Source organism: Diabrotica undecimpunctata, chromosome 6 (assembly GCF_040954645.1).
Source record: "Diabrotica undecimpunctata isolate CICGRU chromosome 6, icDiaUnde3, whole genome shotgun sequence".
NCBI classification, from domain to species: domain Eukaryota; kingdom Metazoa; phylum Arthropoda; class Insecta; order Coleoptera; family Chrysomelidae; genus Diabrotica; species Diabrotica undecimpunctata.
The window spans coordinates 137,375,628-137,447,716 of record NC_092808.1 but is presented as its reverse complement, the minus strand read 5'-3'; the positions used below and the strand labels follow the sequence as shown (position 1 = coordinate 137,447,716).

Sequence of the window (72,089 nt, the reverse complement as noted above, 5' to 3'; positions counted from 1 at the left end):
GATTTTACGAAATAACAGGAAGCAATATATTTTAACTAGAATCCACTGTGATAACTGGAGAATTGTATGCAATATACAGAGCTCTAATTCACATACAAACAGTCAAACCAGATAAATTCCTTATTATTACTGACTCAATTAATTCCCTTCATATACTGTCAAAAATGTACACTTGCAACCCGATAGCTAAATTAATTAAAAACAAGATGCAGCAGCTGGAAAACAAAACATTAGTCTTCGTGTGGGTACCATCACATATAGGCATTAAAGGAAACGAACTAGCTGATAAAAATGCTCGGGAAATAGCAAATTCCCCAAATATCAGACCTATAATAAAACCATTAGCAAAAGATCTCAATCCGTACTTTAAACAAAAGCTGATATGTAATTGGACTAAATGTTGGGAAGAAAAATCCTCAAAGTTAACCAGGCTCAGATTAGGACACAGCAAACTCACCCATGAATATCTCATGAAGAAGGAACCTCAACCAAAATGTACGAGTTGTGACGTGCCGTTAACAGTGAAACACGTATTAACGGAGTGTCCCAAATATAGTACTGAAAGACTAACTAATAAAATCCCATCAGTTATAAGGGACATTTTTAGTGAGTGTACCAGTGAAAATATTGTGAAATTTTTAAGAGACTGTAACATATTGAACCACATATAAGTATGTTATTTATTTGTTATTTGTAATCATTATTGTTTGTATTAAATTCATCCGCTAATAACCAATATGGTTGATGCGGCTGCCTTTAAATAAAAAAAAATATATTTTAACAAAGTCGTTAGAACACAACATTGAATTTGATCACAATATAGTACAGCAAAAGAAAAATATTAAATGTAAAACATCAAAATAAATACCACATACTTTCCCAAACATTCTCCCGCTCCAAAAACGAATGTTTTTAAGAACAGCTGAAAGTATAATTATAAAGAATAGACATGAAAAGACCGATATACTAATAAAGAATTAAGTAAGAATAAAATATGAATTGACAAAAATAAGCAGCGGCCATATTTTGACCACAGGACATTGTTGGATGCCATTTGAAACTGTAATCAGATTGACAACGCGTACAATGCCATCAATTAGAAAAGAATAGCGTCGAATCAGTAGAATTTTCCGATCTACAAAACTAGAAATATTGTGTCAAACATAATACCGTTGGCCCTTTTTCCTATAAGAATTCCGTGGATGCGAAAAAACAACAAAAAGAACAGCGTCGAAATCTCGGCGGGGTGTCGCATTTCAGAAGAAAGTCCTCAATGACAGCTGGGAAGTAATGATATTTCGACGAGCTCTACGGTAGAAAAATGCTAGTTTGGTGAAAATTATAATAATTGTGCCGCTGATAAAACACGACTAAATAACACACGATAAAACATAATCAAGAAGGTGTTGATTAGAAGGCATATAATGCCGAATAGAGTGTGGTATCAGTGCTTGTATGTGTTTAATACGATTAACAATTTATGGGTAGAAAAATTAGGTCAAGGGAGCGCAATCGTCGAGTCAGATAAAAATATCGGAAGATCGGAAGGAGAACCCTTTGACAAAGGTGACTAGATCAGTCAACAATATGGCTGCCAAGAGTTCCAATCTTGTCGAGACAGAGCGAGCATGAAAATTGGACAAGAGTCGTTGACAAAAGTGACTAAATCAGTCAGTAGTATAGCTGCCAAGAGCTCCGATCTTGCGATATAATTAAATAAATAGAATAAAACCAGAAATGTAACAAATACAAGTACAGAGGTGAGATGTATCTGGTAAGAGTTATAAAAGACAATTGACTAGCAAACAAACATGGAAAAAGAATAAAAACAAGAGGATAGCAACAAAAATACGACTGATTTACAAACGAATAGCCCGCTTTGTACAAGGTTTGTCAATGGGACGAGAAGAATAAGAAAAGAAGTCAGTCGGATTCCATTTTAGGTAAAGTACCGTAAAAATGGAAGCTTACTATTTGTCAATAAACAATATGTCAAAATGTCTAAGCCAAAGCCTTAAAAATAAATAAAGATGGTTGCTGACGTTGTCCGCCCTCCAGAGTACCTTTTATAGTTCCAAAATTCCTTATTTACTTTAATTTTTCAATCTTCTTCTTCTTCTTAACGTGCCCTATCAAGTCCCGTTGACGTTGGCGATTAACATGGCGAAACTGTCTCTGTCTTGAGCTTTTCTAAAGAGTTGCTCAGCTTTCCTCATTTCTGTCCACTCCCTGATATTCTTCTACCAAGAGGCCTGCTTTCTACCAATTCCTCTGCGTCCTTCGATTTTACCCATCATAATAAGTTGAAGAATATTATATCGGTTTCTCCTTACTACGTGTCCAAAATAGGCCATCTTTCTACATTCGATGTTATCAAGCAGCTCGCGAGCAGCATTTGCTCTCTCAAGGACTGCCACATTTGTCAGCATAGCCGTCTATGGAATTTTTAGTATACGTCTGTGCAGCCACATTTCAAAGGCCACCAGACGATTAATGGTGGATATTTTTAATGTCCATGCTTCGACACCGTATAAGAGGACTGACCAAATGTAGCATTTAACCATGCGTTTTCGAAGTTGAAGTTGCAAGTTATCATTACAGAAGAATGACTTCATTTTTAAAAATGTCGTGCGGGCTATCTCGATTCTACGTTTTTAATTCGTTCTGCGTTCTAATTTTTCAATACGTTTGCTTTATATCGCAAATAAAACACCCACAACAAATAAAACACCCACAACCACACCCACACATAGCGATAGAATAGAACTAAGTTAGTTATAGGTATATACACGGAGTGTGTGAGAGCGCTATACACTTGGGAATGCACACTCCATAGTTAGGTTAGCATAGGTAGATAATTAAAAAATAAAAAATGCTCACTGGCTAAACAAAGACACGCCAACAAAAATAAAAAATTTTTTAAAAACGCACCTTATTAACACCATCGTTAAAAAACGGGAAAAAGTATACGAACTGACAACGACGGAAACCAACATAACCCGCGAAACCGGGAATTTTATCATCTGATTCTGTGGCTAACCGCCATATAGAACGGAGATAATTAATAAACCGATGAAAAAATGATTAAAAATAAAAAATTTTTTGGAAAAAACTGTATGTCGATTTCATACAGTTACGAATTCATAATTAATAAGCAACATAAAATATAGTCATAGCCAACAGGCACAGGCCCTTCAGGCATAAAAAATCGCGAATTCCGAGCATTGAGACCATGTGCGGCAAACATGAGCTTGATGGCCGGACAATCCCATCGAGCGCCCAGCCGACGAGGAGAACAAAATTCATTTTTGTCAAATCGTCGGCTGAGCGAACGAGCACACACAAAACACTTCTGGTTAGAGAGCCGCTAGTCACGACTGGGGACTCTCTGACCAGAACACACGAAATTTTTAGGGACTCCAGTCCCGACGTTAAGATAAATAAAGAGAAACAGTAAAGTAAATAGGGAGAAAAGCCGACATTTAGGCTACCCCTACAGTTTTAGGTGGCATAACCACAACTATTAAAAACGGAAGGTACTTCATTACCCAAAGTACCTTAGTAAATTCTAAGATCATAAGCCTCCTCACGTTATTAACACGCTGAGGAGGGGTGGAGGAAAAGCCCGGGGGTCAGATAGGTACCAACTCGACTAGCGAGGTGTGACCGGTTTGATCTTCGAGCATGTGGATCCCTATCTTATATTGGTATACACATGTTCCTAGGGGTAGGGTTGATCACCTCGTGTGTTAATGTGTGTGTGTGCAAATAAAACAACAACGAAGATATCGAAAATTAAGTAAAGAACGAGATGCCCTTTTAGCTGTAAATGGCCAACTTATAAACAATAATTGATTAGAAGATTTAGAAGAATGGATTTTTGACTTCGGTCGATGAAGTGTAGTATTAAACAAACTAAAATTAAATCTAAATTAATATATACATTTTTCAAAACAACTGTGTACAATTCTGAGAACTCAGAAGCTTTATTTTAAGCATATTTTGCTATCAAGGTAAATTTAGTTTGTGTTTTGATTATTATAAAGTAAATATAATCTAGATTTAGCTCATAAAATGATCAAGTTTAATAGGAAAATAACAGAGAGCCAGTTATTTTAGGAAAACAGAGTTAGCTCTTTATAAAGTCATTCAATTAAAACAATATAAAGAGCTTTAAGTAAGCACCCTTAGCTAGTGTAATAAACCCCAAAGCTATTATAAAGCTGTAAAATAACTTCAGTTCAATTCAAATGGGCGAAAAGTTTTATTTGTCATGAAAAAATAATAGATAATTAGATTTATTCCTAATTAAATATAAATATTGACTTAAACATTAGCGAAAATGTTTATGATATATAATTAGTAAACTTAATATACTAGCAAACAGAATTATTAAAATAACAAAGTGCGAATAAATAGATAATTATAAGTAATTATATTACAGTAAAGTATTACAATTTAGTACATAAATTTTTTGTCTACAGAAACACAATGCTAACAAATGTAAATGTATTGTTAAAGTTTTTTTAAGAAGAGTTGAGGAGGTCACAAGGTACAGTGTTTAAGTTGAGTTTTTTTCAATACTGAGATAAGTGCATCCATCATTGTCGTGTTGTTCTATCGATTTTGGTTTGTATTTTCTGTTTGATTGGTTCTGCTGTCCTGTTTTGAGTGTGACACTTCTACAGGACGTGGTTTGTTTTATTGGGTGTGAGCTCTGGGTCACTGAATTATCTCTCACTGGTGGTTTGCGTCGGTGGATGTTGTTCCTGCGGAGGAGGAGGTGCCCAGGGTGGTCGGAGGTGAAAGGGTTTAAGCTAAAACGGTCATTTTCAGAAATTATTAGTAAATTAAATAAATTGTGGGTAAATAAGTGAAATTTTTAATTATTAAATGTATTGTAAAGTGTGAGTTCGAACTTTATTCGGAAGCCATATTTCAAGAGTCTTTGGAGGATGCAAAGATGGGAATCAAAGTGAATGGAGTATTGATCAACAACATATGATATGCTGATGATGGTGTCTTAATTTGTGACAACATAGTCGATCTTCAACAACTTGTTACTATAATCGGAGAATACAGTAAGCGAATCGGATTAGAGATTAATACCAAAAAAACCAAATTTACGATCATCTCCAGAAACTTGGATGCACTTGAAAACTCCACCATAACACTGAATACTAAGTCCATTGAAAGAGTGAGTAAATTTAAATACCTGGGATCGCGGCTTTTTGAAGACTGGACATCGGACAGGGAAGTAAAATGTCGCATTGAGCAAGCTCGACAAACTTTCGTAAAATTCAAGAAGGTACTGACTTGTTCAGAGTTCGATCTTCAACTGAGACTAAGGTTTACTAAGTGCTACGTGTGGTCAGTGCTGCTATATGGCGTAGAGGGCTGGACACTTAAAACGAAGGATATAAACAGATTAAAAGCTTTCGAAATGTGGCTCTAGCGCCGAATCCTAAAAATACCATGGACAGCGAAAATCACAAATATAGATGTCCTTAAAAGAATACACCAAGAACGCCAACTTTTCGAAACTATCAAGATAAGGAAAACGGCGTATCTAGGTCACATCATGCGAAATGAAAAATACCAGTTCCTCCAACTTATAATCAAGGGGAAAAATTGAAGGCAAGAGAGGAATGGGACGCAAGAAAATGTCCTGGCTCCGAAACATAAGGCAATGGACAGGGATTAACGACATACAATCTCTGATACATATTGCAAGAAATAGAGAATTAATGAAAAATGTGATCGCTAACATCCATTAGTGGATTTGCATCTGAAGAAGAAGAAAGTGTGAGTCGAGGAGAGGGCAGCAGAAAACCGATCCTTTCCTATTCGTAGCAGAGCTCTAAGTGAGCTATTTATCTATTGCGGCGATAAAAAAGTGGAGTTTACTCCAAGATGTTCATTTATTCACCAGGAAGTTGGTTGCTGGGTAAGGACAGCAATTAAGTGGGGACGAAGGAGAGTTTTCTTTTGGGAAATCTAATGAATACATTTCCAGAAGATGAGCAGGTAGTTTTAATGATATTTTGGGCTGTAAAGTTTTGGCCTCAGGTGGTTTTGATTGTATAACTCTTGCTTAGAGAGGAGAGCCTTTAATTTTTGGGCTGGATGTTTAATAGTTGATGTATGAAGGTGGAGGGGTAGTAGGAGCGTTTGTAGTTTACTCTACGCAGGACTCCCCGTTCCAATCCCAGCAGTTGTTGTGTAAGGTTGTGATTGAACATGGGATATATATTAGTCCTATATTCAATCACGGACCTAATGTACGTTTTGTATGTATACAGTATGATGCAAATTTATGGAATAAGTTTATTATTATGTCAGAAACAGACGACTATTAAAAAAGTCTTAAAACACGTCAATTTTAATTTGTAAATGCCCATCAACTGATATATATATATATATATATATATATATATATATATATATATATATATATATATATATATATATATATGTATATATATATATATATATATATATATATATATATATATATTTATATATATATATATATATATATTTATTTATATATATATATATATATATATATATATATATATATATATATGTGAGTTGGACATTACGTCATCAGTGTCGGCGTAATGACGTAATCGACAATTTTTTTTAAATACAAACCGAGGTCACGCGACAGCTCATTTGAAAGGTCTCTTTATCTTCTTTGCAATGATGTAATCACTTGAATATTTATTTCTACAGGGTTGACCAAAATCATGAACTTTTTTATTTAACATGGAATTACAATAAATATTCATTCACTGAACTAAAATATACTAAGAAACTCCACTAGGAATAAGACAAAATAGTGTTTTTAGCTGGTTCTGAAAAAAAAATACATTGATACCAACCAATGATACATTATAATCTGAAATTAATTATTGTAATAAATATTCCAAGTTATTTTTCAAAAATATTTAAATTAATATTGTCATTGACTCGTCTTTATTTGTCAATGATCAGTGAGTCTGTCAAATAATAGACGTCAAATTTTTACTCTTAAGCATTAATAACAGTATTTACAAAACTGAAACTAACAGAAACAGAACAAATCCAGATTTTAATCAATATTGGTTATGGAGATAGAGTGAGGACTCAAGCAGAAGTTCGTAATTTATTTAATGCTAAATACCCCAATAGCGAAATAATTACTCAATCAACAGTAAGTAAAATTGAAAAAAAAAATAGAGGAAAATAGATATGTTAAAGATTTTCCCAGAAATAGTAGAAAATCAATATCCGTAGCCAAGAAACTGGACGTTGTACTGGCGTTTCAAGAAAATCCCCATACCAGTTCTAGGCAGGTCGCCCTAGATAATAATGTCTACCAATTAACTGATGTAAGAGTGCTAAAATCGGAAAAGTGGCATTCATACAAAAGTACATCTAGTCCAGGAGTTATAAGAAGATTACTTTGATAGAAGAATCGAATTCTGCGAAACCGTTTTTGAAAAATATAACAGAGATCAGGGTTTCATACAAAAAGTACTTTTTTCTGATGAAGCGTCTTTTATGCTGAACAGTCACATAAATCGCCAGACATACAGATACTGGGCAAGTGAAAATCCACATTGGATGGAAGAGTATAGAACACAATATCCCGAGAAGGTAAATGTTTTGGCCGGCATTATAAACAATCAAATTGTAACGCCATTTTTTTGAGGAAAACTTAACTGCTTCTCGTTATCAAGAATTTCTTAAGGATTATTTGTTGCCACAGCTGAATTAGCTATTTCCAAATAGAAATGATTTGTGGTACCAACAGGATGGGGCTTCCCCACACTACGGCGTTGAGGTACGAAATTTCCTTAATAACGCTTTCCCAGGTGGGTGGATATGTATAAGGGGGGGACTTTCAGATGATGCATCCAAACAAAATACACACAACGAAACTATAAAAAATGAGAATTTTAAAAAGCAGAAAGAGAGGGACGATATCGGAAAAAAAATTAAGCCTGGCAAAAAAATCAACTAGAACGAGAATTCTAAATAAAATACATTTGGTTTTTGCTGTAGAAAATTGCAATTCCAGAGCTTTTGACCAGTTTTCAAGGTGATTTATTGCACATTGTACCTTTTCCTGTATAGAAAGAATATTTTTTTCTCTTGAATATATAATCAAATCATCAGCCTATAATCTCGCCTTAACAAGTTTTAAAAAGTTTTGTGAGATTTTGTTTATCATTACTAATAATAGTGTTGAACTAATACCATATCCTTGAGGTGTATCTTAGCCTTTCATATAGATAAATTTTTCTGTTTACTAAATTATTTTTTCTCAGGTGCGTGCCTTGCGTGGTGGACCCTCAAACATTTTATTGTCCTACACTTTATGAAAATTACTCAAAGATAGTCATATTTAACAACATAAAGTTTCCAAAAAGTTACATGCAGATCAATAATATAGACATAATGATGAATAATAACTGTAAAATATTTGACAATAAAGACTTTTCTATATTTTGAGTATTTTTATTACTTATCGAATATCGAGTGACCTATCTTTAAATATAAAGGCATTTTTTAAAATTGTTATAACAACCTTAAAGCAAAGTCCGGTCCTGTAATAAAAGTATATACATAATACAGTATAACCATAAACATAACATAACTCACATACTCGATGCATTACTCACATACTTTAAAATTCTGTTCTCTTTTTCTAGGTAAAAATATTTTAAATTGAAATATCTGAATATAGTCTGGTGCCTGTTGGTCCTAAATATCTTCCTATTCAGGTTAGCCTCCCACTATCCATGTATATGACATGCTTTCATCGCCGCTTTCTCTGTATTCTAAATAGTACAATGTCCTATAGTTTATAGAGCTTTAGTATTTGGTTATTTTGTGTTCTATGTCTGAATATTTTTTTAGCGACCTTTTTTAAATATCGGTTTTTATACATTATTTCAACAGTACACAAAGAAACAACAACATTACACCACGGTTCAGAATACAAATAAAAGAGAAACGTAAAGAAAAATGAGAGGCCTATACGAAATAGAAAACATCAAATACCCCAGAATCTCAAGACACCTATAGAAGAATACGAAATGAAACAAAGCAGTTAATAAGAAGAAAAAAAATGAACACTGGAAACAGTTTAGAAAAAGGATGGAAAGCGATTTCTACTGTAGACAAAAACAAATATGGAGATTTATAAGAAACCAACGGAAAGAAATGGCAAAATTGAGGGAATACAATAACACACCAGCAAACGAATGGGAAAGACACCTGACGGGACTGTTTAAGGCAAAGGAAAATAATAATCAACAAAAGAAATAGCCATACATTTACTAAGAAATAGAAAGTCACCAGGACCAGTTAAACAAGTGTCTTAAATACTTTGAAATATTGATAAACTTATTAACACTTCGCTGATCTATACATTTACGTCCCTGAAAAGAGTGGGAATGGAAAAAATAGTTTACTCCCTCGGTTTCGTTAGTATCAAGCGTCCATATCTGCCTAGACGTGGTGTGTTCTGTATTGTATATATATTTATTAAATAGACTATTAAATTTATTGCCTTTAAAATAGTTTTTGTGGTAAGCAAACAGCAAGCAAATAGGACAAATAACATAATAACATATTTCATGTTTTTCTTTTTATGGCATATAGCCTTTTATTTATAATTGAAATTACATTGCTCCTACAATAAACAGGGGACATTGAAAAACACCCTATTTTTTGTATAACTAAAAATACAAATACGAAGACGGTATAAGAATCTTCTTCTTCTTCACGTGCCATCTCCTCTAAGAAGGTTGGCAATCATCATGGCAATTCGCACTTTCGACGCCGCTGCTGTAAAGGTATAAGAATAGGGACCAATTAATCATAGCTAGTCACTGTAGATATGTAGTCCTTCACAAGTTTATGTAGGTCAGCGTATCGAATTATTGGTTATATGTTCTGGTTGATAATGTTCACCTATCTCTACAGAGATAAATTTAGTCAATAAATATTGTGTTAAATGAAGATAGTAACAAATAGTTAATAAACCCTCATTCATCCCTCCAATACCAGTTGATGATCTTTTTATAATAAAACGGTAACATTTACCATTTTCAATTTTCGATAATGGAGAACAATACTAGCGCTTAATAATAAAAAGGAGACGGTTGAAAAACTATGGGATAAGAAACATATTTAAAATATTTTTAAGGTCCAAAATAAACAATTTTGTTTATATTAATAAATTCTATGCCCAAATAAATATTTATCCAGACATCTTATGAACGATTTCTTGACCGAGATAAACTAAAGTTACTCTTCAGAAACTGCGATAGATAAACTTATATGGAATTTTTGTTTGGCTGATATATGCATTGCCCGTCACAGCCCCACCTAGCGCGACTCTGCCAGCCATTCACCTTCCACTACTTACTAGTAAACAAATTTTACCTTCATGCACCTGGTGCTAAGCTACGGCATCCGACTCTCCGAGTAGTCTTGGCTTCTAGAATTCGATTTAAAGAGAGGAGCCGATTGTCTTCCTTCATACCACAGAACCAGTCTATCGATAAAGTGGGTCACTGGGTAACTGACACGCCGTGAACTTCGGTCAAACATAATTGAGAGAAATTTTCGAAATGTAGGCCGATATTAAAAGACGGATGCGAGAACAAGTTTTTTATTTTGTTCTTTTAATTAATTTGTATACAGGATGTTCAGAAATATTAAAACATTTTATTTACGAGATGCAAGAAGTGCTGGATAAGAAGTAAAAAAGAACAAACAAACACTATTAAAAACAGACTTCAATGCTAAAATAGGCTCTCACTTCCTCTAAGAGGAAAATTCACAGATACCTACGGTATCAAAAGAATTGAACTCTGGTAGAATTGTCTTTGTGTTTCGAGCCCTAAGTAACTTGGTACGTTGGAGTATCTTCCAAAAATTTTCGTATACATCTGGACGTCAAGAGTAGTACAGCTTTTTTTATAGTCTATTGTCTATATAGGTTTTTTACTTAGACCCAGCTGTTTTATGTTTTCTATTAGGTTTTTCAAAATAACCTAAGTATAAGATAGAATAATAGGTTTTGTCTGGGTGTACTTTCCATTCTCCACTGTCTCCTTATTTGTATTTCTAGATCTCTATAGTTGGCGATCTTCTCGTTGTATCTAACCCACAGATCATTGTTGTTATTGTTATAAATGTATTACCACATCTATTAGTGTTGTTTGCCTAGAAAGTTTATTAACTAGTATGAGATCCGGTCTATTATACACCACTGGTTATTCTGCGAGCAAAGTGCGGTCCAAGTACAGCTTTTAGTTGTGATTTTCAAGAATTCTGTCAGGGACGTATTGATAACAAGGGAGATGGTCGGTTTGGAGAAGTTCCCGTTTTTTGGCCAATTCATGGTGAATAATTTTTCCTTCTAAGTCATAGCGTTCTTTATAATCAGTATTAACAAATGCCTGGCAGACACTGGTAAGATATTGGATGATTTTCAGCAAAAAGTGTTTTTTGCTGAATTTTTGTGATTTTTAAATCATCCATATACAACAGATGATTAAGCTTCGCCACAACAGTCTTGTTATCTTTGATGCTAAAACCTGAGTCAGTGAAGTTCAATTGCTAAGATAGTTTATTTCATTGCTGGATAGAACCAAAGTGCAACGAGGCTCCCTGGAAAAGGCTCCGGTTAATTGGGTATCTTCAGTTTTGATATTGTTTTTACCAGGTATTTGAAGATGAATTTAGTCTTTCACCCCGTCATTATATATTTTAAAAATGTCACTATATTATCATCGACTTTATATATTTTCAATATATCTAAGCCATTGATGCGGCACTAAATCAAAGGCCTTTTTGTAGTCAATGAAGGAAGTAAAAAGGTTCCTCTTTTTTTGGTGTACGCCAGTTAGAAATGACTGAGTCGATAATAAGTTATTCTTTGCAACCCATGGAGTTATTAGCGCATTCTTTCTGTTGAGTTCTATGATATTGTTTAAAGCATAGTGTTGGTAGATACGCCAAGCTACACAGGATGTGACCAATTTGTAGAAAGTTGGAAGACAAGTAATTGGGCGGTACTTCGCTGGATCTTGGGTGTTTTTTTGATCCTTTGGTATTAAATAAGGCGGTCTATAGCAGATGCAGTATTCATAATAAAACAAGTAAAAGAAAAAGCTATAGAGTTCGGCATGCCAGCATATATCTGCTTCTTTGATCTGACGAATGCGTTTGACAGGGTTCGCCTGGGAGACATTCTAAATATATTAATAAAAAATAAAACGCCGACCAACATAACAAAGATAGTGCATAACCTAAATAACAACAATGTAACCAAAGTTAGAGCAGGAGACCAATTCACTGAAAATATTCTAACACCGGGAGGAATTAGACAAGCCAACAGTTTAAGCCCCTTCTTGTTTAACCTACGTATGGGCAAAATTATAAACAAAGTAACATCTCTCAATCTCGGATACAGAATGGGCAACAAAAGAATTGGTATGGTGTGTTACGCAGATGATGCAGCAATTATTGCCGAATCAGAAGATCAGCTCTTTCAAGAAGATCAGAATGCCAGAATTACATTGCCAAATGTAATATATAAAATCTTTTGTGACATTATCTACACTAGATCGTCAGAATACTCCGAAAATAGAATTGGTGATTGTCAAAATGGATTCAGACCAAATAGAGCCACTACAGACAACATATTCATACTTAGAACAATACAAGAGATAGCTTATGAATACGACATAGAACTATATAATATGTATATAGACTTTAAACAAGCTTTTGTTATTGTGAAAAGAGACAAAATACGGGAAGACCTACGAAATCTAGGTATACCAAAAAATATATCAGCCTCATAAACATGACGTTGCAGGGTTTTAAAGCCGTAGTTAGAGTAGATGGAGAACAGTCTCCAGTGTTTGACATTAACATAGGGGTAAGACAGGGAGACGCACTTTCAAGCATACTGTTCAACCTAGTTCTTGAAGCAGTCATCAGAAAAACCAATGTAACTGGCCATATAAATAACAAAACACAAAACAGTACAAATTACTGCATATGTAGACGATGTCGCCATTATTAGTAGAAGCAAGACATGACTAATGGAAACGTTTGAGGAAATTGATCCTAAAGGACAAAAAAGACGGCTTAAAATAAACGAAACAAAAACTAAGTACATGACCATCAAAAGAACACCTGAGAATAAAAATAATATAGCAATAGACAACTATACTATTGAACGTGTCGATGCCTTTACATATCTGGGCACAGAAATCAATAAGAATTCCGTAAGTAGCGAAATTAATGTACGTATTTCCAGTGGAAATCTTACATACTATGCTAATAAAAGAATGATGACATCGAAATTATTAGACAATAGAACCAAAATGACTATCTAAAGAACTTTGATTAGACGCGTAGTAACATATGGTTGTAAAACCTGGGTAATGACGAAAAAAGAGGAAGCCCAACTCAGGCCATTCGACAGAAAGATACTGAGAAAAGAATATGGCCTGATGCAAGAGAAATACGGCACATGGAGAATCAGGAGAAACGATGAGGTTAATGAATTGAATGAAGGGTATCACATTATAAGATATGTGAAAAGTCAAAGACTGTCATGGTTGGGATATATTCAGCGACACGAAGACACAAAAACGACAAAGAAAATGTTACAGTTAAAGCCGGTAGGAAGGCGGAAAAAAGAAAGACCCAGGACGAGATGGTTGGATGACGTGGAAGACGACCTGAAAACTATGAATATAAGACAATGAAGGAGAAGAGCCCAAGAGAGATTTAAAGGGAAGGACATAGCCAGACAGGCAAACGCCCATCCCGGGTTATGATGCCGAAAAAAGAAGAAGAAGATTTGATAAAGTTTTATATGGGAAACTAATCGATATCTCAAAAACATCATGACTCAATGGTAAGGTTTTAGGACTAATCTTAAATTTATACCTTCAACAAAAAGGAACACAGTGATTCGAAAATGAACTATCCGAGATCTTCACAGTCGGAAAAGAAGTTCGACAGTGTTGCATACTGTCACCAACAATATTTAACATATAATTTGAAAACATCTTTAGAGAAGCCTTGGGCGAATAAGAAGTTGGTATTGCACATTATGAACCTAGCGCTAACGGACATAGACAAAGGAATACTTATAAACGGAGAACGATTGAACAACATAAGATACGCTGATGATACTGTCATTTTTGCAGACATTCTTGAAGGTCTGCAGATACTTGTCTCCAGGATGGCAGAAGTAAGTAGCAGGTTTGGGCTTGATTTTAACATCCAAAAAACCAAATACATGGTTATAAGCAAAAATAGGATACCACCTGGTCAATTACTATTAACCAACAACCTATAGCACAAATCACCAACTTTTGTTATCTGGGTGCAAACTTAAATGAACAGTGGGACCAATCGACGGAAATTAAGATAAGGATCGAGAAGGCAAGATCAGCTTTCGTCAAAATGAAAAAAATCTTTAACAGCCACGATATAAAATTGGAAATAAAAGTTCGTTTACTAAAATGCTACGTGTTCTCCGTTCTTTTATATGGCGTGGAGTCATGGACCTTAACTGAAGCATCACTGAAGAGACTCGAAGCATTTGAGATGTGGCACTATAGACGCATGTTGAGTATTTCCTGGAGAGACAGAGTTACCAACGAAGAAGTAATACATAGAATGGGTAAAGAGCGCGAACTAAAATACCTGGGCCATATAATGCGCAATGAACAACGATATGATCTACTTAAGGTAAAAAGCATGGGAAAAGAGGTCCAGGACGAGGAAGAATATCCTGGCTGCATAACCTGCGAAAATGGTTTAACTTAACCACTACCGGACTTATCAGGGCAGCAGTCAACAAAGTCAGAATAGCCATGTTAGTGTCCAACATCCGTAACGGATAGGCACCATAAAAAGAAGATTGCACTAAATGGCCAATTTATAAACAGTATTAGATATGCAGACGATACCGTATTGCAGGCAAATAGTGCGCAGTAGCTTCAAAACATGATGGATAATGTTGTAGAAACATGTTACAAATACGGCCTTAAACTAAATTGTAAGAAGACAAGAATAATGATCATTGGAAAGAACACCAACATAAACATATAACAATAAATGATACACCTTAAGAAAGAGTGGAGAGAACACACTATTTGGGCTGCAGTATTAAGGATACCTGGAATCATAGCTACGAAATAAAAACTCGTATTAAAAAAGACAGAAGCTCTGCAATTTATCTTTAGGTATTAACTTAGCATAAGAATTTTTAGATATTACCTCTTTCGTGTCCTACTCTAAGATGCCACAAAACGGTTAGAGACATTTGAAATGTGGTGCTACCGACGTATGTTAAGAGGATCACCACATTACCTTACAACTAACATTACTATTCTCCAGAGGCAAAAGACAAACAAATTATTAAAACCTTAAATGCCAAAAAAATTGGTTTGCTTCAGCCACATTATGTTTAATGATCAATATCGACTTCTACAGTTGATTCTAAAAGGCAACAATAAGGGCAACAGTCTAACGTCAACCGATGTATTCCGAGCTGCTGTGAATAAAATAAATGAGATGGGTCTATGTGGTCGCCAACATTACTAGAAGATAGGCACATTTAGAAGAAGAAAGGTCAAGAAGTTTAATTAAAAGGCGCATGTAAGAACAAGTTTTATTTGGTTTTCAAATATTGTGTATACAGTGTTATTGCAAAATAACAATTTAAAAATGTATTATTAAAAATGCTGAAATTTAATTTTCCTTAAGATATGTATAATGATTTTAAGAAAAAAGGTTATAACATCCAGAAAGAAAAAGGATTTGTAAGATATAATTAACGAAGGTGACAATGAAAATATTTAAACATATAAAAATAAATAATCTTGACTAGATATTTTAATTTTTCGTTCAAAAAAATTGTTTTATCTCTAGACTAGTAATATTATGTTTTCTACAGGCTAAGAATGAAGAACAAAACTAAATGTGTAAGGGTAAAACCAATCGAAGGAATAGATGAAAGAGCCACAATCTAAAAGTAACGTAAAGTTAAAAAAATAAGGTTACTAATAAAAGTTTAATAAAAATTTGCATGGGTGGAATAAAACAAAGATAAACGATAGAATTCTAGCAAGAAGAATAACAGTGAATAACAAATGTAGTGGAATGATAGAAATGACAGTGATTTTTTCACACGCGTGACATTATTCAAAAGTTATTTGATGTTACAATCAATTTATCAAAAGCCAAGAAATTGCCGCTTGTAGAGTAACAGAGTATATCAAACCGAATTAATAGTATGTTCAAAGACAGGGATTCATTCACTCGCTGAGTATTTAAAAAACTATTTAAAAAACTAACATAGATTATTTATTTTACTGCTTAAACTACTTAAATAGTCTAAATTCATAAAAGATTTAAATAAATAAATAAAAATAAATAAATAATGCTTTTTCAACAACATAAGGTAAATAAGCTCCTGAAAATGGTAAATGACAAAGATTGGAAACAATAAATCCTGGACACATCTGGTAGTATACGCTCATGCAAACAAATGGACAAAGGCACAGTGAAAACAAAGAAGAATGTAGAAAAAATTTAAACGAAGCCTTGAAATCGAAAGACTGCTACAAAGAGATATACATAGAAAAGAAGATCTAACAAGAGATCTCTATTTCATTAAATCTAGAAGTAGAAGAAAAAGGAAAACATAATGCTAAATTTAATAATAAAACTGATTGTTGCTGTAAGTTATTGTTAAATACATTATTTTTAAGTTAAACGAAGCTTTAAAGTTTACCCTTATGCTGTACTATATATATTCTTCACTTTTTGTTAAAATAAGTATATATTTACAAAATTATTTATAAAAATGAGCAGAAAATGTTAAATTTCAGCAATTTGTACACCTGCTATTAGAAATTGTACTTTAAACCTGAGAATTTTTACTTAAAAAGTAAATAAACAATACAACCTATTGACAATGAGCTAAAATTTACATATTTTTCATCAAACTTTATATTATTGATCTAGAAATCAAAATCACAAGAAAATAAACAATGTTTGGGGCTAGTATTAATAAAAGCTTTACCTCATACGGAACGAAAGAACAATATGAATTTCATATACAAAGACCTTTATGGCGATGTAAATTTATTAATATCGTAATCGCGCCATCGAGAATGTGTACAATACAAGTTAGTCATATTGGATTTTATGCAACAATGTATGTAAACATATATTGATGTTGAGGACCCTAATAAGAAAGATACACAAATTTATTGACAGAAAAGTATCGTACATGGAAAAAAAAAGAATATAAGCTATAAAAATTTTAAAAAGAAGGTTTAAAATCTAAATTTTTTAAAATTTAAAAGCTTTAAATGCCTGTTATATACAAATTATAGTAACTACAGCCACTTTAATTATTTAACGACATTCAAATTTGCAGGAATATATAGGATTCATTTTCAATGACTTGGTGAAATAGGAATGTCATCTTTTAAATTCGGTCACAGTTTACTTAAGATTTACCAAGTGAACGTATATGTCTGTCATATCAGTAGGTTATGATTACGGTCACGGGGTTCTAGGCACAATGTATGGGGACTCGTTGTCAGTTGTCACTACTTGCGAGAGCGATCATTGTTAGAACATGGGAATTTATATATTGTTGGTTCTTGCAGACATTTGTTAATAAGTATGTTTAAATAAATGTATTGAACACAATACAATATTATTACTTGGCGCAGTCAGTAGGATAATGGATAATCCCCACTTCTAAATGGCTCGATATAGTGAAAATTAATTCAAAAACTTCTCAGGTGGTCATCAAGGAGTTAAAGAAATTTTTTTCAACACACGGAATACCCTACGAAGTCATATCAGATAACATGCCTTGTAATTTGTGGCATTGTTAGCAATTTGCTAAAGACTGAGATTTTTGGTTTGTAATGTACAGTTCCCGCTATCCACGGTCTAATGGGCAGGCAGAATAAGTCGTTCAAATTGCAAAAAACATGCTTAGAAATTGTGACGACTTAGATATGGCGCTCCTGAAGTATCGCAATACTCTAATAAATGGAACAGATAAAACACCGGCCCAATTTTCTTAGATCGAAGCTACCATAAAATAAAAAGCACAAAGACATAAATCTAAAGTGGGAGTGGGAGAAACTAGAGGCAAAAATAAATTAATATAAAAATTATTATGATTGAAACACCAAGGTAAGAGGGGAAATAGTGCCAGCAGAGAATATAGGTGTCAGAGAGGGTAGAGAATGGAGACCAGGTAAAATTCTGGAAAGAGTAGATGAGGCATCCAGATCTTATTTAGTGCAGAAAGAAAATGGTAAAGTGGTCAGGCGAAACAGTTATCACTTGAGGGCTTCCCTAGTTAAAGTGGAAATTAAGAAGAATACTGATTTTGCACATAATGATAGATCATTGTAGTCCTCATTTGGGAATTAGAGTCGTGAAGTAGAGGAACCTTTAACCTCCCAGATGAATGGCGGAAATAGAACTAGCGCTAGACTAAAAAGGGCTCCAGTGCGTTCTAATGACTATCAAATGTAAAAAAAGGGGAAATATCATATCAGTGGGTTATGATTACGGTCACTTGGTATCATTAGGTCATTAACCTAAGAAGTTGATCGGATCTCGAGTTAAACTTTCATGCTGTGTATACCCAATAGACGGTAGGCAAAAAAGAGAGAAAGAGAGATAAGTTCAAAATTTAGCTATTTATTCAATACTTGTAGTATTGCCGTGAAATTGCACGGTCAACTTTTCAAAATAGTTGTAAACTTTTATTTAATCGCAATCGCAAAGGTCAGGACAAGAATGCTTTGATGTTATATTTTCTCCACCCTTTTTTATAGGGTTAAAGCCTGGACACTAAAAGAATCCAACATTAAAAACCTGAAAGCCTTCCAAATATGGCGTTACCGATGCCACATATCGAAAATATCATGAATGGATCGCAAAACAAACGCACAAGTTCTTGAACAATTAGGAAAACAATGCGAAGTTTCAAATTCTATAAAAATCAGGAAGTTGGAATACTTGAGGCATATTATGAGAGGCGAAATATACGAACTATTATGGAATATAATGTAGGGCAAAATTAAAGGCAAGAGAAGCTTAAAAAGACGTAAAATCTCGTGGATACGCAATCTCCGTAAATGGTTTGGATACAGTTTAATTGAACTATTCAGGCATGTAACCAACAACATTATAATTGCAAAAACGATTTCCTATCTCCGATAGGAGCGGAACTTAAATAAAAAGAAGTAATTATAGTATGATTGTGTATAATGTACTGCAAAGTACACCCAGGGACTGTAAATATAGTTTGTAATACATTTATGGTGTTATTTTTTAATAAAAATACCAACAGTGTTCAACAGTTGAAGCAGTAAAAGCTGTCTCAGGCTTCAAGCATACACTTACTCGTGGTAGCGTTCATGCTCTGAGCACTAGACGACTACTGTAAGAGAAAGAAAGCAAATAAAACTACATGCTAAATCTTTCCTCGCTCTACTTGATCGGTCTCAAACTTTACAGAAGCCGAAGCGCTGAACACGAAGTGCTGAAGAGATAACATGTAGTTTTATTCGCACTCTCTGTTTGTAAACGTCTTGCGCTCAGACGATAGGAATTGATTGAAAGGTTGCTGCATGTTATATTATATGCACAAATAATAATAATTAAAGATCAAAGCAGAACAAAAATTATTGGAAATAATTACAAAGATCAATAAAAAGCATGTAAAATTTTACTTACGTTTCATAAAAATTACAACAGTTCAATGAAATCAGAAGAGAGTCAAAAGAAGAATAAAAGTATAACATCGAGAAAAGATGAGTTTATAAATCGAAAAATATTTTATGAATACTAAATAAATAGAAATAATTGGTTAAGATGTATTTTGTGTTTAACGTTGAGATAAATACGAAAAGACAGACAAATAAACATAAGCAAGCGCACACTATATACAGTAAATAAGTTTTTAAGGCGTTCTTAACATTGTTAGCTATTATTACGATGGTAAAATCCGTAAAAAAGCTATGCTAATACCTGTCTTTTAATTGTTCTAGGTTGTACTAATTGTTGTAAGGTATCTGCGCATGTCTGATGATAGGTACATGTTTTAAAAATATTTAAAACTAAGACTGACAAAGCGTTGACCATAAACATACTAAACACGACTTTGATTTTGAATTTGACAATACCTGCGTATATCTTATGATAGGCATATAGCTTAAAATAAAGATATCGTACTTATAATTTCAACTACAGAAACTAACAGAGCTTAAAGCTTGCTAGACCTAGCTTGTTCTGCAGGATATATAGATTTCTGTTGAAAGCGAGAAGGTAAGTTCTGGGTTCGTTATAGATGATTTAATGAAATTCGTCCAATTATCAAACTAAACACTTTTAAAACACAGATTATGCCCAAAGGGTTAACATATTGTTATAAAATTAAAAAGAGGTTCCAACTTTTGATTTTAACGTTGAACTGTACAATAACAGGAAATCTGAGAGGAGTTAAGAATTAAGAAAATATGGTAAAGTTTGTTGGGGAATATAATATCCTTATTTTATTATTTCCAATAATTATCAATAAACACCCTATTGTTAAGAAAATATTTATGAACGCATAAGTATAAATCTATAAAATAATACACATACTAACGGATCCTTCATAAATTTATTTCGATCGCAAAATCCTATAAATTGGTAAATATGGATATTATATTCACATACAGACTTTAATAAAAAAGTGATAATTTAAAAACCATAGTTTTAGAATGTTGATTTATTTAAAAAGTAAAATTCAATTTTTAATCATCTACAATAGTCATTAAAACAGAAAAAATATTTAAAATTAAAGGAAATTCTAACAGCAAAAAGAAACAATAAATAAAAGGATAAACAGAAAAAAAATAGATAATAAGAGAAAAAAATTAAGGATAAAAAAGTTAAGTTAAAATAGCATGAAGAAGAAAATTAAATAGATACTGATAAAGAAGGTGATAATGATGATGATGATGATGATGATGATGATAACGATTATGATTATTCTTGTTAATATTAAAAAGAAAAAGAGCGAAAAACTGTTTATAGTAAATATTAAAAATAGAACAATAGTTTAACAGAAAGTAAAGTCAAGATATTTGGATATTATCATAACAAATCAATAAATTAACAATAAATAACAATAAATTAGTCTAACTAACTACAAAACACAGAAAATTAATATACTCCATTGTTACAATTGTAACAACTTACGGTATCATAGAAAAATATGAAATTCAAATATACAAATATTTTATAAAAATATCCTACATTCGAATAACAATTTGTATTCCAACAGTTTCCCTAAAAGAAGTTAGGTTGTTTTGAACTTATTCCAAGCGTGATAGGCCATATCAGCAGCCTCTCGCTTTCTTCGGTATTCATGACCATGTCCTCCAGCGTGGATGACTGTGTGGCCATGTTCTTCGTGGTCGGAATGGACTAGCTTCTTGAGACCTATTATTACAGAGAGCATAAGGGCGAGAGCGGACACCATAAGGGCTTTCATGGCGAGAAGACCAACGCCACCGATGCCGAGAGCAGCTAGTAGTTTGCCCATCATTAGACCGATGACCATGACTCCTCCCATTCCTCCGCCACCTTTTCCTCCTTTGCCTCTTCCAGTACCTGAAAGATATATTGTCATTAGAAAGTTGTTTGTAAGTAGCAGAAATTTAGTTGCTTGCATGTTTTAAAAATAATTTACTAATATATAATGTTTGTATTTCGGTGCCTTGTTGTGCCTAAGAATATTGCTTTTAAACCACATGCAGAGTTTTTTTCCATCGAGTTTATTGTTAAGATGATATTAACTATCTGTTTTGGAGTCATATTGTTGTAGTCTTCATTTACTAAATTATATATCCATTTTCTTCAAGTCTATTATTAAAGCATCCTTAAATGCTTCGATTCTACATCTTACAATGAGAGTCCGATCGTTGGTGTATCCGTACTTTCTTAATTGTGTTTCTAGCTGCTTTGCAATATATAAGCCAAGCATCAATGAGATGAGCACTGATTCTTGTAGCAAGCTAGTTTGATCAGGAATCTGATGTCAATGCCACTTTTTTAGTTTTAGCAAGTGAATGAATGATATAACCTGAGCAACCCAACTTATTGTTGAACCGCTACTATTGAATCTGTATTAGGAGCCTATATTTGGAGAAGCATTAGATAAAGTCCAAGGTGGATCATGATCAACAAAACTAGCCTAGGCAACCTCAGGTACTCTGATAATACCGTTCTTATAGGAAACAATGCAAAAAAATTGCAAAATTTAATAACGTCTGTAGTTCGTTATAGAGAAATATTCAGTTTAAATCTGAATGTATCCAAAATCATAATTCTAGTATTTTTAAAAAGACCAATAAACGTACATTTGTATGCCAAGGCACAAATAACAGAAAAGATAACTTTCATAAAAGATTTGGGATCAAATATCAACAGATAATACAACCCACAAAAAGAAATTATATCAAGAAACGAACAAGGGAGGAAAATTATATGAACATATAATGCTTAGTCTAATGCTCAAAATTCAAATGATTTTATGTTTTCTATGTCTTGCTTTGTGGTTGTGAAAGTTGAACAATGGACTTTGAGACAGAAAAAAGAATATATGCCTTTAACGTACATATATAAATTAGGAAGACGTGTCAGAACTCATGGCTGAAGGACCTGCTGAGATGGTTTGACATCTCATTTGCAGAAATTTTTTATGCAAAAAAACTATAATTACCATTTCGATTATCAATTGGTATTTCAAAGGGATTCTGAAGACGTTCTGGGTCTTCTAAAATTATCTAGTTTCTTAGATATCGACGATTAAAGCTTAATGAAATTTTTCGCGAGAAATAAAGAAATAACTCACTTAAAAAGCAATAGATAATGCATTCTTAAACAGCTTCTTTCTTCTTAATCGCAAAAGCATTAATTAAGCTAACTCCCTAGGTAGCTAAGATCCAAAAATCTCAAAAGACTGTAATATTTATTGTATTTACAGATCAACCAGTGAGAGAGAAAATAAAGAAGATCTCACACGAGTTAGTAAACCAACTTGACAAAATTTGGTGGTCTTCGAGAATGTTGAATAGCTGGATGTTGGTGCAGAAGAAGCTGTTGCTTGCAAAATCCAGATGCATTAGGAAAGTATGTGGGGGATATTGTAGTAAAATTGGTTACCTAGGCCTCGATAACATGGAAAAGACCACATAGGCTCATTTTCATATTTTAATACACTGGAGCCTTTTAGTGTCTTGGTAGTCAACTAAAAGAGGTTGTTCCTGCGATCTAGTTGTTTTAAATGATGCAAAAGATGTGGTTGGATATTACAGGTTGGTTCTTTGCTATAGAATCTGCAGGTAAAGTTTCCATGAAACAATGCAATAGTATGCACGTGTCCACTGAACGGCCTTGAAACACAAAGCTCAAATCTGGGATATTATATTGTAGTAAAATACATAGTGAGATATACAAAGGTAAAAATAATAATAAAAATCTAGACCTAATGTATACGAACGAAGATTTAATGGAAAGGTAGAGCAGGTTTTGACAGATACAATTCTTCGATATTTGACATTTTTACACAACATTTTACGATATTGGTATTTTCAAAATACCACTTAACGGTACATATAAAATTAAATTTTTAAGGATAATAATAGATAGTGCTATATAGTTATTTATAGTTTTATTACAATTTATCCGGTTTTGATATTTTTATTCGATACAGTTATTTATAGAACTCTAACAGTAATTATGTTCAATCTCAAATTAGTCCATTATTTGTAATCTCACATTAATTTTAATTTCCTAAATTTTTATAGTTTCACCGTGTCTAATTATAAAACATATCGATTGGTAGCTTAATTACAGTTTGTTCAACTTCCTGCAAACTAAACATTGCCTAATATGTATTGAGGGAATGCCTGCAATTATTTCCTTGGTTTAAATTATATTTGCCAGCTTTCAAAAGTTCAAAGATTTTGTTTTATGCAGAGGGCAATACACTTATTTAATAAATCGTAGCAATTTTAGTGAGATTATGAATATAGCTTCAGGACTGGTTTGGGACGCAGTCTATTATAAATATTTACCTTAACAACTACATAGTGTAATAATTAGGTAGATGTCAATAACACTTTATTTTACTCCACGATTTCAACATTTTATTTGATCATCTTTAATCTAGAAGAATCGGAAACCGGGAATTAAAAACAATTCGAAATTATAATTACATTTGAATTTGTCCAAATTAAAAATAATTGAGATTTTTCGGTGTCTTTTAATGTTAAATTTTTAAAACCAAAAGTTTATTTTATCACCAAATATTAAAGTTGTCCACAAAAGCTTTTATACTCTGTTTACTGATCTCATTCCCAACTTTCTAGTGAATTTAATAACAATTTTTATGCTACGTTGATTAAATTTTAACTTTGATTGGAAGTGAATAAAAGTTACTATACAATCAAGCCCACATACTAGCCCGTATCAATTAAAAATTAAAAACAAATTGAGTGCAGTAGTTTATGACCAAAAGTCCACAGTCGCAACTGCCTAGTATATTTAGTAATTATTTATGGTTATTTGGTTTTATTTTGATTTCGACTGAAAATGGCTGTAAGTCACTATACATCTAAGTACAAGTGCTCCTATCCAATATTAATTGTTTCTTAAAAGTAAACATTATTCACGTGTAGTTTAGTTACAAAATGTTAATGCTTCGATAGGCGCAAAATTTCGGGCCAATGCTTTTTAAATGCATTCATTTTTTTCAAATCCTGAGAAAACTTACAAATATTTTTGAAAAGTTTAAACGCAGAATGAAAGATTACATTATTACCGAGGGCCGAAAGTCCCTTAGAATAAACAAAAAGTTTTTTTGAATGAGATATTTGAAATTCAAAATCAACTAAATTTTCTCTTTTTTTCACCCCTCTAAATTATTAAAATAAACATTATAAAAGTTTTCAGGGACTTCAGGACGCTCGGTAATAATGTATTCTTTCATTCTGCGTTTAAATTTTTCAAATATATTTATTAGTTTGCTCAGGATTCGAAAAAAAAGAATGCATTTAAAAAGCATTGGCCCGTAATTTTGCGCCTACGCTCTTAAGCAAATGTTCAAATAATATTTTTGAAATTTTTTAGCCGATTATAAATTAGTATTTACCAATTAAAATATTTTTCATCAATACTAATTAATATTCGCTAATATTTTACTCAAGATAATTCTTCTCTTTTAATGAAAGTCTGCAAACAATTTATTTTGGCTATTAATATTGGGAGACAGGAATTTTTGTGTGTTTCCGACACGGAATCAGCCAAAATATTTCCTAGCTCAGCGAACAGACTATATTAATATTACAGATTATTACAAAATAATACATAATATTAAACCAATGTATGGTCTGTATTAAGAAATATTTTTTTATATTTTACTCGTAGATTTCATCTTTGAGATTGGATATAAAAGTACTCAAAATTGTTGAATTTAGTTCTGTTAAGGTTACATTTGGAATAAATTATTATTAAATAACTCTTAAATTCTATTTTCGTATAAAAAAGCCACCAAAGAGCCATCAGTCGATAAGCTTTTAAGCAGAAATTTAAAACGGCCAACGAAAATATTCGAGTCAGAAATTAAAATAAGGGCTTACTAAGAATAATAATAAGGATAAAACGACTTGGCGGTCGACCATACCAATTGAATTTTTTATTACTAGACATATTTATATTTAGTAATCTGTTAATATATATATATATATATATATATATATATATATATATATATATATATATTGTCATACTTTTTCTTTCCCAACCAAAGAAAAATAAATAAAAAAATCCATCGAAATAAAATTTCAAGATATCATTATAAACAAAAATGTATATAGTAATTTAAGATAAGATTTAGTGTAGATAAGAATAGAAATTTGTTTGGCAAACGACCTTTTTCCGTTTCAAACAAAATTATCAAAAAACCTTTGTTTAGAATTAGAAGACATTTTACCTGTAAGTTAATCTTTTCATTGTTTGTATAGTCGAGTATTAAATGACCATATTCTAATCTTTTGAAATATGTATAAATGATGTATTGAAAAAACCAATTTTAAAGTAAGCTATTTAGTTTTTCTCTGAAACCGAAATTAGGCTTTTCCAAAATCATGGTAAACACAATTTGAGCTTTTGATTAGACGGTCGTGTTTAAATGGGAATTTGTGAGTCGATCATGAGAGAGGAGAAGTTAGTCATATTTTGGTCATCGAAAGGAAACAGTCGTTTGTCTCAAGATAGGGTGTGGTTCGTGAGTTTGGATACCGGCGTAACGAAAAGAAGTGAATAGTTTGAAGAAGGAGATAACAAGTAGATTTAAAAAGGTCCTTGTATCTACCGTGGGCATTTTATAAAGTATATGTGAAAGTATTCTTACGGCATCAAGTTGACAAAAGGAGGTCCTGGTGTCATAAATAAATAGCTGAGTTTGGAGAAGTGAATCAGGTGTTTTTTGTGTAGTCTGCAGGAGGTTTGCAGAGACGTTAAGAAAGAGCCGAGGTGCCAAAGAGGAGAGATCACATCTTTGAGGAGACTGGACTTTTCTGGGTATTTTCCAACATACAACTCAAGAAGAAAATAAGCTGTAAGTGTTTGTACAATTGAATTTTATATCTGTGAAGGATCGTTTCGACATCATGGTCATTAGCATTCAAATTTAAGAACTGAGGTTTTGTTAGGCTAATCAAAAGTTTAAAGTTTTGTTGTTTTTTTTTGTTTCAAGTAAAGAAAATTTTAAGTAAAATTGGTTTTTCACGTAATATAAATTTATGTAGCTTTATAATCTTATTATCATAAAAATTTGATTTATTTTCTTGTATGCTGATTGATAAGATAACGACAGAATTTAATAATTGTTTTATTCGTTCATATAAAATAAAGAAACGTAAATCTTTGTAATATATTATACTTGTATTCTTATCGTTTCTTCTCTATCCTGATAAAAGACAACTAGAAAATCTTTTGAATCCATCGAACACAGGTAATATAAGGATTATTTTACGTTTGATAACAAATAAGTTATAATTCTTTTTTATTGGCTCAATAAACTAAGATTAAAGTCAAAATAAACAATCATAACAATATATATATCACTGTTTAAAAGTTTCTATGAATTGAAATTTCTTATTACGTAAAAAAATTTCTGGCGGAGGACTAAATCAGCCACTAACCAACTAACACTGAAATAAGCTTGCTAAACTGCACCACTGAGCTACACAGTTAATAATCTATACAATAATACTAGTGAAATTTTTTGCAGATTGTTCAGATGTTTCCTCTTCTTAATTTGCTTATCGTATTTATCACCTAAGTTACCAAAAGGATTACAGACGTTTTCAAAATATTTATTAAGAAATATATTTGATAATTATCTGGATATTCTTAAACATAAAGAAGTCAATTCGCTGTTCCGGAAGTATATTGGCACAACTGTAAAATTTTGAAAAATGACTTTATTGTATTGGAGGGATCAAAACTGTATTTTCTACATATTTGTAAATCGTTCGAATTGTACCTATGAATTTCGGCATTGCAGAGGATTTCGTAAGTACAATTACGACGATTTACAAATATACAGAAAATGCAGTTTAAATCCCTTTAATGCAATAAAGTAATTTTTCAAAATTTTATAATTGTGTCATTATAATTATATTTCCGGGACAGCGAATTGTAAAACAGATAAAATTAACAAATATTGCCCTACACTGGACATGAGTGTGTCAAAAAAATAGTCTTCAAACGCTTGAAATATTGGTTAAACTGAATGATATAAAGACTATATGGTTGAGTAACCGACTCAGTCTTAGAATCTGCAAAAATCCCAAAATGATTTACTCGAGAAGTTTGTGGTTCCGAGAAATAATAACACATGTGTAATTAAGATACTCCAAATATGTTTAAAAATGAATAAGATTTGAATATTGTTGAACAGAATAATCACTTATTTTGAAATGAAGGCATCTACGAAATTGGTGTGATTCCTATCACGAGGAATTTATGGATCTTTTGTTGGTAATAATTATTAATATTATTATTAATCAAGGGTTCTTCTTCTCATGGTGCCGTCTCCTTTCGAAGGTTGGCGATCCAAATGGCAATTGTAGTTTTGGTAACTGCTGCGCGAAAGATCTCTACGGATGAGCGGTCAAACTATCTCCTCAGATCTTTGAGCCACGAGTTCTGGCGTCTTCCTACTGATCTTTTGCCCTGTACTTTTCCTTCCACTATAACTTGAAGTAATTCGTATCTTTTGCCTCTTAACACATGACCCACGTATTGCATTTTCCTCTCTTTAATTATTCTTAGTAATTCTTTTTGTTTACACATCCGACGAAGTACCTCAACATTAGTAACTCTTTGTACCCATGGAATTCTCAACAATCAAGGGTTAAAGAAGCTTATTATGATTTAATAATATTAATATTTTTTAATCTGAGGAAAAGGGATTTATGTCTGGATAACTTTCAAAGTTTGAACTTTTCTGTGTATTGGGAAAATCATATCCGTTTTACAAATGATAGGGCCTTTCACTCATTCCATGACTTTATTACTAGCGCATGTATTTGTAGTACTGAAAATTTGCATCAAATTGTTCAAAAAAAAAGGAGACTCAAAGTTTTTTTAATAAAGGTGACAAAAGATCAATAATCTATAATTTTGACGTGACAACGTCTTAAATTAGGTTGTGGCTCGGAGTCACTCATGAAAAAGTGTAACGCCCGCTCACGTCTGTTACGATGAGTCACCGAACGAGAGAGAGGCCCGCCGGACCGGCGAATGCCTTGCGTCTCTCTCCCACTCAAACATGATCGGTCCGCTGCGCGCGCAGCACTAGAGAATTAGGCGCGTTGAATCGGTGCGTGCTTGTGTCTCTGTCTTTCTCGAGCGTTCTTGGCGTTGGAAAACCGAGAAAGCGTCATAATACAAGTTCACACGTGTGGTTAAAGTATCGTCAGCTGTGTCTGTAGTGAAAATGTGGAGTGCTTAGATTCGTCATTTACAACAACTACTTACTATGTCTTACTATTGACAAATGTTGATAGTGTTAAGTAAATTATTAGTTTAAATCACTCTGCAATCAATCGTAATTCAGTCGATTGAGAAGAAACAGCGCGTTTCAACTCAAACAACTATTGTGCAATTTAATAATATTCATATCAATAAATATTCTACCGAGAAAAAGACGTTGTCACGTAAAATCTTCGCCCGTAAAACCGACTTTACAGGCAACCGATTTTTTTAATTTAAATATTGTTCATGGCATATGCTTTATCACATAACTTGTATGCGTTTTAGGTTTCATTTGCATTTGGAGTAAGCTTTTTGTAAAAACTGAGAAAACTTTCGATACCTATGTATAAAGCTTTTGCTTTAAAGTTTATGTCCAGACCAGTTATGTAAGGTTATTCTTGCATTAATTTGGCTAGTAGTTTAGAACCAAAATAAAAACGAACTGCAAAAAATTTCGTTAATGTAAGCAAATCAATAAATTAAATATGTCTTAGCAATTAAAAGATAAATTTGTGCATTATTTGATAATGTTTTGTATAAATATATTACGTATATATCTGCATATTTGAAGAATAATGAAGGAGGATAATATCGAGAGTATTTCTGGCAACAAAGAATTGAAGCTATTTACTAATATCTGCTCGGAAGTCGTTAGCAGCAGAGCACTTGAATAGGTTTAATAGGTATAGAGACTGGAAATTGCTTGAATAATTCGATTTTACTGAATAGCGGAAATATTAGAATTATGCATCATTAAAAAGGTTTTGTTGGCGAGATGAAGGAAGAAAAATTATTCAAAAGAGATAACAATTTGAGTTTGGTTTTGATTAAGTAAAAATAGAATAATTACTTCATTATACAATCTTTGTACGGTAACTAGTTTACATATTTCAAGGTTTCTTTGTATAGTGATATTTGCTTAAACCTCATTAATTAACTAATTAACTTATTTATGAAATAAACCAATTAACATGTAGAAAAACTTTTCTGGCAAATAAGTAGTACTTTGGATAAAATTCTGATTTTGCCAGTGCTAATATATAAATCCAAACATAAACCTTCCTCAAAGATACATATGATGATAAATTAGAGGGTACTCTTGATGACGGGGCTAAAAAATAGTGAGACAGAGAATAAAAATTAAAAATAAATTCAAAATATACGAGTAGGCATATATCCAATAGTAAATATTGAAATAGACAAACTAAAAGCAGCAATCCCGTTATAAAACATCATCTAGCCCCTTGGTTGAAGATCATGCAAAAGCTAAACAAACGCGGATCGAGATTTTAGAAAAAGCTTTGTGATTGCTTCTCATGAATTAAAAAGCTAAATATATGGCACAGTTTGTCAAACAATCCGTGTATGAATTGGTTTCAATAGAAAGTTGTCACATTATTTCCGCATCCCTGCATCGTCAGACACTCGGGCTGATACAAATTCACACACGGAATGACCAGCGAATGTTTACTGCTTATATCTTACTTCAAGTGGATACCTACACAAAAGTGTTATCTTTTGTAAAAAAATTGTTTTTAAAGCACATAGAAAAAAAAGAGTCAGTGTTGTGCAGACATTGTTTATCAGATTGTACATTTTTAGATAACCAGGGTAACAAAATAGATTATTATTGTTATTTTCTTACAAAAAAGTCGGAATATGGTTTTCCTTTAAACTTTATTTAAATTTTATATATTTTCCCGAAATAACAGCAAATTATTTTAAATAAAAATATTTTCTTATTTTATCAGAACTTACAATTGAGAATTAACGTATGGGGTCTCTGTAGGACCCCACTTGGGTATTTACTTTGATATAGCTAGCATAGGATTTTAAATTCTAGCAAAAACAACGGAATATAGCGTGGAAATAAATATATATTTTGTAAATAACAACAAGACTTTTTACCCACTAAGGGGTTAAAAGAGGAGTAAGGCACAGGCATATTCTATTGCTAAAATTATTTGGCGACACATAACAACGGTCTAACATTAAGCTCACAACTAAAAAATAGTTTGTAGATAAGAAGAGCCTTAGGACGAGAAATTTCAATAAAAAATGTAGACTGTGGACTTAAGTAGAAAAATCAGAAATGCGTGGAACACCTTTGGAAAACTAAACTATCTAATAAACATTAAATGGAAAGAAGTTACAAGAAAAATGAATATACAAGTGATGGAACAATGTATACTTCTAGTATAGACATATCTAGATCCTAAAGTCTTGAATATAAATAAAAGCTGAAGCTAGAAAAATGGGTCACACTGTGTGAGTTAGAATGCATGAGTTAGACTGTGTGGAAGGAGGAAATGCTCATCTGGGAATGATGCCGAACTAGGAGCGATGAGTGTCTTCTACGCGCTACCTGGAATGAGACAGGGAGCCTCCTTGCTGATGAATAGGGTGTGGATGTGTATGAATGGAGAATGAATGAATAAAGGTAGTGATTCGGAAGTGATGTTGGCCTTACAGCGGCCTTACAGCGCCGGGAGTACGAAGAACGAATCCTGCACTAAAGTTGATCAGGCGGCGTCCTGGACTGAGATGTCTTTTGAAGATTCCAGATCCCCCCTCTATAAAGACGAAAAAAAAAGATCCTAAAGTCTTATCGGTTTTAACGTTTTTAATTACTGCTTACGGTTTATGTTTAGTTTAAGGTTTAGCTCGTTAGAATTGGACTACAAAATATTGTTCATTTCTTGGGGCATTTTAATGCAATTAGTATTTTTATTATTCATCATCATTCAATCTTCGCTTATTCACTGCTGGACATAGATCTTCCTCATAATTTTCCATCTATTTCGATCTTGTGCCTTTTGCATCCAATTCCTATGACAACGTTTTAGATCGTCAGTCCAACGTGTTGGTGGACGACCTCTACTTCCGTAGGCATCATCTCTTGGTCTCCATTCCAGTATCTGCTTTGTCCATCTATTGTCTGTCATTCGAGCCACGTGACCTGTCCAGTTCCATTTTAGTGTTGCTACTCTCTCTACTGCATCAGCCACTCCTGTTCTTTGTCGTAGCTGGCGATTTGGGATCTTGTCTCGTAGTGAAACGCCCAACATAGCAGGCTCCATCGCCCTTTGACACACACGGATCTTTTGAACTGTTCTCCTTGTCATGGTCATCGTTTCGGCACCGTAAGTTAACACTGGCAAAACACACTGATTAAACGTTTTTCTTTTAAGGCATATTGGTATATCAGACGATTTGAAAATATGGTTCAGCTTACCGAAGGCTGCCCAAGTCAGTCTTATACAACGGAGAAGCTCAACGGTTTGGTTATCTTTTCCTATGCGAATCTCATGACCTAGGTATTTATAGGCCATTACCTTGTCTATGGATCTTGTTTCTACGCATATATCTTCGCTGACTATTATTACAATAAAAATAGTAATTGTATTGGACTACAAAAGGAACGAGCTTTTGTATGTGGGAAGAGAAGAACAATTAAATAGGAGTTGAATATAAAGTTATATTAGTACTTATAACTATATAAGGATCTAAAAATATCTGCAATTATTAATTATTTGGTGATATAAGTATAAAAAGTACCGAAAAAAAGAAAACTTTAATAAAAAAATCCCTAATAAAAAGGTATATTTATTTAAAGGAACCGTTTCGGGCTACACTACAGAACGCCTCCGGAATGAATATTACATTATCAGTGCTGTTACCTGGAATAAGTATTACCACTTTGATTAGGTAAAACAAACGTAAAGGTTAAATTTTAAATGTTTAAAGCCACCAAATATAAGGGTAAAAACCTTTTAAATGTTAAAATAAATATACGGTTACGTTTGGATTTACGCACCGACCAGTATGGCAATTGTAGGAAAAAATAATTACCAGAGTATGCTACTAGCGACCTCTAGTGAGGGAAGATGAAGTGAAATGTCGATAGAAATTAAAGTAAACTGTATGTCCAAGCTTAATAAAGCCATTCAGAGCGATACTGGGACTATTTATAATCCACTATGCATCAACCATTTACCCATATAAATACCCATTTTTGTACTCATTTCGTCGAGTAAGGACGATAACAATTAAACGATATCGATTAAATATTGTTAATTAGTCTTAAATTACACTATTGCTGATAATATTATAGGATGTTTGAAACATAATTTACTTTATGGCAACGTAAGGCTTTCAAACTGGGGTGCTGGCTCTAAAACGTAGTCTCTATAAGGACCCTTGATAGCAACTGGTCAAGATGACATGTTAGGACTGTACAAAATAGTTAATGTAACCGGCTATAGTGGACAATATCTATAATTGAATATGCTAAAAATTTTAATTAATTACTTCTCAGTAACAGCTAACAGTAACAAATATCAATATGTCAGGGTTATCTACGCTAAAGTTTTTAAAAAATTGTAGAAAAAGTATTGTATAGATGGGGGATGAAGTTCAATTTTTTTTTAATTATAGGTAGGCAAACATCAATATAGATATGAAAGATCAAAGATAAACTGAAAGAATGGAGGAATAATGTGAATATGTGCGTTAAAACAACATTTGGTACCTAAAATATAGATGGCAGATATGTGTAAGATACTGAGTTATTAATTACCAAAACGAAAAGATGCAATTTCATGCGGGTGGATATATGAGTTAATATATGGATTGAATTTAATGTTATTGTTATGCTGTATTAGCTGAATATAAGTTGTATTATATGATTGAACTTTAGATCAATTCTTAAAAAATTTAAAAAAAGTTAAAGTATATGAGTGAAAAGGTTGAATGAGAGATCAAGGTATGATAGCAGTTATATAATATTCTGTATGAGGTTGTATTTAAGGGAGGAAGTTTTATCTTAACTTAGATAATAATAAGGCACCTTGTTAAAACGAACATTTGGTAGCTGAGAAATTTATTTATTTTAAGTTAATGAATAGCTAGTGAACAACTTGTCATTTTATGCTAGTATTGTAAGAAAGAGTAATAACTGAAATACACCTTTTTCTAAACGATTTTTAAAATAATTTTTTTGTGATTTATGGTTTACAGCCGAGTACAGGAAAAACATTTTTCTTGTGGAAAAAGATTATAATATTTGCCACATTAAGAAATATAGAAAATAATGTTTATTTATTTAATCTTTACTGTGACTTGCTATAAATATATATTTTATATGTTAATATATAATATATATATATATATATATATATATATATATATATATATATATATTATATTAATATATATATATAAATATATATTATATATATATATATATATATATATATATATATATTATATTAATATATATATATAAATATATATTATATATATATATATATATATATATATATATATATATATATATATATATACATATATATTATATAATATATATAAATTATAGTTTTTTGTTTTCTATATTCAAAGAAAAGTTGTTTCTAGTTTATGATCTCATGAAAAGAAGCCGAAAAATCACTTAAAAAATTAATGGGCTCTATTTTTTGACTAGAATATCTGGTGAAACTCAATAGATAAGACATATTATCTCGTGGTTGTCGATACTTTTACTGCGTCATGACATTTAAGCAGAAAAGCGACTCTTTATTCATATTAATATTGTGAAGAAACTACTCTGTCTAGATAAAAACGTTAAACAGACGACTTTATTGAAAATACTTGCTCATTAACATGAGATTTTTTAAATTAAAAAATGGTTATAAACAAAAAAGTAATTAATAAAATAAACAATAAAAACATTTAAAACACTTTTCATAATGTGAGTTTTTATGTAGTTACAACATTTGCAAAAGATGGGCACAATCGGTCAAGTACTTTTAAACAATTATATTAGTTTTTCACATTTGAAAGAACAGATGTGATTTTCAAATGGCTGTATAGGTGCTTCGTTAATACTTATTTTTTTTGGTCTAATTCTGTTTATAAGGTCTCAAATTTTTATGTCTTTTAAAAACTATAATAATTTTTAATTGTTTTCTTACAAACAATTAATACAGAATGAAGGACCATTACCATTATATTGGTAATATCTCTAACTTTGCCGCGCAGTATATTATATTAGTAGTTTTGTTGTTAGTTTATCCTCATCTATTATAACCAGCGCATCCGCCAGTTTTTAAATTTTTAACTTGTATGTAATAAATTGCTTTATGGTGTAAATATCAATTTTAGAGATATTTCTACTACATACGACATTTATTTTTATTTGCATAATGTCTCAAAATTTATAAAAGCTTATGGTCATCATCATCAGTGGCATTACAGCTCGTTATGAGCCAAAGCCTTCTTCAAAACAATCTTCCATTCGCCCCTGTCTCTGGCAACTCTTCTCCATGCTTTTACTCCAATGGATTTTAGATCATCCTCTATGTTATCTTGATACCTAGGTTTTGGTCTTTCTCTGGCTCGTCTTCCCAGTGGTCCTCTTCGGTCGAAAATTTTTCTGATCGTTGCATCTTCATCTCGCCTAATTACATGTCCTATCCATCGAAGGCGTGCTAATTTAATACATTTTACAACGTCAGGTTCCCCAAAACTTCTATATAACTGAAAGTTGTGGTGCCTACGCCTCAAACCCTGTTCTTGGATTCCTCCATATATTTTCCTTAGAACTTTTCTCCCGAAACATTTAAGCAATTCTTGGTTGTTCTGTGTAAAAGCTTATGATATCTAGTATATTTTAAGTTCTGTGGATTGCTGAATATGATGTTTTATTTTTTTTGTGTATTTTTTATCTTATTTACTATGCTTTTCTTCCTATGAGCGGCACCATTAACTTTTCACTTATTTCAATATCTTTTTATCTTTAAGTGACGTCTCCGAAACAGAGGTTGGCCAATCATTATGGTCACTTTAACTTTAGAAGCAACTGCTCTAAATAGTTTTGTTGAGACTATAACATTCTCTTCAGATTTTCCTAGAGTTTCCACACTCTTAGAGTCTTATATCAAAAGATGCCGTATTTCTCTTCACCCAATATGCCTCCAAGACGTTATATATTTTTTTTTATTGTCTATCTTGTGATCCACTTATGAATCCTTAACAATATCTCCTCATGAAGTCTCGATTCAGAGTCGAATATTCAACGCCATAGTATAGTACCCTGCATACATAACATTTCTTCAATAATATCTTAAAGACTTGTGCCAAATCTCTGCTAAAAACAACGTTAGTTTTCAAAATGTAAATTGCTTTGATATTTTTTTTTATGAGAGCCACCTACTATTAGAATCCATATTCATCATTGCACTTTAATATTTTTTCTATTAATATTCATAGATCTTCTGAATTATCGGCTGTTTTGTGTTATTGGTAAACCTAATATTGTTTATTAAAAATTTTTCAATTCTCTAGGTTCTGAAAATAATTTCCTGTGGCATTGATCTTCCTCCTAAGTGTCTTCTCTGTTGATTTTGGCGATCAATATGGCAAATTTCTCTCTGTTCTGGGCTTGATAAATTAATTCATTTCCTTTTGTCGAATCTCTGATATTTCGTAGCCAAGATTTTTTCTTTTGTCCTATGCCCCTCTTACCTCCAATATTGCGTTCTAATATTACCTTCTTCTTCTTCTTCGTCTAGCCATTCACGTCCACATCTGAACATAAGTCTCTTCAGGAGCCTTCTTCAGGCCTCTTGAAGAGGCTCTAATATTACCTGGAGCTGCTCAAACTCCCTATGGCGCATTATGTATCCTAGATATGACGTCTTTCTGATTTTGATAGTATTGACCAGATGAGGGCGTGTGTTCATTGCTTTCAGTACTTCTTCATTCATAGTTCTGCTGGTCCAGCTTATTCTTAGCATTCGGCGGTACATCCACATTTCAAATGAATTTAATTTATTGACGTCATACTGTTTTAATGTCCAGATCTCACAGCCATATAGTAATAGAGACCACACATAACACTTTAGGCGTGGCATTAGGTGGCATTGATAAGTTACATATTATGTTTTTTATGACATAAAGCCACAATTATTGGTTAAGATTGTGATAAAAATCACGTTTTTAATCCACTAATATTTGACGTTTTGATTTGCACTGCGGAAATTGTTCTCAAAAAAAGGTGTTTTGTACAAAAAATTCTTTGTACTACATCTATCCCAACGGATGTTATAAAAGTTATTTGTAGGAATTGTTATTTGTCCAATCATTGAATTTTATTTCATTTTCATCTACGTGACAAATAACATATTTGTAACCTATTTGTAAATTATTCGAAAATGCTAAAAACAAATAATATACTGCTTTTAGTTACTTATTATTTACGAACTAATTTTTAAATTTTATATACTTAATATTGTCAAAGTAAATGAAAACCAACAAGAAGAACAAAATAAAACTTCAGCTAGACAGTTTAAGCCTCTTAAATTATTTCAGTAAGTACTAGCTTCAACAAATACGAATGTATTTCGTTAAATAGATCGCTCAAGAAAGTTTCTTACACCCTTCAAACTTTAGAGCTTACATCTAAGTCCAGACGATGGGATATAAATGATTAAAGAGTCCAAGTACACTTCAAAAAGTAATTTTTAATTATTTTTATCCATCTTGGTGATTAATACCAAACAGAATTTAAAAAATATTTAAACTTTTTAATAGGTTTAAAATGTAATGCATCAAGAACTTTGTTACAGGGTACTTTTCTTACATTTAAGTTTATTAATATATTAATTAAATCATAAATAGAATATAACATTTGTAAAATTTTCAATCTTTACTGTCCAGATTATCAGGTTAAGTGAACACACTTCCATCTCACAAAGAGAAATCGCAAGAACATGTGGAGTGAAGTAGGGGGTAGTAAGTAATATTTTAAACTATACACGAGAAACGGGATCAATAGGTGTGAAAAGGTTAGCAAAAAGCGGAAGAAAGAGAAAACAGCACCAAGAGCAAACTGGACCCAAAAAAAAACAAGACAAGAGCTCTAACAAGATCTAGAAGCATCAGTTCTAGTGATTTCAATCTATATTGAAACAGCGTTTGGACACAGAACTCCAAAAATATCAACCCCAAGGAGAAGCGATTCTTTATTAGCGATAGGAGGAGCAGTGATAGAATTTTGTAAAAATAAGATATTTAATGTATTACATTGTCTCGGTTATTCGCCAGACCTCAACCCCATTAAAAACTTATGGGTCATTTACAAAGCTAGACTGCGCAAAATTGACTGTACTACAAAAACAAAATGATAGAAGTGGTCATTACGGTCTGGTTTGGAGACGAATGGATATTTGGGAACTATCAGAAGCTCTAAAAATCTCTGATAAAACGAATAAAAGCAGCAATTGAAAGCAGGTTTCGTTAATTTGCACACTACTGTAGGTAGTATAAATTAGTGAGTGACCTAGGATGGTCCGAGTCTATATTTGTTCTGTCTTTGTTAGGTTTGATTAGAGGAATTATCTTACCATAAATATGGAAAGACCTGGGTTGTCCATATAAAATTGTATAATTTGAACAGCCAAGAAATTTCACTTTTTGGTAGATTTAACAAACAAATTAATAATGTACCGCCTGGACATTGAGAGAAATTTTAAATTAACATTAGGGCATCCCCAAGTTTTTGAATTGTAATTGGTACATTTATTATGCTATAGTCGTCAGAGTAGTACTCCAACAGTACTTTTTTCTGCGCTTTGTTTCTTAAGTTTAAAGTACGGTGAGCAATTACTTGAATCAGTTGTTATTTGAATTTGACTCAAATTCACTGACGAATAGCTCCGCAATTTAATTTAGTCGCTTATAATTTTTGTTATCTTCTTCTAGAAAACGAAATCTCTTTTTTTTCAGATTTTTTTCTTATATTTTGCCACACTTTACTAAAAGAGATAGCTTTTAAACTGGGACTTCTACAAACAAACCATCTCCCATATTATCAATACGTTCCTGAGAGTATGCTTGAGAATGACAACTACAAGCTATACTGGGATCGCACTGTGCTCACAGACCAAACTGTAGCACATAATAGACCAGATCTCGTGCTAGTTAATAAACTAACAAGACAAACAACACTAATCGATGTGGCGATACCTAACAACAATAATCTGCGTGTTAAGTATAACGAAAAGATCACCAAGTACAGAGATCTGGAAATACAAATAAGGAGACAATGGAGAATGGAAAGTACCCAGACGATACCTTATTACTTTCCGATTATTCTTTCTACCACTGGAATCATCCCGAAGAACCTCTTAGAAAACATAAAAAAGCTGGGTCTAAATGAACATCTATATAAGATCATGCAGAAAGCTGTGCTACTTTCGACGTCCAGATGCGTGCGAAAATTTTTGGGAGAAACACCGACGTACCAAGTCACCTAGGACTTAATAACATGGAAAGAGTCCCACCAGAGCTCAATCCTTTTGATACCGTAGGTATCTGGGATGAGCGAATGTTCCCCTTATAGGGAGTGTGAGCCGTATGGCTAAATCTGAATAATAATAATAGTTATTGCATGTTTTTATTTTGTTATGTTCTTAATACTGCATTTATTTATTTTCTCTTGACAGTTCTCGATCAGTTTTTTTTTCAATCTTATTCAAACATTAAACTTAAACGAATGTATCTGTGAAATACACCGCGATGTATACAGTACACTTTAAGACCGCGACCTATGATGAAGGGTTAATGTTTTTAACCTCAAATATATGAAGTTTAATATTTACCAGGTGAAAAACCAGAAAACATAAAGATTAACGCACATTTTGTAAAGCATTATTTAGAGTTTACTTCAAAATACATCCATCACAAGAAAACATAAACATATTAGGTATTCTGTTCGTATAACAAAAGGTTTTATAAATCACAGTTGTCAGGAAACTTCTGCGTTATTTTAATGTTTCATCCGCTCGCAATACCGCAAAATTTATGAACTTCAGTTTTTTACTTCATAAAAGAATACTATGATGATTGTACATATTAACTATATGAATTTCCTGCTATTTATCAAGTAGATAAAAAGATATATATTTTGCAGTACTACGAGGAAATGGTATTTTATTTCCTTGTGTTGCTGGAAAGCTATACAAGGAAATGTACACCATGATGTTTTTCGACAACTTTTTATGGCAATTAGAGAAAACAGTAGTTAAAAATAATAGCTTTTATTAGGACAATTTATGACAATTTTAAAATAAATTGAATTTAGTAGTTAAGCTTAATTAGAGAAATGGAATGGAATTTTTTCGTTAGAGTAACTAAAATTTTTTGTTAAAAAATTGATAGTATAATACAAAAAATTATGAAGAGCTATTCAAGGCTAGAGAAAGCAATTATAAATACGCTGAGTAAACAACACTTGATGGTAAAAACAAAGTTTAAAATCCTTCACACAAGGAATTTTTAATATCTTAAAAGTAATCAGCCAGGTCTAGAAAAGTTCTAAACGGGCTAATAAAATGAGATGGAGAAAAGGTGCAGCGAAAAATGTACGTCCTAATATTACAAATTTGACAACGTAATACTTGAAGCAGACAACGTATCTATCAACCTCATTATTTATTGTCGCGATATAATAAACAAAAAGAGCTACCCAAACAAAAGATATATTTATAACGATGTCTCAACTTGTAGTGTAGGCTGCTGACGTAGCACCGATAAGCAGAAATCTAAACAGTTTAAAGGAACAATGTGCGGAGTTGTGAAAGGAAGCATCCAAAACGGGTTTGACAATAAACAAAAATAAAACAAAGTACCCAGTGGCGCACCCAGAATTTGTCTTAGGGGGGGGGGTTTGAAATTTTTTTATGCTACCTCTATTTTGAGTCCCTAAAATTTGGGTTTTAGTTTAATTTAAAGTACTAAAGATAGCGGTGCCAAAAATTCAGGTATCTGTTATCCTGCCTGCCAACTAAAACCACCCTCTCTTACTTGTGCGCAGTTGACTGTCGCACGTACCGTACTCCGAAAGTGGGGTGGCCACTGTAAGACTGACGACATTTTTAGAACACTCCCTTCTCGTATCTAGATCTTATCTATTGTTCTGAAGTTATTTTTTTCTTGTGACATTTTAAAGTAATCACTATTTTAATGGCAATAAGCCACAATTGAAGGTTAAAAGAAGGTTATTGACGTTTGACATTAATCCAACTTGTAATCTAACTTGAGACGGCTATCGCCGTATTCCCGTTCGCCAATCTTCCCTGTCCAAGGCATGCTTCTCCTCCAAACCTCTCGATTCCATCGCTCTTCTAATTCTTTCATTCCATGAGCGTCGAGGTCTACCTCTTTTTCTTCTTCCATGGGGCTTCCGTTTGTGAAGTTTTTGGGGCCAACGTTCGTCGGGCATTCTCAATAGATGTCCAAACCATTTTGAACCTCTTCTTTCTATTCTGTCAATGACCGTTTCTGTAGCATTCATGTTATTTCTTATAGATTCGTTAATCTTTCTTTCCTGCCTTGATGTTCTAGCACTTCTTCTCAAATAATCCATTTCAACTGCCAACAATCTTCTCTTCAGGTCTGCGTTAATTGTCCACACTTCAGAGCCATAACAAAGAACGGATTCGACCATGGTTTGTCCTATTCTTTTTTTGTTTATTTTGGAAATGTTGTGATCCCACCATAAGGAGTTCAGACCTTTAACAATTTTACGTCCCTAATTAATTCGTGTTTAATTTCGGTTTCTTCTAAGCCATTCTTAGCAATGAGTGGACCTAAATATTTAAAATTTTCCACTTGTTTGATTTCTACGTCCTCGTCTATCAACGCTTCAAACCTTGCATCTGAATTGATAACTAAGTAAATATTCTGTTTTCTTCATGATGACTTGTAACTCCCATTTTAAATATTATCTCTATAGACGCTTTATCATAAATTCTAGATCATAAGAATCTTGAGCTAGGATGACTTGGTCATACGCAAACTTCAGGGAGCACAGTACGTGATTTTCTATGGGGATTCCCATTCCCTGGCAGGGGTTTTTCCAATTTTGGAGGGCTGCCTCAATATATAAATTAAACAGTAAGGGTGACATACTGTATGTTTGTTTTAGTCCTTTAGTTACTTTTATTGGCTCTGATATTCTATATCCGATTTTTAGGTAAGTAGTGTTATCCCTGTATACTTCTGTGATTATTCCTAAAAGGTATGGACTAATGTCGAGTTGTTGTTAAGCTTGCCACAATTTAAGTCTTGGAACTGTATCATACGCCTTTTTAGGTCGATAAAGGCTAAATGTACTTTGGTATCAATCGCTATTCTTTTTTTTATTAATTGTTGGGGTGTAAACAAATTATCAGTGCAAGATCAAAGATAAAAAATTCAAACGTCAATAAACTTATTTTAACCTTCAATTGCGACTTATTTCCATTAAAATTGTTATTAGATCTTATCTCTGTCGTTAGCTCTGTTGGTGTTTCTCTTCTTCTTCTTTCTTTTTAATGACTGCTCGGATATAATTGTGAACACTATTCCATCCCTCTGTATTTCCCGTCATCTTCACGATCATCTCTCTTACAGTCACAGGGTTCATACCTATTTCTTTATACATTTTGTTTCTCTCCACTGTACATCTATTACACTCCAGCATTGTGTGAGTAACAATGTCGGAATATTTGCAGTATAGGCATTTATCTGTATCTGTCTTTCTGAACCTATGAAGATACGCCCTAAAACAGACAATCTACCCAGTCCCTTAGGCTCAGGATGAGCATCTTTGTCCACTGAGCAACATCTTTCTTGTTGTTCCACTCTTCTTGCCATCTTTCCATTGATCTTTCCCTTTCTTCTTTTTTTTATAGCTGTTGTCAAATGCTTCCTTCTCCCATAGATATGTCTCTTTTCTACTGCTAACACATGCAGAGGAACACAACCCGTGATAGTCCACAAGGCCTCCGCAGATACATTCTTGTAGGTGCATGCTACTCGCAACAGACTCGTTCTGTCTACTTTTTCATAAGCCTAATATTAGGTATCTATATCTAAATATATTGAAAAATATTATTAATTATTCTGTATTTATACAATAATACAATAATTATTGTGTTCTACATATTTAAAGTGGTAATTTAATTATTCAATCAGCGTTTTGGATTTTTTGTATTATGTGGGAAAGACAAGTTACATTTTCCTACTATTCTTTATATATTGTTTACTTTATATGCCCCGGGGGGGGGGGTTAACCCCCCTGGGTGCGCCACAGAAAGTACCTAATATTCTCCAGGAAAAATATACTAAACACGGCAGAAATTAATATTGGAATTCAAATAATTGGAATTTGAATAATTGGAATATTCAAAAAGTTAGAACACTTTAAGTACGTAGGGTTCTCAGTTAATGGAGCTAACGATACAAGCATGATAATCAATAAACTATTTCTGACAGGAAACAGAAGTTACTGGTAATACAAAAACTTTCTAAAAGATGATAAGCTCACTCAGAATACTAAACTGAAAATTTATAGAAAAGTAATTAGACCAGCCATCATATATGTTGCTGAAGTAATGAAATATTTGAGGACCTCAGAAAGATAGGAGTTAAAGAATAGAAATTTATATGCAAAACAGAAAATATTGGAGAACATTTTTAGAGAAGGTCAGGCTATACAAACCAAATAATAAACCAAAAAGTTAATGGGTACAAATTAATTAGAAGAGCTTAAAAAATTGGCAATCGCTTACGATTTTCATATAGCCGCATCACAGCTGAGACATGACATCGTGAGTGACATTTACTGCGCGACTACTTCACTTTCCAATCCCGTATAACCTATGGTACCTATGAGATGCATATCACAGAGGAAAAAGTATTTAGTATATGCTCCGGGCAGTTGGCTAACTTAGGGGCTTTATAGCATTAGCGCGGCATTGTCGCACTGCTGTCCCCGAGATTTCGGCAAGACCTCTTGTTAATACAATAAAAATAAAACTGAATCCGAGACAAAAAGGGACCACGTACCAAAGAGCTAAGATATGATTTACTGTTCTAAATCTGCCAATCAGATTCAGTATGCAAATAAACCACAATTAAAGTTTAAAATAAGTTAAATTGACGTTTCAATTTCCATTTTGACAACCATTATCAAGATATAATATTGCACGCATTAAAAACAATGAAGAGCGGGAAAAGCCCTGGACCTGATATGCTTCCTATAGAAATCCTAAAAATTCTAGATGAGAAGCACATTGATGTTTTAGTGACACTCTTGAACCAAATTTATAGTTCAGGCGTATTACCCAAAGAGTGGTTAACATCTATTTTTATTTGTCTCCCTAAAAAGAAAAACGCAAGAGAATGCAGCGATTACCGCACCATTAGCTTAATGTCTTATACGCTAAAGTTACTACTTAAAGTCATCCATAACCGAATATATCACAAACTGGACATAGACGTTAATAATACACAATTTGGTTTTCGCAAAGGCCTAGGAACACGTGAAGCTCTTTTTTCACTTAATATAGTAATACCAAGATGCCTGGACGTCAATCAAGATATATACGCATGTTTTATTGACTATAATAAAGCATTCGATAAAGTACGACATAAAAATTTAATGAATGTCCTGAAATCAAAGAAGATTGACTACAACGACCTCAGGATCATATCAAATTTATACTATAAACAGCGAGCAAGAGTACGTGTTAATGAACAGCTATCAGAAGATATTGAAATTAGATGTGGAGTAAGACAGGGATGCGTATTGTCGCCAATTCTTTTCAATGCCCACTCCGAAGAGGTCCTGAAAAAAGCTCTTGAGGGTGAAACAGCTGGAATAAAGGTAAATGAAGTTCCCATTAACAACATTAGATATGCGGACGACACTGTGATCTTAGCCGAAAACATTGAAGATCTTCAGAGACTGGTGACCAGAATAGCAGAGTATGGAAAAGAGTATGGTCTAACAATGAATGTCAAGAAGACGAAATTTATGAGAATATAGAAAACTCAAAGAAATAACGAGAATCTTCTAATAAACGAAACCAACGTCGAACAAGTGGACAAATATGCATACCTGGGAACAATGATTAACTCCACAAATAATTACAATCAGGAGATAAAAATAAGAATAGAAAAGACTAGAGCAAATTTCAACAAAATGAGAAGAGTTCTATTTACCAGGGATTTAAAACTGGAACTAATAGTTAGGTTGGCGAGGTGCTATGTTTTTTCGACTTTATTTTTTGGAATGGAATATTGGACCTTGAATGCGACATCAATGAAAAAACTGGAATCATTTGAGCTGTGGGTGTACAGAAGAATTCTGAAAATATCATGGACAGAACACGTCACAAACAAAGAGGTTCTGGGAAGGATAAACAAAGAAATGGAAATTTTAAATTCAATAAAAACAAGAAAATTAGAATATCTCCAACATCTTACACGTGGAGAGAAATACACCTTTCTCCAACTGATTATGCAGGGAAAGATCCAAGGAAAGAGAAGCATAGGGAGGCGTAGAATGTCATGGCTGCGCAACCTGAGAGAGTGGTACGGATGTACATCAAATGAACTTTTCAGAGCAGCCGTCTCAAAAGTCCGAATAGCTATGATGATTGCCGACCTCCGCCGCGGAGATGGTACTTGAAGAAGAAGAAGAATCAAAATACAAACATTAATAATTGAGGAAGAGATATAGTAGGCTAAATAAGAGCAGACACATTATAGGTATCACAGAATTTAAAAAAGCAAGTTGGGTTTATTTTATTTGGATTTTAATTTCTATGGTTTGAACCCAGCTCTCATTAATACTACTGCCGAGATACATACTTAAATACGACCCATGGACTAATGCCAAGAACAAAAAGATATGAAGTAAATAGAATTTGCAGTAGTAAATAAAAAAATGGTAGTAGTTTTCACTCAATATTTAACACGCCTTTCAAGACCTTTGCTGAATGGATAGTTTCCATAGTTTTCTGTGTTTAGTTGTCAGCTTCCAATCTCTGATACCATGTCTCTGACATCTTTCATTACTACATCTCTCCATTTTTTCTTAGTCTTACCTTTTTTCTTGCCCTCAGGCCCTCAGCGTATAGCATTGTGGGTCTAATTATAGTTTTGTATACTCTTATTTGTGTATTACAAGGTACATCTTTGACCTTATAAAGGAGTGCAGGATCTATTTATCTAACTAACTTTTACAATTTTTTCTAGAACTATATTAAATATCGAGATGGACAACGGGTCTCCTTGGCGAACACCTTTGTTCATTTTTAATTCTTCTGATACTGTATCTTTGCATTTCACAGTACAAATTATTTTTTTAGTTGTCATTTTTACCAATCTACTATTTTTTCTAGCACTTGGAATTCTTTTAGAGTTTCTATTAATTTTTTTCTGTCTGTGGTATTGTAGGCGGCTTTGTGATCAATGAAAAGTACTTGTGCTGAAATGTGTTCATAGCAATTGATCAGGCTTTGTTTTAGCATAAAAAATTATTCGGATGTTGATCTTCTCTTGCGAAATATTCCCTGGTTTTCTTTTAGATTATTCTCTACATATATTTCTAATCGTTTTTAATTAGTATGGCGAGCACTCTGCATAATACCTCTAACAAGGGCACTCTTCTATAGTTAGCGCATTCAGTTCTATCGCTATAACTCTGAATCTTCATAAAATTCTACTTTTACTTTTTCTCCTTTTTCTTCGGTTGATTCGTATATATTTATCAGCGATATTAAGTTCTCTTTGCCTTTAATTCTAATTGCACACATTCTGTCAGATTTTGTTACAAATTTTACGTCAAACGTTTTACCTGCTCCAGGTCTTCATGTACCAGAAAACCCACTCCAAAATTGCTATTATCGCCTCCACTTGTATTAAACGTGTATGCACTAATCTTTTTATTGTTGTTTCCAGTAAAATGTGTTTCTTCTATTGCTATAATGTGTATTTTATATTTCTTAAGCTCTTCTATTAGGTACATTAATGCTTGCTCCTCCTTAGGTTGCATGTCACAATATTTAGGTATGTACTCTTATTTTTTGTTTCAGTATTTATGTTCAAACTCATTTTCCTGTTCATCGCTAAAGTCCCTTGGCATAATCGATCGTCTTTTTTTCCACTGCTATATGCCATTTTTGGATCCAAATTTCTAAAATTTTCTCATTTAAAAGTACCATTTTCGGCCCATTCCCATTTTATGCCATCCACAGCTAGTTTTTTGTATCCTCTTTTCAAGTTTTTACCTTCAGCTCTTAATTCCTTACCTTTATTTATAATTTCCTACCTCGCTATATTTCCTTTTTGGTTAGGTCTTCGTTAATGAAGAATTTTTTTAAGTAAGAAATCTGAGTCTGCGTTTGTCTTTCATTATGTTATTTTTTTTTGCCATAATCCTTCATTTGTACCAGACAAATATTGTTTCTCAGTTTCATTGCACAATATATTTCGATATTCTTTGTTGGGTGCTTTTGTATAAAATTTTTAACGTTATTTTTCAGAGTGTTTTATCTGTTAAAAAGAGCTATTAAAAATATATAAGATAACTCTTTCGTTTGTCTTCTAACATTGTCTTTTTCTAAAAAGAATAACAATTTTCTTCTAATCTTCTTTCAAAACACCATTGCCTGCTTTTAATATGTTAATATAGGTAGCTTATATAGCAATATAAACTTCCATATAATTATCTGCTAGATGATATTAGAGTTTCAGATGTCACCTCAGTAGTTTTGTGTCGAGTTAATGCAATTAAACAAGTTTATGACAGAACATTATGTTCATGAATACAAGTTAATTCCACTCTGAATGCAGTTGAAATAACACACAATTTCTCCACAATACCATCTACCCACTTCTGCATTATTTTAAATATTGCGACTAAAACGTAGTGATGAAATACATGACTGTTGAACAATTAGTAAAGTACTGCAAATTATATATTTTTTTGGGGTTTTTTTCTCATTTAAGTGATTGCTGTAAAAGCAAAATAATTCGAGTTAATTGCGTGTTATAATATGTAATTGAAAAAAAATTTTTAGGTCTTGCTAAAACTGTTTAATGGTAAAGGTATTTGTCTTTTTTATTTTGTATAATATTTATAAGAATAAAGTTAATATTACTAATATGTTTCAAATTTTCACTTGATATCGTATTAGTAAGGGGCTTGTTTGTTTTCATTTTTACGCATTATTTAATGATTTCTTTTTATTAAACTTTTAAAAAAATATAATAAAATTAATCTAACTCACGACCAGTATTTGTATAAATAAAAAAAGTATTATATTAATGTGATTATATTGGTATTTTAGGGCTGTTTAAATAAAAACTAACGCTAAATTTTAAATACTACCCTTCTACCGACCACTAGCAGGTCAGGATGAAATTTTTTCGTGTTGGTTTTCTGAATAATAAGAGACTTTTGTGAATAGGACGGAACGAAACTGACCTTACCTAATAACAAGGCATTTTATCCACATATACCATATCACATTTTTATTTCAAATATTACTAAAATATTTGCAAAAATGAACCAGATACTAAGCTACTGACCATCAGCAGTGCTAAAATAGGGCCTCGACCATCTCAAGTTTCTTGCGCCCAACACGCCGTAATCTCTTGTATGCTTGTGGTTTTCATTTGGGAGAACCAATCTTCTCAGCAACTTGTGTCTATCCACATGAATTTCATTCTATCTACTCCGTTTTCTGGTACGCTCCAGTTCCGCGTTTGATTTTTGTTGTCGTACTGAGCGACAACACAACTTTAAAAAAAATCGGTTGCCTGTAAAGTCGGTTTTACGGGCGAAGATTTTACGTGACAACGTCTTTTTCTCGGAAGAATATTTATTGATATGAATATTATTAAATTGAATAATAGGAACAAGGAATTGAATGAAAATAAGAATTGCACAAATTTTAACTATAGAAATATATTTTGTTTACTAAAACATTGTACATGTAAACTTAAACTTAACTAATTTCTATTTGAGTGATTTTGTTGAGGATAGGACGATGATAGGAGAAATAGCATCGCACCAGCGGACCGATCATGTTTGAGTGGGAGAGAGACGCAAGGCATTCGCCGGTCCGGCGGGCCTCTCTCTCGTTCGGTGACTCATCGTAACAGACGTGAGCGGGCGTTACACTTTTTCATGAGTGACTCCGAGCCACAACCTAATTTAAGACGTTGTCACGTCAAAAGCTTTAATTTCTAGCACTATCTTTAAATTTGTATTATTTTTTAATACTTCACAAACGTCAATAATTATAGAATAGATTTTAGTTGAAAGCATTAAATCAAAAGTAAATTAAACAAAATTTAGACTAAATCAAACAAAATCCCAATTAAACCTTGATGGAATTCATGAATTTCAAATTTATTGTTAAACACTCATTATTATCGTTTGTTTAAACACTAATAAATATCGACATATAAATAAATATTTTTTGGTATAAAATTAATTAATTCCTGGAAATAAAGCAGAATGTAACGAATATAAAATTTGTTTGTAGAATTGAAGATATGTGAATTATTTATATTATTCATAATTCAGTATGTTTTAATAAAAAACTGATTTATTTAAAGGTAATAGACTTAACATACATGGTATATAAATCACCAAGAAGGACCTGAAATTTTTAAATCTTATTATTGCCACAAAATTAACCAAAACCAAGAAAGCAGCTGATGAATCAAACTGGACCAGACAACATTCCGACAGAACTTTTAAAGATAAAACAGTATTACTATCTCAGTAATCTGGTTGAGCTTTAAAACGATATTGTGAAATCACTCAGAAATGTTTAAACCCTATTTTAATAGAAGTTTCAAAGAAACAGCTGTAAAAAAGACCCGACAAATATAGACTAATTTTAGTCTTATTAGTCTATTATTCAATATCCACTTGGATGTAATTTTACACCCGGCAACTGTGTTGTATTCGGAAAAAATTATAAAAATAGGACTAATTTGAAATGATGAAAAGATTCCTAGCGACTGGGAAACTGAAGTGCGAAAATTATCGCAGCATAACCCACCAAGTTTTTACTAATATACTAAACAAACGACTCCAACAACTAACTTAAAGTATTGTCGAGGAATATCAAACCGATTTCCGACAAGTAAGATCTACAGCTGATCAGCTATTTACAGGGAACCAAATTCCAAACAAATCGTGAAGATACAAAATTGACGTCCATAAGATATTTATAGATTTTAAACAGGCTTACGACTCCTTTAATAGACAAAAGTTATACCGAATATTGCATAGCTTTGACATTTCCTAAAAATACATTCTACTAGCAAAAGCAACAATAAACGCGTCTACAGTAACTGTCAGGGTACAAAATAAGCTCACTGAGAATCTTTCAGTAGTTAAAGGATTAAAGCAAGAAGGCGAGCTGGCGCCGAAAGTATACAACCTAACTCTCGAATAAGTGATAAGACAGCTAAATATAGGAAGAGGTAATCTCTTACAGATTGCCGCCCATGCCGATGACATTAGCATTATGTCTCGCAGAACAGAAGAGGCGTTGGAAAAATATTCACAATTAAAAGCAGAGGCAAAAGAGACCTGACTAGAAATAAATATTCAAAGGACGCACAGTTGAGTTAGAGGACAATATTGAAACTGTAAAAACTATTACATATCTGGGAGTTGAAATTAACATAGATTGATTAAAAGACCCAAAAATTCTAACAAGAATGTTATAGGAAAACAAAGCTTACTTTTTATTTGCCCATATGTTCCGCTCCAAAAACACATACTGGAGATCGAAAAACAGAGTCTACAAAACTATTATCAGACCAATAGTATGTTATAGATGCTAGACATAAGTAATGACAGAAGACACAAAACAACAGCTAGAAGACCTCGAAAGAAAAGTCCTAAGAAAGATATTTGGGCATATTAACGAAAAGGGAGTATTTAGATCACAGGTACAATCATGAAAAGGGCACAAGACCAAAATGAAGGCTACGGAAAAGGTAAGAGGATGAAGTGGTAGTGGACGCGCAAAATTTGCTAGATGTAAGAACCTACATAAGATCGGCGCGGTTGGAGGCATAGTTTGGAAGAGGTTAAGGCTTGATTTGGGCTGTAGCGCCATTGGACACAGGACTAATTTGAGATTATTTACTAAAGTAGATTTAAATACTAAGCTTTGAACAAATTTCTAGATTGTGAAACACTAGCTATTGAGTTTTCTTTTCCATCATTTTATTAATTGCCTATATATCGATCTTCGAGTTTCCTAAAGATTTATGGACGACCACAATCGACCACAATAGAATTAGCGAGTACGATGACATAAACGTTCTGTGGAAAACTATTAAAGAACAAATGAACAATGTAACGGAAAAACATCTAAAAGTAACACCTAGAAATAACAAACAGGAATGGATGACAGAAGAGATTTTACAATTAATGAACAAACGAAGAGAATCTAAGGGAAAAAATGACAAGGACGCAGAATACAAAAGACTAAATAGAATAATTCGAAAAAAAATAACCGAAGCAAAAGAAAAATGGCTGGAAACAAAATGCGTGGAAATAGAAGAACTACAACAAAGGCACGATTTTTTTAATTTACATAAAAAGGTAAAAGAGTCTACATCGACTACCAAGAGAACGACTTTTCACACCATGCTGAACACGGATGGCAAACTGCTAGAATCAACGGAAGATAAACTGAAAGAATGGGAAAACTATATTAAAATTCTTTTTCACGACATACGAGAAGAACCAAGATTGGAAAATAACAACGAAGGGCCAACAATTCTGAATTCTGAAATCATAAATGCAATTAATCATCTTAAAACAAATAAAAGCCCAGGTCCAGACGGAATATACCCAGAAATGTTAAAATTAATCAGCGAAGAAAATATCGAAATATTAGTCCTTTTATTCAATCGCATTTATGATACAGGTAAAATACCCCAAGATTGGCTGGAGTCAATATTCATCCCACTACCAAAAAAGCCAAACCCACAACACTGCAATGAGTTCCGTCTGATAAGCCTTATGAGTCATGCAGTAAAAGTCCTACTAAAAATCGTACATAATCGTATCTATAGAAAGTGCGAAACAATCATCGGAGACGATCAGTTTGGATTCAGAGCCGGCATGGGAACGAGAGAAGCCCTGTTCAGTTTACTAGTTCTCGCCCAAAAATGCTACGACCAACAGAAAGATATATTTATATGCTTTATAGACTTCGAAAAAGCATTTGATAGAGTAAGACACGACCTACTATTAGAACGTTTGCAAGAAGTCGGTTTAGATGGAAAAGACATCAAATTCTTAAAAAACTTGTACTGGAATCAAAACGCCACAGTTAGGATCGAAGGTTCCACATCCGCAAAAGTAGAAATTAGGAGGGGAGTTAGACAGGGATGTGTTCTGTCGCCTCTGCTGTTTAATCTTTACTCCGAGTTTCTATTTAAAGAAGCATTGGAGGATTCCAAGGATGGAGTCAATGTGAATGGCGTAAATATCAACAGTATCAGATACGCCGATGATACAGTGTTAATTGCGGATTCCGACTTAGGTCTACAACGACTCATCGACAAGACCAACTCGACCTGTGAGCAATTTGGTATGAAAATAAACATTAAAAAACCAAAGTGATGTCAATCCGAAAAAACCAAAACGTACCTCAACCTTGCACAATAAATGGGCACATTTTAGAACAGGTCAATAGATTTAAGTACCTGGGATGTTGGATCGATAGCAGCATAAATCCTGATCTAGAAATAAGATCGAGAATAGAACAGGCCAGAAAATCTTTCGACAAAATAAAAAAACTGTTTTGTGATTCTCGAATAAAACTCGAAATTCGACTACGTTTATCAAAATGGTCTGGTCGACTCTTCTATATGCAGTTGAAACGTGGACCCTTAAAACATCAACCGTAAATAAATTGGAGGCCTTTGGAATGTGGATCTACCGGAGAATACTCAAAATTTCATGGACATCGCATACCTCAAACGAAGAAGTGCTGCATAGCATAGGCAAGGAAAGAGAACTTTTTAACACAGTAAAAGTTAGAAAAACATCATACCTAGGCCACATACTGAGAAATAATAAGTACCAATATGCCCAACTTATAGTGAAAGGAAAAATCGAGAGAAAGAGAGGCCTAGGAAGGAAAAAACTATCGTGGCTCAGAAACATCCGACAATGGACAGGGCTAAATTTTGAACAGCTAATAAGAACAGCTGAAGATAGAGAAGAGTTTAAAATTGTAGTAGCCAACCTCCATTGAGGAGAGGGCACTTTAAGAAGAAGAAAGATTTATGTTTACAAAAAAATAATTAACGTCAAGAATATGAAGTAAAAGTCTTGTGAAAACCCAAACTTAAATCTTATTGTAGAACTATTGACTTTCTAAAGAGTTGGTGACTGAATTGCGATATGTTAAAAAAACTTAATGATTAATATATGCCTGTGAAAGAAAGAGGCTGACTTATTACTGCATAAAATTAAAATATATTCATAGATTTATTAATTCATAGATTATAATTTTGTAAATTATAATTTAGCAATTTATTAAATGATTTTATTTAAAAACATTCTTCATTCAAAGCTTGTGTGTAATTTAGACGAATTGAGAAAAACAAACAGAAAAGTGTTAAAGAGATTAAGAACCCATTGCAAATGAGTCACAAGATCATGTATTCCACATTAATTAAATGAGTTTTGAATCTCCTATTACGTGCCTTAGCATGACAGAACAAACACGTCTTTATTAAATGCTTATAAAGTTAGAACTTCAAGAAGTCGATGATTTATAATGTTTCTTAATCTTTTATTAGTAGAAATTAACAAATCTATCAAATTGTATTATTTCCCAAAGGAATGAAGTAAAAAAAAATTCCTGTGCTTTGGCAGAGCATGTAATTGACAAAGATAATATCATGGATTTTGATAACATTAAAATTTTGTTTAATGAAGGTAATTAATTTAAAAGGACCTTTTTAGAAATGGTGTGTATTAGCGAAAGTGTAATATATAATAACATAATAAATAAATATTTTTCCTTATTAAAATTTTTTAACACAATTTTTATGTTGGCAATATAATTGTCAAAAACAAATTAAACTACAAACTACAAACTCGAAGTTGGCATTCATTGTACTTCCTATTGATTACTATTATAATTTATTTATAATTCAATACAATTTATTATTGTTAATAATGTTTTCAAATTAATTAGTTAATTTAAAAATTCAAAAAAAATCATTTATCAGATCGAAAAGTTTTTCTAATAATGTTTTCTAAACCCGTTTTGCAGCAAATTCATTAACAAACCTAATTTTATTTGGTGAGTTATTACTTTTTCACAATTATTCGTTCCACTTTATTAGATGATTTGTATTTTGCTTTTAGCTTTCGAAAATAATTGTAAACACAATTGGATGGTCTCATGCCAAAGTGAACTATGTATATTTTCTTGGTTTTTACTTTTTCATTACCATTATGATGCAAAATTTTGTTCTAAACTTATGCCAAAATGAACTACTATGTGAAAAAAAAAACAAAACATCAGCTGGAAACTAATTAATTTTATTTACCACAAGAGTGGTAGTACTGATTGTCATATGCCATAGTGAACCATCATCCAGTCCAAGATGGTTTCCCGTGCACATAGTTCACATTGTCATAACATTGTTGATAGAAATTGTATCAACTATTGTATGATGATTACCATCCAAGTTCTAATTGGAGTATTACAGAATCAGGTAAGATAATAATATTTATTAACATAAAACTTCATTATAAAAGTATGGTTATATTTTGGAATGTTTCTTTTGCCAAAGTGAACCATGTCAAAATGTATCTCTTTCAGTGTCTGCTGGGAGCATTAGTGAAATATTAGCAGTTGTACCAACGTACGAACATGGTTTTTACCTGTCTATATTAGAATTAAGCAATATATCCCATCATTTTTGTATTGGAATTGTAAAAAAAATTAAAATCACATAGTTCATTTTGGCAAAAGAAAATGCAAATTGTTTGTCTTATGCATAGTGAATGTGTGTTTGAAAGTATTTTTTATGTATTATAACAAAATATTTACGTATTTAAAATATTAATAATTTTGTGTTTTACAGATGAAAAAAATACCAGAGATCAGGAAGAGCCTTAAAACAAGAAAAGAAAATCTAATCCTATGAAGTGGAAAAAAAATATTCGCAAGCAAAAAAGAGCAGCTGGTAAAGAGTATGTCATTTCTTCAGGTATTGTCATATACTCTAAATCTTTTAATGACTATTCCTGCAATTCCAAAATGAAATGCTAAAATAAGCTAATAGCACAGCAAAAAGAAAGTTTTTTTAATTTGTTTTATAACGTCTCACAGTCTTGGGAAACTCGAACAAGCATAATAAATTGTGCTGTAAAATGTAGAACGATAATAAGAAGTCGTAAAAACACTGATATTTAAAAAAAAAAACAGGAAATCCTGAATTTTATATCCCTTTTGAAAACGGAGATATTAAAGTATGCAAAAAAGTGTTTATGAAAATATTACAAATCAATAGTAGTAGAGGACATCGCGCTTTGTTTAAAAAAAAAGTGAAAATTTAAGTTATCTTAGAGGGAAAAAATGCCTCATAACAAAAGTTCACCATCCACAATGGATTCAATCAAAAATCACATACAAAGCTTCCCTACCATCATAGTAAGTCATTACTGTAGAACTCAATCCCAAAAAAAATACTATTTGTCACTAATGTACAGACTCTATGTTGGTTGACAGTTTAAGAGAGAAAAATGTCGACAAAATTCCAAGCCAATTGCTTTATGAAAAAGTGTTTTAATCTTAGTTTTAAACCTCCACGAAAAGTTACCTGTCAAACATGTGACAGATTGAATATTAAAATGAAGGCAGCTGAGGAAAAGAAAGATAAAGCAATGATAAAGGCTAAGAAACTAAACCAGAAACTACTCCACAGAAAAGTACAGTTAGCTTACTCAGAAATGCAGACATAAAGATTAGTAAAGAAAGAAAAGCTACAGTAATTATTTTTGATCTTCAGAAAGTAATGTTTCTTCCTAAACTAACCAGAAGAGTTGTTTGCTATAAGAGGCAGCTTTCATTCTACAATCTTGATATACATAATTTTAAAAATGGTATCTGGACAATGCATGTTTGGGATGAGAGCACTGCCTCACAAAGTTATCAGAAAAAAGGATCATGTATTTTAAAATTCATAAATAGCCATGATCATAAGGACATATTGATTGCTTGGTCCGACTCATGTGGCGGCCAAAACTGCAATATTAAGATTGCCGTGTTATGGATGTACATAGTGCAGTCCCCTAATTTAAGCCTAAAGGAAGTAGTTCATAAGTTTGGTGAGCCAGGACATTCATATATATAAAACGATAGCGATTTTGGTGATATAGGAAACAAGATAAAATATAATCCTGAAATTTATCTGTCTACACAATGGCATAACATAATTTCACACTCAAGATTTAAAAAGAACAAATTTAAAGTAGTATGCATGGAAAAAGAGGATTTCAAGAGCATGGATGCTTCAAAACAAAATCTGGTAAATCACAAAAAAACTCAGATAAACCAGAAGTAGAATGGTTAAAAATAAAACAAATAAAATTTACTCAAGACAATCCAGGAGTTATGGAATTCAAGAAACACAATTTTATTCAGTAAATTTAATGATATCAGATCACTTTGCAATTCATACCACCATGCCATCACAATTTTACAATAAACTTCAACAAAGTGAAGTATTGGAAGATGACATGGAAGAGGAGAACGGCAGTATCAATGAAGAGGAAAATGAGATGAACAATGCAATCTAAATATTGCTACTATTATTTTTTTATTTGATTCTTATGTATTGTTAGTTTAATTTTAATGATGTTTTAATAAACCTGAATACAAACAAAAAAGACGATTTATTTATTCTTCTTATGCCAAACAGAACTTAATGCTAAAAAGTTTGCCAAAGTTAACCATGTACTGCAAACACTGAAAAAAGAGTCTTAAAAGTAGACACAATCATATAACGTTACTGAAAATTAAAAAAAAATGTTCCCATAAATAGGTCTTAGACCTTTCATACTTTAAACAAGATTATAATATATTGTCTATATTTTATACACATCTGTATAACTTTAAACTGTCGTACTGAAAACTTTTAATTTCGTCTTTTGGTTTACTCTGGCATGCGACCATCCAGTTAAAAGCTTGAGTAATTAAAAAATAGTTCCCTAAGAGACCCTTTTTATTGTTGACACCACAAACATAAAAGTTGAAAATTTTCAGGACGACACAACCCTTTGTGGTCCCTTTAATTATTTCTAAACTGTAAATATAGGAAAATAATCAAATGGTAAAAAAATGGGTAAAAGACAAAATGATAAAACGAAAGGGAAGTACCAGTAAAATGATGGATGAAGAGCGTGAAATAATAAAGTATAAAGACATCATTAAAATATGACAATGGATAAACAAATCACCGAAACGAAGTAAAAAGTTGCAAACGATAATATGTCAAATTTCTATTGTAATAATACTCTAGCCCTAGGACTGCATGGCCTTTAGATCTTCATAAATAAACATAATTAAACAATTTGCTGCAATAACCTAAGAAACTTAAAATATACATACTAATAATTTATAATTATTATTATGAAAATAAATTATACTACTCGTTTATCTCTTAATTACATACCTCATAAATTTAACCACATTAAGCCATTTTTAATATCATTTATTATATTTAATTATAACATACTCATATATTATGCTTATTAGTGAAAGTCGCAGAATATATTTCGTTAAAATAAATTAATTATTAAGGTAGTTAACTCACTTTCATCTTTGGCATCCACTTCTTCCATCGCCGTTTTAAACGCTCTTCCAAATCCTTCACCCGGCATGAGTTCCGGCAGTCGAATTCTCAGCTCATGATTTTCAAGGTAATGTTCAATGACCCCTAAGACGGTGCCATCATCCATATTAGCTCTCGCATCGTTTTCACTCCTGACGCTGACAATATGTACACCATCCCCCAATTTAACATCATCTGGCTGACTCTTCAAATACTGCCGAAATACCTTCGTCAAAATTTGCAATCCACCATACACGGGCGTTTCGGTTCTAACGTCGGATAATAAAAAAATTACACTAACCAACACCAAGTACTTCATGTTCTAACACGACAAGTAAAATGTGGAAAGTAGATGTCTGATCTGCTCTTATATTAAAGGCGGTTTTAAAAAGGATGTTACTTTTTAAACTTTTCATTATTGGCATTTAGTGGAGCAGAAAACGAAGTAACAGAAAAAAAAAGAAATGGACACAAATATGTGTTTAGAGGAATTGGATCAGCGAGATGAATTGACCTGCTTATCGATTAAGTTTCTTCTAGTAAAGTGAGATTTCTGAATTACGGGGACAGTTTAAATTGTTCGTTGTTAATCGTTTGTAGTATTTGGATCCGTTAATTTCTTTAATAGATGGCTTTCGAAAATATATAAACAATTTAAAAATACTAAGTAAAAATTACCAGAATGAAGGCATATATTAAGATAAATTATGTATAATTAGATTTTGTTATATAAGGAAATTGTTCTTTAGATAACATACATTACAAAACTATCTTCTTTTTGTTAATGGCTTTGGACTGCTTGGTCCATTCAGCGACGATCCATCTATATAAAAGGCTATGATGAAAAGTCGGAACTCTGGAGGCAGGTGTGCCACAGGGAGCGGTGTTATCTCCATATCTATACACCATATATACGGCAGACACACCTAGTGATCACAAAACACTGCTTAGCCTATACGCAGACGATACGGCAATTGCAACAAGCAATAGGAATGTAAATTTCGCAACAAGAGACTTACAACGATCTCTAAATCGACTGCACGCATGGTGCATAAAGTGGAAAATTGCACTCAACCCGGAAAAAACACAGGCCGTCATGTTTAGAAAAAGAAGACAAATACCCAATATGGAATTAAGCTTAGCCAATGAAAACATAGAATGGAGCAATCAAGCTAAATACCTAGGAGTGACCCTTGATCACAAGCTCACATTCACTGAACATGTGGACCAAGCAGTACATAAAGCCAAGCTGACAAAGACACAACTTGCCTCGCTAATTGGCAAGAAAAGCAAATTAAATTTCTTTACGAAAATAAGGGTAGCAAATAGCATAATCCTTCCAATGCTAACTTATGCATCAGCAGCTTGGGGGCACACTTGTAAATCAAACAGGAAGAAATTACAAGTAGCACAAAATCAGCTAATAAGAGACGCATTAAATGTACCGAAATATGTACCATTAAGGTACTTATACAGAGACACGAAGCAGAAAAGAATCTTACATACAATGAACGAAAAGGCATATGAGATCTTCAATGAGATAAGAAACCACCCCAACAGAAAGCCGAGAGAGCTAACGGATTATGACGAAAACATCCGGACGACACATAGACGGCCTAAACAACAAATAGCTGGATATGTCCCAATAGGATAAAGACATAAAGATTGAGATAGGCACAGATTAGTCAGAGGCAACGCGGGTTAGAAGTAGGAAAAAAAAGGGTAAGAACGTGGGTCTTGGCATTTTAGAGTTCCGGACACACATCTTAGTTTTAGTCTTAATATTAGTATAAAAATAGTCGGGAAAATACCTTCTAACACCGTGAACAAATTATAGTGGCAAGGAATAGTTTAGTAACTATTCATAGTTTTCCTGGTCTTCAACCCACAATATGCGCGACACTGATCCCGTCGCACACACATAGGCACCATGCGATATTAGTACAAAGAGAACCATAAGTTCTCTTCGTACAGCCAAACTTTTTGGCTTAGGCCCTTAAGGCAGGTCTATTTGGGAGACCAGCACCGCGAATTTCTGAGCATCGAGGCCATATGCGACAAGCATGGGCTCGGTGGCCAGACCAGTCGGGTGCCCAGCTGGCGAGGAGAACAAATTAATTTGTGCCAAATCGGCAGCTGAGTGACCGAACACACACTTTCCCTGTGCGGAGGGGCACCAACCTAGGTTGGTGCCTCTCCGTGCAGGGCACACACTTCTTTAGGGACTCCAGTCCAATGCAATGCTAATACCAAATTAAATTTGGTAAAGTAAATAGGGAGAAAAGCTTCTAGCTACCCCTTAATTTTAGGTGGCCTAATCACAACCATGTAGATACGGAGAGTGTTGTTTATTACCCAATTCGCCCGACGTAAAGTTCATAAGCCTTCGCTGCGTATGTCAGACGTAGCGAAGGGATGGTGGAAAAACCTGGGGGTCAGATAGGTACCGATCCAGAATGATAACCTCTTCTGGAGCGAGACCGGTTTGATCTTCGGACATGTGGATCCCACTGAATAACAGTGGTATACACATGTCACTAGGGGTTGGGTTGAACGCTTCGCTTGTGTGTGTGTGTCACACCTTTTGTCCAGTAAACTAACAACGCCATCTAGAAAAGTATTGTGTTTTTTTTGACAATTAATTTGTTTGTATTAAAGTAGCCAATAATAATTAATATCATCAGCATAACCATTGCAATAGCAAAATTCTAATTCTTCTTCTTCTTTGTCAACCATTTTTCATATTGGTGTGTCTCGAAATAAATTTTTCATGGATCTTACAGATAAGTAAGCGCAACATAATTTGACGTGAAAAGACGGGTACATTTTATTTTATAAATAAATGTCTATCCTCAGATAGACATTTATTTATAAATGTCTATCTGAGGATATTTATAAATCTGTTCCCATCTAATTGTCAGACAGTTGCAATAGAACCGATGATTGCCCATCACCAGCAATCCAGGATAGTTTGAACTATGTTATACCAATCACTAATCAATAATTCTTGTACTGGCATTATTTAATTTACCAGGTACCGTTAGACCTGATGATGCGCAGCAAATTGTAGTATGCGAAACCGGTCGTTGGTGGTATAATTAAATTGATTGTAAGTCTTATTTTATTTCTTTTTACCTATTACAAATTGGGAGGGTTTATATTCAAGAAATAGTAATTTTATAGACCTAATTGTTAGTAATGCTTCTTTCAATATCGTGTTCCATAAAATAAACTTTGAAGTCCAGTCGTTTACCCCGGTTATATTATATTAATTATATCTACGCAAAAAAAACGGGTGTGAGAGAGAGCAGAAAGAGAAAATTAATTAGTTATATAGGTATATGGTGCATCGTTTGCTGTATATAAACATTTGACCTGTAATAGGAGTATAGTAAATGAAGTATTGTATCAATATTTTAATGAAAATATATATTTTTATTTTTATATATGTATAAAAGAAGTTGAATGCAAAAAAAAATTTAAACACACTCTGCAGTAAAATTGATTGTTTATTTTGTTATTAATATAAAAATTACAATACAATAAATACACTGCAATCTAATTCAATATAATAATACAATATAAATTAAAATGTAATATTCATAAGTATTTAAAACTGCCAATATACATAACTTACTTTACGAAGATAAAAATAAAAAACCAACTCGGATTATGTTGTAAATTTTTATTTTATTTTAAAATTTATGTTTTTTGCGTATATTACATATATTTAATAAGATTAACGTGAGGTTTTTAAATATTTCAAAAATAAAAAAGAAAATTCATAATTGGGATTCGAACTCACAACCACCAGCGTATGAACCAAATACGTAAAGGATTTGCCAATTAGACATGACACTAACGGATTTCAAAATTGACAGTTCTCTGTAAAACAGTGATTATTTTGAAATACAAAAGCCTAAAATAATTATAAACGTTTAATTTTAAATAATACAAAACATATCACATAAATAATAATATTAATACATATTATATTATATATAATATTATATATATAATATTAAATATATATATATATATATATATATATATATATATATATATACAATATTATATATATAATATTAAATATATATATACAAAAGGGACATTTTTATTCTCGAGAGAGGAAGAGAGAAAAAATATATCTTCTGTCTCCCTCTTACTCATTATCTTACATTATGTAATGGTTTCACAGATTCACTCTCATGCAAATTTCCAACGCAGACCGTGCGTATAGAAGTATAACTTCAAAAAGAAAATAATTATGTTGAAATTACTTTTTTTAAATAAATCAGTCAATATTAGATCTTTAGCAACACCCAAAATAAACTTTAAATTATAAATTTAAAAATTGACTGACTGATTTATTAGGTAATGATGTTGATGTTGATGTTTTATTAGATGTTTGAATTTTTGTATTTTACAATAATGTTATATTGTTTTTTTATTTTAACATTGCTTGCGAACTATTCTAACCTCAACATTTAGTAAATATTTATTACGAACATGATGCCATAAAATAAAAATATATTTTAGTTGTCTTGATTAAGAAACTAAACAGTTTTGAAAGCTCGACTTTTAATAAAAGAATCTACATATATTAGTGTTTTAATGATTAGGCCTTTTGACCGCAACCTCACGAATCTTTGAAAGTCTTACTTTACTAGCCGATTTTGCAGGAAAGTAATTTGTTCTTGCTCCATAATTTGCATCAGATTCTTAATTGCATCATCGTTGTGTTTGCATTGAAGTAGCCAATAATAATTAATATCATCAGCATAACCATTGCAATAGCAAAATTCTGATTAGGATATAGTTTTGGCTTATAGATGTATGTCTTGACAGTGCCATGATTATAGAAGATTTCTTTATTGGGATTACTTCTAAAGGCAAAAGGGTTAGTACGTAAAACATGATACTCTTTGGTGTAGAGATTGTTATATAAAGCGTACCACACAATGTTCCAATTTTTGCTTTAGACTTCTCTTGTTTATAGCTGTTAGATCGCTTCTATGAAGCCAAGTCATTTCTGATTCTTTTAAGATAGTCTCTTTGGCAAAAAAATCTGCTTTGATGTTACCGGAAATACCAAAGCTTCCCTTCACCCAGACAAGTATGGTTAGTAAGTTACCATACAGAAGTATGTTTTCCCATCCGTTTTAGTTGGTTTTCTAAAATTTTAGCGACAAGGCTATTTTATATAAATATTTACGTGAGTTTTCTAAAGCTAATAACACAGACCTTAAATCTGATATAATTATAATTTTGTAGTTAGAAATTTTATTGTTGACAGCTCATTCTATAGCTTGATACATTTCAAAAATTTGTTCGTAGTTCTGAGTATATGGAGCATCCATCCTTTATCTAACATGAACAATAGGGATTCTAAGTGGTCCAGTTACATGTTTTTATTGCTTCAATATGTTCTTTAAAGCTATAAACTAAAGCAAGAATACCTAAATAAGCTGATGAATCTAATGATGTACATGTTAGATGATAAATCTAATAATGTAGAAGCTATAAATGTATATATGTTCTTTTTTGGGCTCTTGAAAAAAGTTATGTATCCCAGGATATCTCAATGCAATCTACCGCACTAAAGCCGGGTGAAACGTATGTTTTATTTTTCCGCATATTTATTTCTTCAGACCATAATTACAAGCATTTAGATGTCGCAATTTAAAGGTTTATTTTCACTACTCTCGTTAAAATCATTTTGTTATTAGATACTTCTTTATTGTTATGTTATTATAAGTCTAATTTATTGTTTTTATTTATTTATTAAAGGCTCTATTTATAACATTTACAAATTTATTAGTCTTTATTACTAATTTATTTCATACCAATAATTACATAATTATTCTACATTTATTATAATAGTTCTAGTTTTCCTGGTGGTGAGTTTCTTGATTTGTGTCGTACCTAGGGTGCTTACATGAACTTCGTACGTGTCCTATTTCGCCACAATTCCAGCATCTTATGGTCTTCGTTTTCTTGTATGTTATACTTTTCATCATATTAACAAGCTGGTCAAGTTTCTCTTCATCTCCTTCCTCTTTTATAGTCCTAACTTTACTGTATCCGCCAGAGGCCTGCGTAGCTGACTCGTATTCGACGGCGGCGGATAAGACATCAACCAGCGTCTTGTGACAAGCTAATCGCAGTGTTGTCTGCATTTCATGATCCCGAAGACCATCAATAAACGTTTGAACGGCCAATTTTTCCATCATGTCTTCGGGAGCTGTTGGATAAGCATATCGTACTAATCTGGCAATATCTACCTCATATTCTTGAAGAGCTTCATCTTTCTTCTGTCTTCGATTTTTAAGCAGCGACTGATATACATGCTCCAAATGTTCGAGGCCATATCGCATATTTAACCTCTTCTTCAGTTGTTCGAAATCATCCGTCTCCTCTACGGCTATAGTCTGAAGCACATCTAAGGCATCTCCTCGAAGAGCGATAGTCAAGTTTACAGCCTCTTCTTTTTCAGACCATCCATTCGCTCTTGCGGCTGATTCGTGTTTCATGTGCTTGTTTCATGATGATTTTCCGTCGAAAGTTGGGACTTTAACATGAACAGAACCTATACTTCCTTCGAATTTCGGCCGTGTTTCCAACTTACATTTCGTCTCGTCTTTTTTTGTCTCTACTGTAATCGGATTGTTTTCTCTCTCTGCTGTCCCTGTTTCCCCCATCTTCCTTTCCATCACTGTCATCTTTTCTTCGAAGGCCAACTTATCGGCAGCAGCTTGGTTTTTTAACGAAGATATTCTATCGTCCAGGGCAGACATCTCAGAAGAGACTTTAGAGATTTTCGAAGAGATATTAGCAGAAACTTTGCTTTCTAGAAAAGAAATCTCGTTAGAAACTTTGTTTTCTAAAGAAGATGTCGCCGGAAACTTTGTTCTCCAATCATGCGATGTCACCAGAAACTTTGTTTTCTAATGACGCGATGTCGCCGGAGACTTTCGAAATCGACGAGAGGACAGCATCTTTAAATATATAAGTTTCTGGATTTAAACCATCTTGCTCCAAAGCGTTCTTTAGTCGTTGAACTAACTCAGCCTTTTTTCCGGTAGAAGCTAATTCTCTATCCTCGAGATGTCTTCTTAAATTCGTCACTGTAAGTTCATAAATCGTGGTCATTTTCGCAATTTATTTACTATATTCCACTTTCTGACACCACTTGTTATGTTATTATAAGTCTAATTTATTGTTTTTTTTATTTATTAAAGGTTCTATTTATAACACTCACAAATTTAATAAAGTCTTTATTACTAATTTATTTAATACCAATAATTACATAATTATTTTACATTTATTATAATATGATCTATAATATGATAAGTATAGAAAAACTAACTGTTCCCTTACAACATAATTTCTTCATTAAATATAAAATGCCGTTATTCTTCGAAGTTCTGGCAATGGGTCGATGTGCCGAGAAAGTTACCCATGCTGGTTTTATTCGGCCTACTTGGAAATTTCGAGTCGCGGGTGACTCATCATAATTCAGGAGAACAGGTCTTTCGGCGAAGGGACTAGAGGTTTCTGCCGGCAGGTAAACAAGTCTTGCAGCTGAACGCCAAAATGACTAGAATAAAAAAAGAATTAGTCATAATATATTTACAGTTTTATACGCCAGAATTATCGTAACAGTATTTTTCTTTGCTGTCCACAATTTTTACACGCATCTATTTATACGCGTAGTTCTTACACTTATTAAAACATAGTCAAATATTTATATTATTAGCAATGCAAACGAAATAACACCCGTAATACTTAACACCTTTTCTCTAAAAACTGTAAAATATTACATGGATTATTACTTTCGTTTCAGACTCTAAACCGCAGCAGTATTTTAAATTATCTTGATAATAGTAATTTGGATCTGTTTTTCTCATGCGGATGATTGATTCGTTTCCTTTTTCTTATAGACGTTAACAACAAAGTCATGCTTGACATTGATATAATTATGATTATTTAGAACTTTTTACTGTAATATAATATAATAATTTTAGTCCATGATCGACTAGACGCTTTTTGCGCATATTTTCATGTTTAGTTTTAATATCTTCAACCTGTTACTAAAACGATATTTTAAAGTTGTATAATTACAAACAATCATACCCGGATCTCTTATTTAAATTTTTCCCATTTATTCAGATTATTTCAGAACTCATTTAAAATCCAATCATACAATATAACATATGTATTTAATACATTACATTAACATCCAAATCATCCATATTCATTCATACATACATCCATATAACATTACATCTAGTTCTGCAGTAAAAGAGTCCCTTTTATTCATCAAGTTTGTTTGTTTTCTTTATTTTATGAATCCGTTTATTTTACACCTCAGTATTTAATAATTAATTATAGGTCCTTATTATTATCCTCAGTTTGAAAGATGTATAATATATTGATGTTTGCCTACCTTAAATTCTATTACTCATTCCTATTTCAGAAGCCAACGAATGAACATACTAAAAGTATTTTTAATATAAACTTGTTTTGTTAGTTTAATGTGATTGGTTATCAAGTAAATAATGGTAAGTCGATATCACTTAAATACTTTCGACAAATAAAATTAGGCCAGTCGTTTCGGGCCATACCTAATATTTTGGCATCCAAAATATTAAAATCAAATTATGGCATCATCATCACAAACAGCTTAATCTAGCTTAGCTGCAGTTATCAAAATCACACAGAAAAAATCTATAATAGCAACATCATGTCCCAGTAGAACTCAAGCCATTGTTATGAACGCTATCCCAGACGTAGTGCTATTTGATTACATAAAGGCAATCGGCGAAATTGTTACCCCTAAAGAAATAACCTTTGCTTCACATATTTCTAACCAGCGTATATGCATCTATCTTTCTTCCGTAACCGTAGTAGATAATCTTCTAAAAAAATAATCCCACTATTTCTGTTAGAAATCAAATAATATCTATTCGCAGACTTATCATACCTGCAAAGAGGCTACTACTTTATAACGTGAGTCCTTCGATCCCGAATGCACTCATAGAGCAAGCACTTAAAAATGAACTTGGATTACAACTTGCTTCCCCTATCTCGCTTATCCGTTGTAGTTCACTAGAAAACGAATATGCTCACATCTTCAGTTTTCGACGCTCAGTCTTTGTGATACCATATAAAGAATACTTTGAGTTAAATACTTCAATTGTAATCTCATGTGAAAATACAAATTATAGGATCTTTATTACTTCGGACAAACTTGAATGCTTTTTATGTAAGCAATCTGGACACACTGCAGACGCCTGCCCTAACCCACAAGAAATATCTAGTAATCCCTCTCCAAATACAACTTCTAGCCAAATTCGAATTGATCCTCCTTCTAGTATATCTCCTTTTTCACCCTCCCCAAAAGAAGAAATCTATTCAAATAACCTACCTACTGACATAACAAACCCAAATGAACAGCTACGTCATACAAGCTTATAGACGTCCAGGAATGGTCATTATCCACTCATTAGTCATTAGCTATGGTGTTGTAGTAGGTTTTGTATGGTCCGAAAACAGTCCTGTCAAGAGGTTGAGTTCTGTGCGAGGTGTGTGGCAGCATCGTTGATAGCACAATATTATTTTCCTTCGCCAAATCAATCACGGAAACTGCAATATGGGACTCGTGATTATCGAGTATTAGTAGCACTTTTTCTTACTCTCTCGGCTTGACGTGGGCTAGAAAATGCTGCAAGTAGTGTAAAAAAAGCTTCTCGTTTAACCATCCTGATGGATTTGCGCATCCAATTGAACCCGGTGGTGCACCATGTAACATGTGGTCCTTGAGACACGCGAGGAAATATTAACATGGGCGGCACATGGTTACCGATAGCATTAACCGCAGCAATCAAAGTTAGATTGATCCCTCTTTCTCCGGATGTCATACTACCCAGTTGCTTTACACCTTTTAAGGCTATTCTCTTAGGTGGGGCATGGACTAAAGAATTCCTGGTTTCATTTAAATTATAGATATTGGCAGGGGAAAACTTATAGCGTGACATTACTGTTTTAAGATGGTTGAAAAAAGCTTTGATATTTTCTTTGTTAAAACTGGTTGACCTTGCCAGGTTTGTAGCCTCGGGTTTTTTTCACGACAATAATGGATGCCGATTCATGAAGTGTCTTAGCCAATATATTCCTGCAGTTGCATTTGAAGTCCAATTGTCTGGTGTTTTTATCTTGTTTTCACGTGCGTATTGAAATGCTAAGATTCTTGCATTTTTTTTTTGTGAATCCATAATGAAGCGACGCTGCCTGTGTCAAGTACTGCTCCAACTGTGACTCTTGTTCAAGTGAAAATACTTTTTTATCATCATTGTTCGCGTTGTATTCAAATAAAGGACGTTCGAAGTTTACATGAATTCGAATATGATTAAATAAGTTTGATAGACAAATATCATATTTTTTGGCAGCATTCCGTCGAACCGGAATCTTATTTTCGAGGATGTCTTTGACAGATTTCCGCATAGCACCTACATTCACTTTGTCTCTTTTTATTCCACTTTTGCTTCGTGGCATTTTTTCTGTAAAGAAGTATGGTGTCAGTTTACTTGTTATTTAAGTAAAAAAGCATTAAAGTTTAATTTTGTAGAGTTTATTAGCCGAGTGCAGTAAGGTTAATAAATCACATGACCGATAAAAATTGCCTTAAAGCCGCGGTGCATATTAAAGCAGAGACCATCGAGCTTCCTCTAATTTGAAAATTATTTATTGCCTATGCATTAAAAACACACGACAGTACCGATTTCGCCTTACTTTGGTGTCTACTTCCAGTGAAATTACAGAAAAATTAGAAAAAGTAAAATGTTTTGTCTTGTTATACCTTTGGCCATTGCCAGTTGTACCTCTTGCCAGGCCAAAGGTACAACAAACGTTATATCCCAAGCTACAACAATGTTCACGACTACCAACACACATTAATTTGTTAAGGTTGTGTAAACTATATGGATTGTTGAACACAAGTTTTAAATAGCAAGCATAGAAACCAGCCACAATTATGTAACACACCGACTCTTTATGTTCTCGCTAATTATTTACCATTAACACGAAAAATTCACAAGCCTGACTAAATTTCAAAGTCTTTATATTTATGAAGCGAAACTATTGTACCGACCTCAAGTGGTCAATAGCAGAACGTTACAGCACAAATTCTTTTCAACACTTAGAAAACAAAGGTTTTAACGAAAGTGTCCAAAGGTACAAGCGCCCAAAGGTACAACACTCTTCCCTATTATTAGAGTTACTGGTTAAATATGGAAAAATTGTCTTAAAAAAAGAATTGATCCATTGATCCGGATTTTTCCTTTACGTTCAGTTAAGTTCAGCTTCGAATTTAGTCCTAAATACAATATTCTTGTCTTTTTTAATGCTTGCAATCGATATTGGCTTTTTTTCTAACAGGCCATATATACAGTGTGTTTCAACGAAAATTTGACCCCCCAAAAATTCATAAACCAAGAATTTATTCAAAATTAAAAAAAACACGTCCATTTGTATTAGGGGGGTAACAAATTTTCATGCCAAATTTATGCTCTCAAAGTGACCTTCTATTACCCCGCATCAACCCTCAGTTTTTTTTAAATAGCAAGTGTAGTCGAGTGGCACATCATATTATGAAAAGTATTTTATTTTCTCTACACGACACTATTTTTTTTTCAATTTACGAAATAACTTTGAAGATAATTTCGAATTTAACTAATTTATTGGTTGAAAATTAGTAATAACACACAACATAAAAATTCATCAAATTAATCAATTAGTAGTTAGAAATGACCTGTGACCTCCATAAAATAATACAGTCTATTTTCAAAGCCTATTCTTACATTTTCAAATACCTCTGGTGTCAAGAATCGGCATTCTGTCACCATTCTTTGTTGCAACTCTGTAAGATCTGCAGGCGGAGTAGCGTATATTTTTGATTTTAGGTATCCCCACAAAAAAATCCAAAGCCAAAAGATCTGGTGATTTAGCCGATCACTCTATTGGACCCCTTCTGCCAATCCAATGCCCTGGAAAAATTGTCCTCCGCGTAGATCATAATGTAGGGATCATATCCCCTAAAAGATTATTACCAGATTTGAATGTATCAGTGATCAGCGGATCAACAATTTCTTCTAATAAATTTAGATAGGTTGTTTGGTTAAGATTTCCTTCAAGAAATGATAGTCAAATAACGTGATTCAATAAAATGCCAAACCATACATTTAATTTTTGAGTTGTTTGTATGTGTGTTTCCATAAATAAATGAGGATTACTGTTATTGCCGTAACGACAATTATGTCTATTAACTTCACGATTTAACATAAAAGTACATTCGTCGGAATAACACGTATTGTTTAATCGATATTGGTTGTTATTTATGATTTCACTAAATTCTTCACAAAATTGAAGCCGACTATCAGGATCATCTTCATTTAATTGATGAAGTAATGGTATTTTATAAGGGTAAAATTTATAATATTTTATAGTTCGAAAAACACTAGATGCTGATACTCTTCTTCTTCTTCTTCTTCTTCTAATGGCGCTACAACCCTTTGTGAGTCTTGGCCTGCTTAACAATGTTCTTCCATTCTGCCCTGTCGGATACTTTCCTTCGCGACTGCCTGATGTTCATGGTTTTAAGATCCCTCTCTACGTCGTCTATCCATCTTTTACGGGGCCTTCCTCTTGTTCTGTTTCCTTGGGGCTTCCATCTCTGGACTACTTTTACAGCTCGATTATCTGGCATTCTTTCTAGGTGACCAAGCCAGTTTAGTCTTTGTGACTTTACAAATCTGACAATATCTGCGCTCTGCATTAGTTCATCCAGCTCGTGATTCATTTTAATTTTCCACGAACCATCGCTGCATTGGGTTGGTCCAAATATCTTCCTTAGTATTTTGCGCTCAAATATTCTCAGTTGATTTTCATCAGTGGTTGAGGGGGTCCACGTTTCACATCCAGTTTCCCGTTTCACATCCAGATGCTGATACACTAGATGCATAAGATAGTTGTCTGATAGACTGTCGATTATCCATTTGTAAATGACCCAAAACCGCCACTTCAACTGCTTGATTTCGCACTCGACGGTCTACTTTGTGCTTTGTGTTGCTAACGTCACCTATAGCTTTAAACTTATCACTTAAATATTTAACGTATTGGTGATTTACTTTTTTTCTGGATAAGATTCTTGCCGTAGTAATAGCACACTGATTATTTTCATAGTATAGTTTAACTAATTATATTCTTTTTATATATCTCATAAAAATATAAGTTGTAAATAAATAAACCATTAACCCTGTCAAGCCTTATAAAATTATTTTACCTTGTTATAAGAAAAATTTTCGTTGTTAAAGAATCGGTAATTTTTGCTGAAGCATTCCGATTTCCTGAATTTATTAGTCTTTTCTCAAACTCTGGAACAATACGAAAAAATAACAATTGACAATCAAGGTCTGGAAAATTTCCGCGTTCGTGCATTTAGAACAATGGTTTCTCCAAAGAGAGTTCTTTTTAGAATAATGACAGCTATTTAAAATTCATTATCGAAAAATCCATTCTACAGTCTAAGTGCCTCGTTAAAAGTGATAACCGCGTAGTTTATTTTACTGTTCGTTCTATCAATTATTAGCACGGGAGTTAATTTTCTAGTGCTGTTTTGCCAAGCGCTTGTTTTATCTGTCATTCGTTACTGAAATGTTTAATTACAATATTTAATTTGTTGTTTAATATAACAGACTTGTTTAAAAGCATTAAAAAAATGAGCTTAAAAACAATAATTAAAGCTAAAAGTAGAATTACAACTTTTTAAAAATACATTATTCTCCAAAATAAAAACAGTATTTATAATTAACCTTTTATTGGGTAATTTTTCAGGTTATTGATTATTAATTTAGTGAATGAAAATTTTGTAGATTATTGTATAACCTCACAATGCTTAATTCAGTTATAAGATAGGATGATAATATGAATATTAATATAAATGAAGAGTATCTGAACCACCTAAGCTTTGCCGATGATATCGTTATATTATCCGATGGAGTCGATGAAGCTACAAAAATGCTCTATGAAGCATCCAAAACAATTGTTTTTAAAATAAACACCTCAAAAACACAATTGTAGAGTGACGGGGCAAAGTGATCTATGTGCCAAAAAAC

At 32.7% G+C, this 72,089-nt stretch overlaps 2 protein-coding genes across 2 annotated transcripts; one reads left to right on the top strand and one right to left on the bottom strand.

The window, feature by feature from the left end:
* Nucleotides 1–13,460: 13,460 nt before the first annotated feature.
* Nucleotides 13,461–13,787, top strand: LOC140444637 (uncharacterized). The gene has a single exon (XM_072536401.1). It carries the CDS (start codon nucleotides 13,461–13,463, stop codon nucleotides 13,785–13,787), a length of 327 nt encoding a protein of 108 aa, XP_072392502.1.
* Nucleotides 13,788–15,802: 2,015 nt separating this feature from the next.
* Nucleotides 15,803–58,261, bottom strand: Osi5 (Osiris 5). The gene is made up of 2 exons (XM_072535522.1): nucleotides 57,898–58,261; nucleotides 15,803–21,738 (listed from the first exon to the last, which is right to left on the bottom strand). Exons 1-2 carry the CDS (start codon nucleotides 58,232–58,234, stop codon nucleotides 21,425–21,427), a joined length of 651 nt encoding a protein of 216 aa, XP_072391623.1. The 5' UTR covers nucleotides 58,235–58,261; the 3' UTR covers nucleotides 15,803–21,424.
* Nucleotides 58,262–72,089: the final 13,828 nt, after the last annotated feature.

Bases quoted from the DNA above. Each gene is read 5' to 3' on its own strand.
- LOC140444637 (XM_072536401.1), top strand. From the start codon at position 13,461: ATGACGAAAAAAGAGGAAGCCCAACTCAGGCCATTCGACAGAAAGATA.
- Osi5 (XM_072535522.1), bottom strand. From the start codon at position 58,234: ATGAAGTACTTGGTGTTGGTTAGTGTAATTTTTTTATTATCCGACGTT. The intron at 21,739-57,897 runs GTGAGTTAACTA...TATATCTTTCAG, and splicing joins AGTGGATGCCAAAGATGAAA to GTACTGGAAGAGGCAAAGGA.